The 67,928-nt window shown below is 47.5% G+C and overlaps 1 long non-coding RNA gene across 1 annotated transcript; it reads right to left on the minus strand.

Moving 5' to 3' along the window:
• Positions 1–6,103: 6,103 nt before the first annotated feature.
• Positions 6,104–60,464, minus strand: LOC146050074 (uncharacterized). Its single transcript, XR_014466257.1, has 3 exons — positions 60,125–60,464; positions 18,917–19,143; positions 6,104–6,299 (listed from the first exon to the last, which is right to left on the minus strand). It is a non-coding gene; the product is annotated as an uncharacterized LOC146050074 (long non-coding RNA).
• Positions 60,465–67,928: the final 7,464 nt, after the last annotated feature.

A 67,928-nucleotide genomic window follows, 5' to 3' on the forward strand; every position in this document is an offset into this window, starting at 1 on the left:
ATGACATCACAGTTACTGATGACATCACAAAGCTACTTACACAGCTGCTGAAGTCACTGAGGCTCAGATTACAGACACTCATAGCCGTATACACATCTTGTGATATTGCTGGTCTGATTTTTTTCTCTGAGACCCCCTATTCTTGTCTTTGGACATAACATGGGACGTAAAAGGAGAAAGCAAGCGAAGGAGAAACCATGGAGATGTAGATCATGGAGATATAGAGGAAGGAAGATGCATTGGAGAAGGAGACAGTGCAGGAAAAGAGAGCAGTCAGCAAGAATGGTGAGAAGAGATGCATTTGTGGCATGTGTAAGAAGAGGTTGGTGGAGAATTGCGAGATTTATGACAAAGAAAAGAGATCAGGTCATAAACTCATGTCGCAAATTTCAAAGATTTTGGCATGTGAGACACAGGAGAAACACGGTCATTACTGAAGATCCAGGTGAAGGATGCAGCCATTGGGCAGGCCAAATGAACTTGCCAAACAGAGAGAAAACAGAAAAAAAATCAAGCAAAGCAGCCCCCCAAACACACTGGGAACGATTTGCTGGTTTTCTTACAAAGAAAAAACAACGATTTTTAACAGCAATTGGCAGAAGACAACCAGACATCCCACCGGCTCAGCAAACTACAGAGAAAAGCGCCACTGCCCCCTTAACCGTGGAAACATTTACTTTTCACTTGCTACTGGGAGAGGGAAGTTATGGCAAAGTAATGCTCGCGACAGAGGCCATTCATAAGGAAAGAGTGGCAGTTAAGATCTTACAGAAGAGAGCCCTTATTAAAAAATCAAAGGAGAGAGCATTACTAGAACAAGAGGACATTTTGACAGAGTGTCGTGTTCTTCAGTTGGCACATAAGAGTCCATTTCTGACCCATGGATTTGCAGCCTTCCACACATACAGTTATCTGTACTATATCATGGAATTGGCTGGTGGAGGGGATTTGTTCCATTATGTGAAAGCAAAGTATCCGTTGATGCCAACCACAATAACATTCATTGCAGCAGAACTGGTCTGTGGCCTTCAGTTCTTACATTCCAGAGGCATAATACATAGAGACCTAAAATTGAACAACGTTTTGCTGACCACAGATGGCCATATAAAGATCACAGACTTTGGCCTGGCCTTAATGAATGCATATGGAGAGGACAATACCACAGAACCTGTTGGGACACCTGCCTATGTGGCTCCAGAAATGATAAAATGCCAGTCATACAGCGCAGGGGTAGACTGGTTCGCATTTGGGGTCATGTTATATATCCTCACCCTAGGGCACTACCCTTTTCATGGAAAGGACAAAAAAGCGATTCTCAGTAGGGTCCTTGATCAAGAACCATCGTATTCAGGGCTTACTGATCCCATAACAAAAGACATTCTATCTAAGCTCCTGTGCAAAAAACAGACCCTTCGGCTCGGGGTGCGCGGAAATGTGCGTAAACACCCCTTCTTCTCTTCTGTTAAATGGAAAAGGATAGAGACTGGAAAAGCAGCATCTCCAGTAGTCCAAACGCACAATCCCTTCAGTTATCTAGATCAAGTTCCTTTGCCCTGCAGTGAAGCTGACAAAAAAATGCCAATTCGTTACATGCACCACCGCATGTTTGATGACGTTCAATTTGTGTGCCCTAAATGGGGTGAAACGTACCATAATGCGCCAATGGAGCCAGATATACCACCACCTGACTTCGACCTGCACAAAAAACAATAAAAAAAAAAAAGTGAAGCTGACAAAATGCCAATTCGTTACATGGACCACCGCATGTTTGATGACATTCAGTTTGTGTGCCCTAAATGGGGTGAAACGTACCATAATGCGCCAATGGAGCCAGATATTATACCACCACCTGACTTCGACCTGCACAAAAAACAACAGTAAAAAAAAAAAAAAAAATCTTGTACAGGTGCCCATACACCTTACAATTATTGTATACAATATCGCATGTCATTGCATCTCGGTTTTGCGATGATCATCGCAAAACCAAGATGCGATAAGATGCGATATTGTATACAATATCCATGATCTTTACTCTGGTATGAACTCCACTGTAAACTGGGGATTAGGGCTACTGGCGACACCCCACAAAAAAAACGACACCAGGCAGCCACCTCACGGGTGTGTTGGAAGAGCCGCTAAGCATTTTTAAGATGTTGACAGTGACATCCACCTCATGAATAACTTAATAAATTGAATTGAATAACTTGATAAATTGAATTACAGATGGAGCCTCCACCACCAGGGGTGCGTGCGTACGAGACTCTCACGCGCCTCGTGGCAACAGAGCCTGCCGCCTGTCCCCGCTGCCTCCCCCGCAGTCGTTCCCCCCCCCCCCCCCCGGAACTGGGCAGTGTCTCCCTGAAGCGGAGACGGGCAGGGAGACGCTGCCCATCCGCCGCAATACTGGGTGTGAGACGCACGCGCATCCCAGTCCCTATCACCAGCGCTCGCCAGTGACAGGGATCTGGTGGGCGCTGGCCAAGGATGAGCGGCGCTACAGGGGCTATCTAATTAGCCCCAATAACGCATGCTTTAAGTCATTAAAGAGGAAAGGGTACTTGTGTAGTTTCAATATACACCCAATATATCGGATGCGATATCGGCCAATATACGCCCAATATATCGGATGCGATATCGGCCGATATATCGATATTTTGACCTGTTCATAACCCCACTATCCACTACGCATGGAGATGATTTTATTTAGTGTGGCGAGAGCAGCGAGCCACCGAGCCCGAAGCGTGGCGAGCCCCGTGAGGGGACTCCGATTACTGCGCTCGCCACCAGGGCCGCCACTAGGAATCTTGGGGCCCGGGATGTGCCGATGTGGGCAGCTGCCCGGGCCCCTCCAGAGGCCAGGGACAGCTGTACCAACAGCATCCCGATGTCGGCGGCCTTGCTCGCCACATTATATAAAATCAAATCCATGCGTAATGGATAGTGGGGTTATGAACAGGTCAAAAATTGTATCGATATATTGGCCGATATCGCATCCGATATATCGGACGACGTGAAACTACACTTTACTTGAAAACGCCACTAGGCCTGGCCACATTTCTTGAGTTGGACAAACTGAAAGCCACACGGTGACGTTACCAAATAATTCCTGCATCTGCCTCTGCCTGTGGTAGGTAGATGTACCCAGAAACGCGCTGGACGCCCTCCAACTATACAGAAGCACAGACACTCGGGAAAACAGTTTGTCAGTTTGTAGTATAAAAGCAGCGCAAGACGAGTCTGGTCTGTATCAAACATTACTTCATTTATACTTTACTGACAGATAATTCATTCTGACAGGGTTGATTGCAATCGGTTACCCAACAAGACCCTCACTGCCACTAGAAACTGTCATACACCATGATTTAATAGTGGACCGGTCACTCCAAAAATATAACTGCTTTGCCATCTATAAACAAGAAATACTTACCCAGCCAGAATGCAAAGCGCCAATCAAATGGTGTGCAAGCGCTGGAGCCGCAAGTCGGCTGAGGTAAAAGCGATTCAGGGGTAGATGTATGAAACGGTGATAAGGGAGGAGGAGTGGCCCATGGCAACCAATCAGCTGCTCTGTATAATGTTATATTATGCAAATTATAGATGCTACGTCAGTGCTGATTGGTTGCCATGGGCCACTTCTCCTGTGGCTCACTGCTCCCTTATCACTGCTTCATACACCTACCCCTCAGTGACATCAGTAGTGGTGGCATCACTTAGCACTGGTGTACTGATAATGTATGTGTGGTATACACTGCACATGGGTGCCAGAGTCAGAGAGAGCCCTGTGCCACCCACCCTGCTGCTACTGCCTGGCACACAAACAGTATAAAAACACAGCACAGAAAACAAAGTTGAACTCTGCAATATTCAGGATCTGCCCAGCTCGCAGGCTTCATCCCCCCCTCCCCCTGGAATATCTCTTACCTACATTTGCCAGGTGAGGACACAGGCCGCCGCTGTGATATGTGGCTGGGTCCTCCACTTGTGGGAACCGGGAGAACAACGAAGGCGCAACCAAGGGCTGGCTGGCAACTTTGAGCCTGGGGGGCCAGTCCAGAGCACTGGCCCATAAGTAACAGCGCATCGTTAAATTTAGGTTTTGCAGTTTAAAAATATGTATTAATAAAAAATAAAAAAAAACAATAATAGGACACCACAGGCTGCTCCCCTGTATAACATCAGGACACCACAGGCTGCTCCCCTGTATAATATCAGGACACCACAGGCTACTCCCCGTCTTATAATAATAACAGGACAACAGAGGCTGCTCCCCCTGTATAATATCAGTACACCACAGGCTACTCCCCGTCTTATAATAACAGGACAACAGAGGCTGCTCCCCCTGTATAATATCAGGACACCACAGGCTACTCCCCATCTTATAATAACAGGACAACAGAGGCTGCTCCCCTGTATAATAATGGGACCCCCACAGGCTGCTACTCCTGTATAATAAAAGTACACCACAGGCTGCTACCCCTGTATAATAGGACACAACAGGCTGCACCCTCTGTCTTATAATCATAACAGGACCCCACAGGCTTCTACCCCTGTATAATAATAATGGGACCCCCACAGGCTGCTCCCGCTGTATAATAACTGGACCCCCACAGGCTGCTCCCCCTTAAAATAATAACTGGACCCCCACAGGCTGCTCCCCCTGTATAATAACGGGTCCCCCACAGGCTGCTCCCGCTGTATAATAACTGGACCCCCACAGGCTGCTCCCCCTTAAAATAATAACTGGACCCCCACAGGCTGCTCCCCCCTGTATAATAACTGAACCTTACAGGCTGCTCAGCCTGTAGAGTCCCACTCCCTCTTAAGGTGGCCATACATTAGAAAGATATTGTACCCAATCATACAATCTCAATTGATTGTAAAATGGATTGTATGCAGATTGTGTGCACATTGTGTGTCCAAAAACCACCAAGGACTGCCGAAGAATTGAAGGGAAATTGGACACAATCATGAGCGCAATCGATCTTAAGATCAATCTTTCTGATGTATGGCCAGCATTACCTTGATGCCAGACAGTGAGGCAGGCTGCAGCATAGGGAAGAAAGTGTAACGCACAGGCAGGAAGTAGGTGGAACATACAGAGTCTCTGTAGTGGCCTCCTGCACTAGACATGTCCTGATTAAGATCAAATTAATTTTAAATGATATACACTGCCTGTTACATAAATGGTATATATGAAGCCTATTACATTAGTTATTCACTTAAACTGTATATGAATTATTATATATATATATATATATATATATATATATATATATATATATATATATACATACAGGTCGAGTATCCCGTATCCGAATATCCGTTATCCGAATTATTCCGAAATACGGACATTCCAGAAAGTGACATTTTTTTTTTTTTGCTAAAAACTCACTGGGGACATTTGTAACAGCATCACTGGGGACATGATATGTAACTGGCACTATATATGTGCTAGACAATGATTGCTTGGCATTCAAATTCAGTGCTGAGATAGTACACACATTTTGTTTCACGTTTTGAAACCTTGTTTTTTGAACAATTAAAATATATTTGTGTATTTTATATGGTAATAAAATATATTTGTGTGTATATTATGTGTTTATACAGCATACATGCAAGATACTTCAAAATACATCCTTGAAATATTAAAATATTCCGAAATACGGAATAATCCGTTATCCAAAATTCTCCTTGTCCCGAGCATTTTGGATAAGGGATACTCAACCTGTATATATATATATATATATATATATACATACATACATATATATATATATATACATACATACATACATATATATATATATATACATACATACATACACACACACACATCCAGTGGGCCCGGCATTCAGACCCCCCCGTGGGGTAACTTGCTCAGGGGCCCTCAGTGCAAGTGAAATCACTTGTAAACGTACAATGCTGGAACAAACCGCGGCACTCTGAGAATTCCAAACTGTGCAAACCAAGTGAAACTTTTTAATTGTCTAAATTTTTCGGGGATTCTTCCCCTTCTTCAGGACAACCAGAATACAAAAACAAAGTGCAATAAATAACCACACCAAAACTTACCCCACCCTCCGGCATTCCCGCATCCCCGATGTCGCCTCCCCGTCTCTCCGGGCATCAACCGGAAGTGTTGCTGTACCAGGAAGTGTGCGCGCTGACCCCAGCGGTAACCAGGAGACTCTAACTCCCCTGGTACTTCCGGCCTCCGTCTCACGTCACTCCACCTCCGTCCTCTGACTGCCGGGATACCCGTACACATCCGGGTGGTAACCAGGGCGACCCGGCTGCCTCTGCAAAATATAAACAAACAATCTAAATACTGTTGCTAAAACGTGAACATTCATGGTATATATTAAAATACAAAACAGTTAATGTATTGTGATACAGTGATGAACACATAACATCAGATGCTCCCCATAAAAATGTTAAATATTAAAACACTAAGAGAAATGGTTCAATTCATAAACTTATACTGTGTGTGGGGAGCAAAGCAGTGCATCTTGTGGTCGGAGAGAAGCCTTAAAGCTCCCCCTATTGCTATATCTATAAAAGTGCTTAGTGCAAAACGATATTTAAAATGACACATATCGAATGCTGGCTGAAACTAATTTGCATAAAAAAGACCAGCATCAACCATGAACTGTGTTTTTCTCAAAAGAGCTAAAACTAGAGTCCTTGCTGCCGGAATAAAGCTGCACTTGCCACTTTCCCTACCTCCAGTGGTGTAAGTTTGCCCCATTCGCCCAGAGGCATGATAAATGTTGTATGTTGGTGACCCCCTACACACACAGCTTTCGCTCTGCTGCACACAGGACTCTCACTTAGACACACACACCTCTCACTCGGAGGCACAAACGCCTTTCAGTCAGACACACACACACACCTTTCACGCAGACACACACACACACACAAATGCCTCTCACTCAGACACACACTCCTTTCACACCTCTCAATCAGACGCACACACCTCTAACTCAGACACACACCTCGTGTAAATGTTGATGTGGTATATATACACCATAAGTTCACGAAAAATTACATTTGAAATGTTTACCCACTCATAATTAGCATACTGTGGCACAATGTATGTCTGCTTGTGTAATGCTCCTAGTCTTGTAACATACTCATAACAACAATGGGGGTATTCAATGCCATGGGCAAGCAGTGACAGCGAGTAGGACTTTCTGCTTGCTGTCACTGCTCACCCTGTCAGTATTCCACTGACCCCCCTCATACGCAAATTCCCCCTCGCTCCGTTTATTGAGCGAGGGGGAATTTGCGTATGTGACTGCAGAAGCTGCGAGACTCGCAGCTAATTACAGCGAGTTTGCTGCATTAGCTGCAGGTCTCGCTGTTTAGGGGAATCCTCGCTGTCCTGTGACGGTGAGGATTCCCCTGGAATGTTGAATAGTGCGACCGGCCAGCGCGGGGGTTAAACAGCGAGCATGGCTGGTTTTCTGTGATCCACTCTGTTTAAACCCCACGCAGCGGCATTGAATACATGCCATAGTTGCAACTCCAAGATGGAACAAGCTGTAAACAGCGCCCTAGACATTGGCCATCATAGTTAAAAGAAATACCACAACCTTACTTATTGCAAGCCCAGGAATAGTACAGTAGACCACAATATATAGGAAACACTTTCCACAACAAATGAAGAGGCCACCATATCTTACAAGTTTATAGAGTCCTGGACTGTACTGGACATTTCTCACTGCTCAATAAAGGTGGTTCCAAAATCACATCTCTCACTCAGAGACACACAAACCTCTCACTCACATGCATACACACACACACACACACACACACACACACCTCTCACTCACATGCATGCATGCACACACCTCTCACTCACATGCATGCACACACACCTCTCACTCACATGCATGCACACACACCTCACTCACATACCTCCCAACTTTTGGCTTGAAGAAATAGGGACACTCGCGTGGGGCGTATGCAAATGAGGGCGCGGCTTATGCTAATTAGCCGCAACCTCATTTTCATACGAGAATAGACGCTGTGCGCATGCGCACAGCGTCTATTCTACTAGATTGGGGGGTCTCCCAACTGCCACCCCCCGCAGCGGGACAATGCCTGCCGCGGGTGGGACAGAGGGACAGGACCCGAAAATCGGGACTGTCCCTCTAAAATCGTGACAGTTGGGAGGTATGCACTCACATGCATGCATACACACACACCTCTCACTCACATGCATGCACGCACACACACCTCTCACTCACATGCATGCACACACGCACACACACACACACCTCTCACTCACATGCATGCACACACACACACACACACACACCTCTCACTCACAAGCATACACACACACACACACCTCTCACTCACATGCATGCGCGCACACACACACACACACACACACACACCTCTCACTTACATGCATGCACACACACCTCTCACTCAGACGCATGCACACACACCTCTCACTCAGACGCATGCACACACACACCTCTCACTCAGACACACACACACACCTCACTCAGACACACACACACCTTTCACTCAGAGAGACACACACACACCTCTCACTCAGAGACACACACACACACACCTCTCACTCAGAGACACACACACACACACTTCTCACTCACATGCATACACACACACACACCTCTCACTCAGAGACACACACACACCTCTCACTCAGATGCACACACCTGTTTTATTAAACACACACTCCTATTTCAACTAAATAAACAAAACTTCCCCTAAGAAAACAAACACACACTTCACATAAAAAATGTACAAACATATCAAATCATTGCTCCGCCCCCCCCCCCCCCCCACACACACACACACTGTAACATGAACCAGGTGGCTGTCAGTGCCCCTACCTGTGGCTATATTCCCCACACGGTGCAGGAGAGCACTCCAGCCAGCCAGCTACTGCAGCATTGGAGCCCAGAGGAGCTGTGCCAGCTCATTCTCTATGTGAGAAAAGAAGGCGTCACCTGCACTGGCGGACATGTTTGTGTAGCTGCGGCCATGACCTGAAAGCCGCGGCTAGGAGGATGAATAAAGGAAGGGGAGGACAATGCACGGATCACCAGGCTGGCGGCATGAATTTCGACTCGTGGAGGTTTCTGGTCACTTCCAGGCCGCTGCTCTTCCACCCACTGTGCACAGATCTGTTCGATAATCTGGAGGTTTCTTACAGCATTTGATGCAAATCACATTCGATGTGATCTCTGCCCGATTTTATTATAGCAAGGTGCATTCGATGCATCGCAGGATTGTATGCACAATTCTACGCCAAACAAAAAGCATTTTTGATGCGATTTATCAAAAGGTGATCTTCAAGGGAAATGGAGGTACTGGTTTCCTAGCACGGCGCCACCAATTTTAATTGTAAGCCATCGGGTCGGAAAAATCGGGTCGATCGCTTCACATGCAATGCGACGGACCCGATTTTTACATTGGACCCAATTTTAAATGCCCCCCAGACCCCAATTTTCATTGTATACACACCATGATGGGTCAAATGCCCCCCCCCCATTGTTAACGCCACCCCATGATGAATGCCAACCCGAAGCGTGGCGAGCGCAGCGGTACGCGTCCTCCGACCTTTTCATACCCCCGTCGGCGTGGAGTTGATCTTATATAGTGTGGCGAGTGCAGCGAGCCATCGAGCCCGAAGTGTTGGGAGCGGACGCGCTTTACTTCACAGGTATTACACGTGCGCTCGCCACACAGCGGGCTCGGTGGCTCGCCACACTATATAAAATCAACTCCATGCCGACGTGGATAGTGGGGGTATGAAAAGGTCGTAGGACGCGTACCGCCGCCGCTCGCCAAGCTTCGGGTTGGCGTTCATCGTGGGGTGGAGTTAACAATTGGGGGCATTTTTACATACAAATTACCCATCAGGGTGGGTATACAAGCAAAAATCGGGTCCATTTGGGCCATTTAACATTGTTCCTTATGTAAAATCGTGTCCATCGCATTGGTCGCATCGCATGCCATTATAATGGCATACAATGGACCCGATTTTACATAGGAATTTAACATTGAATACAATGCATACAATGTAAAATCGCGTCGGACGCATCGCATGCCATTATAATGGCATGCGATGGACCCGATTTTACATTTGTTGGGAAAGCAGTAAAAAAGCCCAAAATCAGGTCGGTCTGGTCCCTGAATGTAATCGCACAAGTGTATGGGTAGCATAAGACTTATGAGACTATTCTCACATGTGCAGATCGAGGACGCTATTGCCAATGTATGTCAGTGGGAGCCCCCTATCCACGGCAATACTACTTGCCATCACAATTGCACCATCAATGGTTGTTTAGCATTATGGTCATGACCGTCGCCTTCCCTACTCTTCAGCACAGAACGCGCTTATGCAATCAGGGAATTGTTACTGTCCACAGATATCATCTAAAACACGTCTTCAACCTGTGGCCCTCCAGATGTTGTAGAACTACATGTCCCAGCATGCCCTGACAGTTTTGGCATGCTGTCATAGGAAATATGTGGCAATGCATGTTGGAACATGTAGTTTCACAACATCTGGAGGGCCGTAGGTTGAAGACCCATGATCTAAAACAAACAAAAAATAAATAAAACAATTATCTATGGATGTTCGGTGGGGCGGGGAGCGGCGCAGACCTGTTCGAATGAACACAACCTAAGTACCAACCTGTCATTTTTCAAACACAGCCTGTAACAGGCCAGTTAGGAGCTGATTGGCTGGTACTTTATCAATGTCCACTAAATCTCTCTCCAAGTGTTAGTACATAGGGGCAGATTTATTAAGCTTGGTGAAGTGATAAAGTGTCTGGTTTTTATCACCGGCCAATCAGCTTCTACCGTTGAAGTTACAGGCTTGTTTAGAAAAATGACAGGTAGGATCTGATTGGCTGGTGATAAAAACCAGACACTTTATCACTTCACCGAGCTTAATAAATCTACCCCACAGTTCCCTAAGAAATGTGGAATGAAAACATGAAGGGCCTAGTGACAGCAGGTAGCCAGGTACAGAACACGTCAGAATAGGGACAATTTATCCTATTCTAATGCCACAAATACAATATGAGAAGGAATTATTATTTTAGGCATTATTCATTTTGAAGTATTAGTAAATAAAAGTGCTCATAGAACCCATAGTTACTATTACCCCTATCACACCGCTCCTCGGACCCAGGCAATTGCCGGCTTGGAGAACACAGCGCATCAGCTCAGCGCAGACATGCGGTGACTCCCTGCTCAGCCAGCTGTAGTGCGCATGTGCGAGATCCCCAGAACCAGCACCACCACAGCCAGGGACAGCACTACTACATCCAGGGACAGCACTACACCTGCAGCTGCCAAACTGTCGGCCTTGCTAACCATACATACACTGCCCTGCAAATTACCGTGCATATAGCATAATACCGTGTATATAGACAGCAGTGCTGATATAGACTTTCATTTGCCACACACACCGCCAGTGTAATACATGGGAGGGGGGAGCTTTACAGAGAATATTTGGCCATTCACACCCGTCCCTGCCCCAGTGGACGTTACAATCTATACACCCTACAATATCTACACACACATACACTAGGACTGCTAGAAACCAATGTACCTACTAGAATGTTTTCAGGCTGTGGAAGGAAACCCACAAAGGGAGAACATCGCTACTCTAAACACATGGAGCCTTTGGAGAAATTGTACCCGTGAGGCAGTAATGCTAACCACTGTGCCATCAGTGCTGTCCAACAATTGAGACAAGAGGAGCGAGATGTAGCGAAGGTGGTAGATTTATCGATCCTTCGAAAAGAGGTCAAGTTGACGAGTTGCAAATAGCAACCAAATAGATTTGAGATATTCTGTAGAATTAGAACTGTGACGCCAGAAGTGATGTACAGAGAGATGGATCAAATCTTGTAACTTTACCGGGGTGAGAAGTATCCCATAGCAACCAACCTGCATCTAGCCATCATTTGGATTCTAGTACATTATATATAATGCTAGCTGAATGCCGATTGGTTGATATGGGGAAAGGGAGTTTTTGTCTTACCAGTAAAATAATTATCTGTGGCACCATTTAGGGGTCGAGCCGCCCCTTAGACACAACACTTTCAATTGCACCAATAAAGTCATTGCTCTACTCAATGCCCTCCTTCCATCAAGTGTCACTCCCATAGCTCCCAGCATGACCCATTCAAGGAGGGACAAAATGCTCTGCTGCTGGACTTGCTGCCAGTGGCAGTTGCAGAGGTAGGACTGCACTAATGTACAAAATTCAAATAGGGGAGCTACACCTGCCAGTGAGTCCCAGACTGTGGTGTTTGGGGTGTCAGTTGGTGGCACTCCCCTATCTGAATGTTAGACTGTGCTGCAGCCAAGCATCTGCAACTGCCACTGGCATGGAAGTCCAGAAACAGCATCTTGTCCCTCCTGGAACAGGTCATGTTGGGAGTGCCTAATGGGAAATCCACCACTGGTCTCCTGTATGTCTGAAAGGCACCAACTCGGAACATGTATGTAAATAAAGATATCACAGGACTGGAGGAGTTGGTGTACACCATGAAATACTAGCCAATTCATTATGCAGCAATGCTAGTCTGCTCATGAGATAGAAGCCACATTTAGCAATCGATTCCTCGTATGACAGGTGGAAAACGGTGGCCAGATTAGAGAACAAATTTAGGTTCTCTAATAGTTATTTTCACTAGTTGCGATATTAAGTTTAGAATTTAGAAAGGATAAAAAAAAAATTCCTATAGATCAGTTGCATAATGTAGGTGCCATTTAAGACTATGCTTTGTTCCATTATGACATCACAGTTACTGATGACATCACAGTTACTGATGACATCACAAAGCTACTTACACAGCTGCTGAAGTCACTGAGGCTCAGATTACAGACACTCATAGCTGTATACACATCTTGTGATATTGCTGGTCTGATTTTTTTCTCTGAGACCCCCTATTCTTGTCTTTGGACATAACATGGGACGTAAAAGGAGAAAGCAAGCGAAGGAGAAACCATGGAGATGTAGATCATGGAGATATAGAGGAAGGAAGATGCATTGGAGAAGGAGACAGTGCAGGAAAAGAGAGCAGTCAGCAAGAATGGTGAGAAGAGATGCATTTGTGGCATGTGTAAGAAGAGGTTGGCGGAGAATTGCGAGATTTATGACAAAGAAAAGAGATCAGGTCATAAACTCATGTCGCAAATTTCAAAGATTTTGGCATGTGAGACACAGGAGAAACACGGTCATTACTGAAGATCCAGGTGAAGGATGCAGCCATTGGGCAGGCCAAATGAACTTGCCAAACAGAGAGAAAACCGAAAAAAAATCAAGCAAAGCAGCCCCCCAAACACACTGGGAACGATTTGCTGGTTTTCTTACAAAGAAAAAACAACGATTTTTAACAGCAATTGGCAGAAGACAACCAGACATCCCACCGGCTCAGCAAACTGCAGAGAAAAGCGCCACTGCCCCCTTAACCGTGGAAACATTTACTTTTCACTTGCTACTGGGAGAGGGAAGTTATGGCAAAGTAATGCTCGCGACAGAGGCCATTCATAAGGAAAGAGTGGCAGTTAAGATCTTACAGAAGAGAGCCCTTATTAAAAAATCAAAGGAGAGAGCATTACTAGAACAAGAGGACATTTTGACAGAGTGTCGTGTTCTTCAGTTGGCACATAAGAGTCCATTTCTGACCCATGGATTTGCAGCCTTCCACACATACAGTTATCTGTACTATATCATGGAATTGGCTGGTGGAGGGGATTTGTTCCATTATGTGAAAGCAAAGTATCCGTTGATGCCAACCACAATAACATTCATTGCAGCAGAACTGGTCTGTGGCCTTCAGTTCTTACATTCCAGAGGCATAATACATAGAGACCTAAAATTGAACAACGTTTTGCTGACCACAGATGGCCATATAAAGATCACAGACTTTGGCCTGGCCTTAATGAATGCATATGGAGAGGACAATACCACAGAACCTGTTGGGACACCTGCCTATGTGGCTCCAGAAATGATAAAATGCCAGTCATACAGCGCAGGGGTAGACTGGTTCGCATTTGGGGTCATGTTATATATCCTCACCCTAGGGCACTACCCTTTTCATGGAAAGGACAAAAAAGCGATTCTCAGTAGGGTCCTTGATCAAGAACCATCGTATTCAGGGCTTACTGATCCCATAACAAAAGACATTCTATCTAAGCTCCTGTGCAAAAAACAGACCCTTCGGCTCGGGGTGCGCGGAAATGTGCGTAAACACCCCTTCTTCTCTTCTGTTAAATGGAAAAGGATAGAGACTGGAAAAGCAGCATCTCCAGTAGTCCAAACGCACAATCCCTTCAGTTATCTAGATCAAGTTCCTTTGCCCTGCAGTGAAGCTGACAAAAAAATGCCAATTCGTTACATGCACCACCGCATGTTTGATGACGTTCAATTTGTGTGCCCTAAATGGGGTGAAACGTACCATAATGCGCCAATGGAGCCAGATATACCACCACCTGACTTCGACCTGCACAAAAAACAATAAAAAAAAAAAAGTGAAGCTGACAAAATGCCAATTCGTTACATGGACCACCGCATGTTTGATGACATTCAGTTTGTGTGCCCTAAATGGGGTGAAACGTACCATAATGCGCCAATGGAGCCAGATATTATACCACCACCTGACTTCGACCTGCACAAAAAACAACAGTAAAAAAAAAAAAAAAATCTTGTACAGGTGCCCATACACCTTACAATTATTGTATACAATATCGCATGTCATTGCATCTCGGTTTTGCGATGATCATCGCAAAACCAAGATGCGATAAGATGCGATATTGTATACAATATCCATGATCTTTACTCTGGTATGAACTCCACTGTAAACTGGGGATTAGGGCTACTGGCGACACCCCACAAAAAAAACGACACCAGGCAGCCACCTCACGGGTGTGTTGGAAGAGCCGCTAAGCATTTTTAAGATGTTGACAGTGACATCCACCTCATGAATAACTTAATAAATTGAATAACTTGATAAATTGAATTACAGATGGAGCCTCCACCGCCAGGGGTGCGTGCGTACGAGACTCTCACGCGCCTCGTGGCAACAGAGCCTGCCGCCTGTCCCCGCTGCCTCCCCCGCAGTCGTCCCGTCCCCCCCCCCCCCCCCCCCCGGAACTGGGCAGTGTCTCCCTGAAGCGGAGACGGGCAGGGAGACGCTGCCCATCCGCCGCAATACTGGGTGTGAGACGCACGCGCATCCCAGTCCCTATCACCAGCGCTCGCCAGTGACAGGGATCTGGTGGGCGCTGGCCAAGGATGAGCGGCGCTACAGGGGCTATCTAATTAGCCCCAATAACGCATGCTTTAAGTCATTAAAGAGGAAAGGGTACTTGTGTAGTTTCAATATACACCCAATATATCGGATGCGATATCGGCCAATATACGCCCAATATATCGGATGCGATATCGGCCGATATATCGATATTTTGACCTGTTCATAACCCCACTATCCACTACGCATGGAGATGATTTTATTTAGTGTGGCGAGAGCAGCGAGCCACCGAGCCCGAAGCGTGGCGAGCCCCGTGAGGGGACTCCGATTACTGCGCTCGCCACCAGGGCCGCCACTAGGAATCTTGGGGCCCGGGATGTGCCGATGTGGGCAGCTGCCCGGGCCCCTCCAGAGGCCAGGGACAGCTGTACCAACAGCATCCCGATGTCGGCGGCCTTGCTCGCCACATTATATAAAATCAAATCCATGCGTAATGGATAGTGGGGTTATGAACAGGTCAAAAATTGCATCGATATATTGGCCGATATCACATCCGATATATCGGACGACGTGAAACTACACTTTACTTGAAAACGCCACTAGGCCTGGCCACATTTCTTGAGTTGGACAAACTGAAAGCCACACGGTGACGTTACCAAATAATTCCTGCATCTGCCTCTGCCTGTGGTAGGTAGATGTACCCAGAAACGCGCTGGACGCCCTCCAACTATACAGAAGCACAGACACTCGGGAAAACAGTTTGTCAGTTTGTAGTATAAAAGCAGCGCAAGACGAGTCTGGTCTGGATCAAACATTACTTCATTTATACTTTACTGACAGATAATTCATTCTGACAGGGTTGATTGCAATCGGTTACCCAACAAGACCCTCACTGCCACTAGAAACTGTCATACACCATGATTTAATAGTGGACCGGTCACTCCAAAAATATAACTGCTTTGCCATCTATAAACAAGAAATACTTACCCAGCCAGAATGCAAAGCGCCAATCAAATGGTGTGCAAGCGCTGGAGCCGCAAGTCGGCTGAGGTAAAAGCGATTCAGGGGTAGATGTATGAAACGGTGATAAGGGAGGAGGAGTGGCCCATGGCAACCAATCAGCTGCTCTGTATAATGTTATATTATGCAAATTATAGATGTTACGTCAGTGCTGATTGGTTGCCATGGGCCACTTCTCCTGTGGCTCACTGCTCCCTTATCACTGCTTCATACACCTACCCCTCAGTGACATCAGTAGTGGTGGCATCACTTAGCACTGGTGTACTGATAATGTATGTGTGGTATACACTGCACATGGGTGCCAGAGTCAGAGAGAGCCCTGTGCCACCCACCCTGCTGCTACTGCCTGGCACACAAACAGTATAAAAACACAGCACAGAAAACAAAGTTGAACTCTGCAATATTCAGGATCTGCCCAGCTCGCAGGCTTCATCCCCCCCTCCCCCTGGAATATCTCTTACCTACATTTGCCAGGTGAGGACACAGGCCGCCGCTGTGATATGTGGCTGGGTCCTCCACTTGTGGGAACCGGGAGAACAACGAAGGCGCAACCAAGGGCTGGCTGGCAACTTTGAGCCTGGGGGGCCAGTCCAGAGCACTGGCCCATAAGTAACAGCGCATCGTTAAATTTAGGTTTTGCAGTTTAAAAATATGTATTAATAAAAAATAAAAAAAACAATAATAGGACACCACAGGCTGCTCCCCTGTATAACATCAGGACACCACAGGCTGCTCCCCTGTATAATATCAGGACACCACAGGCTACTCCCCGTCTTATAATAATAACAGGACAACAGAGGCTGCTCCCCCTGTATAATATCAGTACACCACAGGCTACTCCCCGTCTTATAATAACAGGACAACAGAGGCTGCTCCCCCTGTATAATATCAGGACACCACAGGCTACTCCCCATCTTATAATAACTGGACAACAGAGGCTGCTCCCCTGTATAATAATGGGACCCCCACAGGCTGCTACTCCTGTATAATAAAAGTACACCACAGGCTGCTACCCCTGTATAATAGGACACAACAGGCTGCACCCCCTGTCTTATAATCATAACAGGACCCCACAGGCTTCTACCCCTGTATAATAATAATGGGACCCCCACAGGCTGCTCCCGCTGTATAATAACTGGACCCCCACAGGCTGCTCCCCCTTAAAATAATAACTGGACCCCCACAGGCTGCTCCCCCTGTATAATAACGGGTCCCCCACAGGCTGCTCCCGCTGTATAATAACTGGACCCCCACAGGCTGCTCCCCCTTAAAATAATAACTGGACCCCCACAGGCTGCTCCCCCCTGTATAATAACTGAACCTTACAGGCTGCTCAGCCTGTAGAGTCCCACTCCCTCTTAAGGTGGCCATACATTAGAAAGATATTGTACCCAATCATACAATCTCAATTGATTGTAAAATGGATTGTATGCAGATTGTGTGCACATTGTGTGTCCAAAAACCACCAAGGACTGCCGAAGAATTGAAGGGAAATTGGACACAATCATGAGCGCAATCGATCTTAAGATCAATCTTTCTGATGTATGGCCAGCATTACCTTGATGCCAGACAGTGAGGCAGGCTGCAGCATAGGGAAGAAAGTGTAACGCACAGGCAGGAAGTAGGTGGAACATACAGAGTCTCTGTAGTGGCCTCCTGCACTAGACATGTCCTGATTAAGATCAAATTAATTTTAAATGATATACACTGCCTGTTACATAAATGGTATATATGAAGCCTATTACATTAGTTATTCACTTAAACTGTATATGAATTATTATATATATATATATATATATATATATATATATATATATATACATACAGGTCGAGTATCCCGTATCCGAATATCCGTTATCCGAATTATTCCGAAATACGGACATTCCAGAAAGTGACATTTTTTTTTTTTTGCTAAAAACTCACTGGGGACATTTGTAACAGCATCACTGGGGACATGATATGTAACTGGCACTATATATGTGCAAGACAATGATTGCTTGGCATTCAAATTCAGTGCTGAGATAGTACACACATTTTGTTTCACGTTTTGAAACCTTGTTTTTTGAACAATTAAAATATATTTGTGTATTTTATATGGTAATAAAATATATTTGTGTGTATATTATGTGTTTATACAGCATACATGCAAGATACTTCAAAATACATCCTTGAAATATTAAAATATTCCGAAATACGGAATAATCCGTTATCCAAAATTCTCCTTGTCCCGAGCATTTTGGATAAGGGATACTCAACCTGTATATATATATATATATATATATATATATATATATATATATATATATATATATATATATATATATATATATATATATATATATATATATATACATACATACATACATACATACATACATACATACACACACACACATCCAGTGGGCCCGGCATTCAGACCCCCCCGTGGGGTAACTTGCTCAGGTGCCCTCAGTGCAAGTGAAATCACTTGTAAACGTACAATGCTGGAACAAACCGCGGCACTCTGAGAATTCCAAACTGTGCAAACCAAGTGAAACTTTTTAATTGTCTAAATTTTTCGGGGATTCTTCCCCTTCTTCAGGACAACCAGAATACAAAAACAAAGTGCAATAAATAACCACACCAAAACTTACCCCACCCTCCGGCATTCCCGCGTCCCCGATGTCGCCTCCCCGTCTCTCCGGGCATCAACCGGAAGTGTTGCTGTACCAGGAAGTGTGCGCGCTGACCCCAGCGGTAACCAGGAGACTCTAACTCCCCTGGTACTTCCGGCCTCCGTCTCACGTCACTCCACCTCCGTCCTCTGACTGCCGGGATACCCGTACACATCCGGGTGGTAACCAGGGCGACCCGGCTGCCTCTGCAAAATATAAACAAACAATCTAAATACTGTTGCTAAAACGTGAACATTCATGGTATATATTAAAATACAAAACAGTTAATGTATTGTGATACAGTGATGAACACATAACATCAGATGCTCCCCATAAAAATGTTAAATATTAAAACACTAAGAGAAATGGTTCAATTCATAAACTTATACTGTGTGTGGGGAGCAAAGCAGTGCATCTTGTGGTCGGAGAGAAGCCTTAAAGCTCCCCCTATTGCTATATCTATAAAAGTGCTTAGTGCAAAACGATATTTAAAATGACACATATCGAATGCTGGCTGAAACTAATTTGCATAAAAAAGACCAGCATCAACCATGAACTGTGTTTTTCTCAAAAGAGCTAAAACTAGAGTCCTTGCTGCCGGAATAAAGCTGCACTTGCCACTTTCCCTACCTCCAGTGGTGTAAGTTTGCCCCATTCGCCCAGAGGCATGATAAATGTTGCTGACCCCCTACACACACAGCTTTCGCTCTGCTGCACACAGGACTCTCACTTAGACACACACACCTCTCACTCGGAGGCACAAACGCCTTTCACTCAGACACACACACACACCTTTCACGCAGACACACACACACACACACAAATGCCTCTCACTCAGACACACACTCCTTTCACACCTCTCAATCAGACGCACACACCTCTAACTCAGACACACACCTCGTGTAAATGTTGATGTGGTATATATACACCATAAGTTCACGAAAAATTACATTTGAAATGTTTACCCACTCATAATTAGCATACTGTGGCACAATGTATGTCTGCTTGTGTAATGCTCCTAGTCTTGTAACATACTCATAACAACAATGGGGGTATTCAATGCCATGGGCAAGCAGTGACAGCGAGTAGGACTTTCTGCTTGCTGTCACTGCTCACCCTGTCAGTATTCCACTGACCCCCCTCATACGCAAATTCCCCCTCGCTCCGTTTATTGAGCGAGGGGGAATTTGCGTATGTGACTGCAGAAGCTGCGAGACTCGCAGCTAATTACAGCGAGTTTGCTGCATTAGCTGCAGGTCTCGCTGTTTAGGGGAATCCTCGCTGTCCTGTGACGGTGAGGATTCCCCTGGAATGTTGAATAGTGCGACCGGCCAGCGCGGGGGTTAAACAGCGAGCATGGCTGGTTTTCTGTGATCCACTCTGTTTAAACCCCACGCAGCGGCATTGAATACATGCCATAGTTGCAACTCCAAGATGGAACAAGCTGTAAACAGCGCCCTAGACATTGGCCATCATAGTTAAAAGAAATACCACAACCTTACTTATTGCAAGCCCAGGAATAGTACAGTAGACCACAATATATAGGAAACACTTTCCACAACAAATGAAGAGGCCACCATATCTTACAAGTTTATAGAGTCCTGGACTGTACTGGACATTTCTCACTGCTCAATAAAGGTGGTTCCAAAATCACATCTCTCACTCAGAGACACACAAACCTCTCACTCACATGCATACACACACACACACACACACACCTCTCACTCACATGCATGCATGCACACACCTCTCACTCACATGCATGCACACACACCTCTCACTCACATGCATGCACACACACCTCACTCACATACCTCCCAACTTTTGGCTTGAAGAAATAGGGACACTCGCGCGGGGCGTATGCAAATGAGGGCGCGGCTTATGCTAATTAGCCGCAACCTCATTTTCATACGAGAATAGATGCTGTGCGCATGCGCACAGCGTCTATTCTACTAGATTGGGGGGTCTCCCAACTGCCACCCCCCGCAGCGGGACAATGCCTGCCGCGGGTGGGACAGAGGGACAGGACCCGAAAATCGGGACTGTCCCTCTAAAATCGTGACAGTTGGGAGGTATGCACTCACATGCATGCATACACACACACCTCTCACTCACATGCATGCACGCACACACACCTCTCACTCACATGCATGCACACACGCACACACACACACACACCTCTCACTCACATGCATGCACACACACACACACACACCTCTCACTCACATGCATGCACACACACACACACACACACACCTCTCACTCACAAGCATACACACACACACACACACCTCTCACTCACATGCATGCGCGCACACACACACACCTCTCACTCACATGCATGCACACACACACCTCTCACTCAGACGCATACACACACACACCTCTCACTCAGACACACACACACACACCTCACTCAGACACACACACACCTTTCACTCAGAGAGACACACACACACCTCTCACTCAGAGACACACACACACACCTCTCACTCAGAGACACACACACACACTTCTCACTCACATGCATACACACACACACACCTCTCACTCAGAGACACACACACACCTCTCACTCAGATGCACACACCTGTTTTATTAAACACACACTCCTATTTCAACTAAATAAACAAAACTTCCCCTAAGAAAACAAACACACACTTCACATAAAAAATGTACAAACATATCAAATCATTGCTCCGTCCGTCCCCCCCCCCCCCCACACACACACACTGTAACATGAACCAGGTGGCTGTCAGTGCCCCTACCTGTGGCTATATTCCCCACACGGTGCAGGAGAGCACTCCAGCCAGCCAGCTACTGCAGCATTGGAGCCCAGAGGAGCTGTGCGCAGCAGCTCCCCCTAGTGTCAGTCGGCTGCCAGCTCATTCTCTATGTGAGAAAAGAAGGCGTCACCTGCACTGGCGGCCATGTTTGTGTAGCTGCGGCCATGACCTGAAAGCCGCGGCTAGGAGGATGAATAAAGGAAGGGGAGGACAATGCACGGATCACCAGGCTGGCGGCATGAATTTCGACTCGTGGAGGTTTCTGGTCACTTCCAGGCCGCTGCTCTTCCACCCACTGTGCACAGATCTGTTCGATAATCTGGAGGTTTCTTACAGCATTTGATGCAAATCGCATTCGATGTGATCTCTGCCCGATTTTATTATAGCAAGGTGCATTCGATGCATCGCAGGATTGTATGCACAATTCTACGCCAAACAAAAAGCATTTTTGATGCGATTTATCAAAAGGTGATCTTCAAGGGAAATGGAGGTACTGGTTTCCTAGCACGGCGCCACCAATTTTAATTGTAAGCCATCGGGTCGGAAAAATCGGGTCGATCGCTTCACATGCAATGCGACGGACCCGATTTTTACATTGGACCCAATTTTAAATGCCCCCCAGACCCCAATTTTCATTGTATACACACCATGATGGGTCAAATGCCCCCCCCCCCATTGTTAACGCCACCCCATGATGAATGCCAACCCGAAGCGTGGCGAGCGCAGCGGTACGCGTCCTCCGACCTTTTCATACCCCCGTCGGCGTGGAGTTGATCTTATATAGTGTGGCGAGTGCAGCGAGCCATCGAGCCCGAAGTGTTGGGAGCGGACGCGCTTTACTTCACAGGTATTACACGTGCGCTCGCCACACAGCGGGCTCGGTGGCTCGCCACACTATATAAAATCAACTCAATGCCGACGTGGATAGTGGGGGTATGAAAAGGTCGTAGGACGCGTACCGCCGCCGCTCGCCAAGCTTCGGGTTGGCGTTCATCGTGGGGTGGAGTTAACAATTGGGGGCATTTTTACATACAAATTACCCATCAGGGTGGGTATACAAGCAAAAATCGGGTCCATTTGGGCCATTTAACATTGTTCCTTATGTAAAATCGTGTCCATCGCATTGGTCGCATCGCATGCCATTATAATGGCATACAATGGACCCGATTTTACATAGGAATTTAACATTGAATACAATGCATACAATGTAAAATCGCGTCGGACGCATCGCATGCCATTATAATGGCATGCGATGGACCCGATTTTACATTTGTTGGTAAAGCAGTAAAAAAGCCCAAAATCAGGTCGGTCTGGTCCCTGAATGTAATCGCACAAGTGTATGGGTAGCATAAGACTTATGAGACTATTCTCACATGTGCAGATCGAGGACGCTATTGCCAATGTATGTCAGTGGGAGCCCCCTATCCACGGCAATACTACTTGCCATCACAATTGCACCATCAATGGTTGTTTAGCATTATGGTCATGACCGTCGCCTTCCCTACTCTTCAGCACAGAACGCGCTTATGCAATCAGGGAATTGTTACTGTCCACAGATATCATCTAAAACACGTCTTCAACCTGTGGCCCTCCAGATGTTGTAGAACTACATGTCCCAGCATGCCCTGACAGTTTTGGCATGCTGTCATAGGAAATATGTGGCAATGCATGTTGGAACATGTAGTTTCACAACATCTGGAGGGCCGTAGGTTGAAGACCCATGATCTAAAACAAACAAAAAATAAATAAAACAATTATCTATGGATGTTCGGTGGGGCGGGGAGCGGCGCAGACCTGTTCGAATGAACACAACCTAAGTACCAACCTGTCATTTTTCAAACACAGCCTGTAACAGGCCAGTTAGGAGCTGATTGGCTGGTACTTTATCAATGTCCACTAAATCTCTCTCCAAGTGTTAGTACATAGGGGCAGATTTATTAAGCTTGGTGAAGTGATAAAGTGTCTGGTTTTTATCACCGGCCAATCAGCTTCTACCGTTGAAGTTACAGGCCTGTTTAGAAAAATGACAGGTAGGATCTGATTGGCTGGTGATAAAAACCAGACACTTTATCACTTCACCGAGCTTAATAAATCTACCCCACAGTTCCCTAAGAAATGTGGAATGAAAACATGAAGGGCCTAGTGACAGCAGGTAGCCAGGTACAGAACACGTCAGAATAGGGACAATTTATCCTATTCTAATGCCACAAATACAATATGAGAAGGAATTATTATTTTAGGCATTATTCATTTTGAAGTATTAGTAAATAAAAGTGCTCATAGAACCCATAGTTACTATTACCCCTATCACACCGCTCCTCGGACCCAGGCAATTGCCGGCTTGGAGAACACAGCGCATCAGCTCAGCGCAGACATGCGGTGACTCCCTGCTCAGCCAGCTGTAGTGCGCATGTGCGAGATCCCCAGAACCAGCACCACCACAGCCAGGGACAGCACTACTACATCCAGGGACAGCACTACACCTGCAGCTGCCAAACTGTCGGCCTTGCTAACCATACATACACTGCCCTGCAAATTACCGTGCATATAGCATAATACCGTGTATATAGACAGCAGTGCTGATATAGACTTTCATTTGCCACACACACCGCCAGTGTAATACATGGGAGGGGGCAGCTTTACAGAGAATATTTGGCCATTCACACCCGTCCCTGCCCCAGTGGACGTTACAATCTATACACCCTACAATATCTACACACACATACACTAGGACTGCTAGAAACCAATGTACCTACTAGAATGTTTTCAGGCTGTGGAAGGAAACCCACAAAGGGAGAACATCGCTACTCTAAACACATGGAGCCTTTGGAGAAATTGTACCCGTGAGGCAGTAATGCTAACCACTGTGCCATCAGTGCTGTCCAACAATTGAGACAAGAGGAGCGAGATGTAGCGAAGGTGGTAGATTTATCGATCCTTCGAAAAGAGGTCAAGTTGACGAGTTGCAAATAGCAACCAAATAGATTTGAGATATTCTGTAGAATTAGAACTGTGACGCCAGAAGTGATGTACAGAGAGATGGATCAAATCTTGTAACTTTACCGGGGTGAGAAGTATCCCATAGCAACCAACCTGCATCTAGCCATCATTTGGATTCTAGTACATTATATATAATGCTAGCTGAATGCCGATTGGTTGATATGGGGAAAGGGAGTTTTTGTCTTACCAGTAAAATAATTATCTGTGGCACCATTTAGGGGTCGAGCCGCCCCTTAGACACAACACTTTCAATTGCACCAATAAAGTCATTGCTCTACTCAATGCCCTCCTTCCATCAAGTGTCACTCCCATAGCTCCCAGCATGACCCATTCAAGGAGGGACAAAATGCTCTGCTGCTGGACTTGCTGCCAGTGGCAGTTGCAGAGGTAGGACTGCACTAATGTACAAAATTCAAATAGGGGAGCTACACCTGCCAGTGAGTCCCAGACTGTGGTGTTTGGGGTGTCAGTTGGTGGCACTCCCCTATCTGAATGTTAGACTGTGCTGCAGCCAAGCATCTGCAACTGCCACTGGCATGGAAGTCCAGAAACAGCATCTTGTCCCTCCTGGAACAGGTCATGTTGGGAGTGCCTAATGGGAAATCCACCACTGGTCTCCTGTATGTCTGAAAGGCACCAACTCGGAACATGTATGTAAATAAAGATATCACAGGACTGGAGGAGTTGGTGTACACCATGAAATACTAGCCAATTCATTATGCAGCAATGCTAGTCTGCTCATGAGATAGAAGCCACATTTAGCAATCGATTCCTCGTATGACAGGTGGAAAACGGTGGCCAGATTAGAGAACAAATTTAGGTTCTCTAATAGTTATTTTCACTAGTTGCGATATTAAGTTTAGAATTTAGAAAGGATAAAAAAAAATTCCTATAGATCAGTTGCATAATGTAGGTGCCATTTAAGACTATGCTTTGTTCCATTATGACATCACAGTTACTGATGACATCACAGTTACTGATGACATCACAAAGCTACTTACACAGCTGCTGAAGTCACTGAGGCTCAGATTACAGACACTCATAGCCGTATACACATCTTGTGATATTGCTGGTCTGATTTTTTTCTCTGAGACCCCCTATTCTTGTCTTTGGACATAACATGGGACGTAAAAGGAGAAAGCAAGCGAAGGAGAAACCATGGAGATGTAGATCATGGAGATATAGAGGAAGGAAGATGCATTGGAGAAGGAGACAGTGCAGGAAAAGAGAGCAGTCAGCAAGAATGGTGAGAAGAGATGCATTTGTGGCATGTGTAAGAAGAGGTTGGCGGAGAATTGCGAGATTTATGACAAAGAAAAGAGATCAGGTCATAAACTCATGTCGCAAATTTCAAAGATTTTGGCATGTGAGACACAGGAGAAACACGGTCATTACTGAAGATCCAGGTGAAGGATGCAGCCATTGGGCAGGCCAAATGAACTTGCCAAACAGAGAGAAAACCGAAAAAAAATCAAGCAAAGCAGCCCCCCAAACACACTGGGAACGATTTGCTGGTTTTCTTACAAAGAAAAAACAACGATTTTTAACAGCAATTGGCAGAAGACAACCAGACATCCCACCGGCTCAGCAAACTGCAGAGAAAAGCGCCACTGCCCCCTTAACCGTGGAAACATTTACTTTTCACTTGCTACTGGGAGAGGGAAGTTATGGCAAAGTAATGCTCGCGACAGAGGCCATTCATAAGGAAAGAGTGGCAGTTAAGATCTTACAGAAGAGAGCCCTTATTAAAAAATCAAAGGAGAGAGCATTACTAGAACAAGAGGACATTTTGACAGAGTGTCGTGTTCTTCAGTTGGCACATAAGAGTCCATTTCTGACCCATGGATTTGCAGCCTTCCACACATACAGTTATCTGTACTATATCATGGAATTGGCTGGTGGAGGGGATTTGTTCCATTATGTGAAAGCAAAGTATCCGTTGATGCCAACCACAATAACATTCATTGCAGCAGAACTGGTCTGTGGCCTTCAGTTCTTACATTCCAGAGGCATAATACATAGAGACCTAAAATTGAACAACGTTTTGCTGACCACAGATGGCCATATAAAGATCACAGACTTTGGCCTGGCCTTAATGAATGCATATGGAGAGGACAATACCACAGAACCTGTTGGGACACCTGCCTATGTGGCTCCAGAAATGATAAAATGCCAGTCATACAGCGCAGGGGTAGACTGGTTCGCATTTGGGGTCATGTTATATATCCTCACCCTAGGGCACTACCCTTTTCATGGAAAGGACAAAAAAGCGATTCTCAGTAGGGTCCTTGATCAAGAACCATCGTATTCAGGGCTTACTGATCCCATAACAAAAGACATTCTATCTAAGCTCCTGTGCAAAAAACAGACCCTTCGGCTCGGGGTGCGCGGAAATGTGCGTAAACACCCCTTCTTCTCTTCTGTTAAATGGAAAAGGATAGAGACTGGAAAAGCAGCATCTCCAGTAGTCCAAACGCACAATCCCTTCAGTTATCTAGATCAAGTTCCTTTGCCCTGCAGTGAAGCTGACAAAAAAATGCCAATTCGTTACATGCACCACCGCATGTTTGATGACGTTCAATTTGTGTGCCCTAAATGGGGTGAAACGTACCATAATGCGCCAATGGAGCCAGATATACCACCACCTGACTTCGACCTGCACAAAAAACAATAAAAAAAAAAAAGTGAAGCTGACAAAATGCCAATTCGTTACATGGACCACCGCATGTTTGATGACATTCAGTTTGTGTGCCCTAAATGGGGTGAAACGTACCATAATGCGCCAATGGAGCCAGATATTATACCACCACCTGACTTCGACCTGCACAAAAAACAACAGTAAAAAAAAAAAAAAATATCTTGTACAGGTGCCCATACACCTTACAATTATTGTATACAATATCGCATGTCATTGCATCTCGGTTTTGCGATGATCATCGCAAAACCAAGATGCGATAAGATGCGATATTGTATACAATATCCATGATCTTTACTCTGGTATGAACTCCACTGTAAACTGGGGATTAGGGCTACTGGCGACACCCCACAAAAAAAAACGACACCAGGCAGCCACCTCACGGGTGTGTTGGAAGAGCCGCTAAGCATTTTTAAGATGTTGACAGTGACATCCACCTCATGAATAACTTAATAAATTGAAGATTTTATCCCAGGCAATGGTACAGATGGAGCCTCCACTGCCAGGGGTGCGTGCGCACGAGACTCTCGCGCGCCTCGTGGCAACGGAGCCTGCCGCCTGTCCCCGCTGCCTCCCCCGCAGTCGTCGCCCCCCCCCCCCCGGAACTGGGCAGTGTCTCCCTGAAGCGGAGACGGGCAGGGAGACGCTGCCCATCCGCCGCAATACTGGGTGTGAGACGCACGCGCATCCCAGTCCCTATCACCAGCGCTCGCCAGTGACAGGGATCTGGTGGGCACTTGCCAAGGATGAGCGGCGCTACAGGGGCTATCTAATTAGCCCCAATAACGCATGCTTTAAGTCATTAAAGAGGAAAGGGTACTTGTGTAGTTTCAATATACACCCAATATATCGGATGCGATATCGGCCAATATACGCCCAATATATCGGATGCGATATCGGCCGATATATCGATATTTTGACCTGTTCATAACCCCACGATCCACTACGCATGGAGATGATTTTATTTAGTGTGGCGAGAGCAGCGAGCCACCGAGCCCGAAGCGTGGCGAGCCCCGTGAGGGGACTCCGATTACTGCGCTCGCCACCAGGGCCGCCACTAGGAATCTTGGGGCCCGGGATGTGCCGATGTGGGCAGCTGCCCGGGCCCCTCCAGAGGCCAGGGACAGCTGTACCATCAGCATCCCGATGTCGGCGGCCTTGCTCGCCACATTATATAAAATCAAATCCATGCGTAATGGATAGTGGGGTTATGAACAGGTCAAAAATCGCATCGATATATCGGCCGATATCGCATCCGATATATCGGACGACGTGAAACTACACTTTACTTGAAAACGCCACTAGGCCTGGCCACATTTCTTGAGTTGGACAAACTGAAAGCCACACGGTGACGTTACCAAATAATTCCTGCATCTGCCTCTGCCTGTGGTAGGTAGATGTACCCAGAAACGCGCTGGACGCCCTCCAACTATACAGAAGCACAGACACTCGGGAAAACAGTTTGTCAGTTTGTAGTATAAAAGCAGCGCAAGACGAGTCTGGTCTGGATCAAACATTACTTCATTTATACTTTACTGACCGATAATTCATTCTGACAGGGTTGATTGCAATCGGTTACCCAACAAGACCCTCACTGCCACTAGAAACTGTCATACACAATGATTTAATAGTGGACCGGTCACTCCAAAAATATAACTGCTTTGCCATCTATAAACAAGAAATACTTACCCAGCCAGAATGCAAAGCGCCAATCAAATGGTGTGCAAGCGCTGGAGCCGCAAGTCGGCTGAGGTAAAAGCGATTCAGGGGTAGATGTATGAAACGGTGATAAGGGAGGAGAAGTGGCCCATGGCAACCAATCAGCTGCTCTGTATAATGTTATATTATGCAAATTATTGATGTTACGTCAGTGCTGATTGGTTGCCATGGGCCACTTCTCCTGTGGCTCACTGCTCCCTTATCACTGCTTCATACACCTACCCCTCAGTGACATCAGTAGTGGTGGCATCACTTAGCACTGGTGTACTGATAATGTATGTGTGGTATAAACTGCACATGGGTGCCAGAGTCAGAGAGAGCCCTGTGCCACCCACCCTGCTGCTACTGCCTGGCACACAAACAGTATAAAAACACAGCACAGAAAACAAAGTTGAACTCTGCAATATTCAGGATCTGCCCAGCTCGCAGGCTTCACCCCCCCTCCCCCTGGAATATCTCTTACCTACATTAGCCAGGTGAGGACACAGGCCGCCGCTGTGATATGTGGCTGGGTCCTCCACTTGTGGGAACCGGGAGAACAACGAAGGCGCAACCAGGGGCTGGCTGGCAACTTTTAGCCTGGGGGGCCAGTCCAGAGCACTGGCCCATAAGTAACAGCGCATCGTTAAATTTAGGTTTTGCAGTTTAAAAATATGTATTAATAAAAAATAAAAAAAACAATAATAGGACACCACAGGCTGCTCCCCTGTATAACATCAGGACACCACAGGCTGCTCCCCTGTATAATATCAGGACACCACAGGCTACTCCCCGTCTTATAATAATAACAGGACAACAGAGGCTGCTCCCCCTGTATAATATCAGTACACCACAGGCTACTCCCCATCTTATAATAATAACAGGACAACAGAGGCTGCTCCCCCTGTATAATATCAGGACACCACAGGCTACTCCCCATCTTATAATAACAGGACAACAGAGGCTGCTCCCCTGTATAATAATGGGACCCCCACAGGCTGCTACTCCTGTATAATAAAAGTACACCACAGGCTGCTACCCCTGTATAATAGGACACAACAGGCTGCACCCCCTGTCTTATAATCATAACAGGACCCCACAGGCTTCTACCCCTGTATAATAATAATGGGACCCCCACAGGCTGCTCCCCCTGTATAATAACGGGACCCCCACAGGCTGCTCCCGCTGTATAATAACTGGACCCCCACAGGCTGCTCCCCCTTAAAATAATAACTGGACCCCCACAGGCTGCTCCCCCTGTATAATAACGGGTCCCCCACAGGCTGCTCCCGCTGTATAATAACTGGACCCCCACAGGCTGCTCCCCCTTAAAATAATAACTGGACCCCCACAGGCTGCTCCCCCCTGTATAATAACTGAACCTTACAGGCTGCCCAGCCTGTAGAGTCCCACTCCCTCTTAAGGTGGCCATACATTAGAAAGATATTGTACCCAATCATACAATCTCAATTGATTGTAAAATGGATTGTATGCAGATTGTGTGCACATTGTGTGTCCAAAAACCACCAAGGACTGCCGAAGAATTGAAGGAAAATTGGACACAATCATGAGCGCAATCGATCTTAAGATCAATCTTTCTGATGTATGGCCAGCATTACCTTGATGCCAGACAGTGAGGCAGGCTGCAGCATAGGGAAGAAAGTGTAACGCACAGGCAGGAAGTAGGTGGAACATACAGAGTCTCTGTAGTGGCCTCCTGCACTAGACATGTCCTCAGTGCAGGAGGCCGGCGGCCATGTTTATGGAAACTGGTCAGTCTGGCTGCAGCAGCAGCCTCAGAACAATGGCGGCCCGCATGCAAAACGATTCAGCGGCCCGGGGGGACACATGGCACCCTGCCCCCCAGGACAGCCCGCCCCTGGACGCAACCCAGTAAAATCATGGCACCTCTCCCTTCCTGCTCATTAAGGAGCCACCTCAGCGCTTTCCCCTATGTCCTGGGTCTTGTGCAGCTCTGTACCTACTAACTGCCCCCACTCCCAACTGTCACTGTCATGTGACCTGCTCCTGTCTGCTGCTGCTGCGGAGATTTATCCACCAGCGTAATAATGTACACTATACCTACATAAGGGCAGATGTAGTAAGCAGTGATCAGGCTGAGTGAAAAATAAACAATGTGTGGGTCCCAGGGACCCCACATCTTAGTAAATTGGTGCTCTCCTCTCGAGGGTACCTCCCATGTGTTTCAGCCTGAGGCACCCTCGAGAGGAGAGGGACCCCTTTATTTTGGGGATTCCCCACCTCCACAAGAATCTCCGTCCGGGGGTGACCATTTATTGTGGATTAATGTGGGTGCAGGGTTTATAGCTTGTGTAAAATGATATATTGCCAACCAGAGGGGACTGGCCAATGACGAAGCGAGCCTCGAATGGCTTGGGTCGGAGCGGCCGTTTATTCCCCGCCCCAGCCGCAGATGGGACCCCTGACCTCCATCGCTGCAGTTGGGACCCCAGACCACCACTGAGACCATAGGACCTACTATAGTGCATTTAGTGTAAAAATGCACTATATGTCCACCAATTCCATGTCATTGGTGGAAAACTGGTTGGCTCTTACAGTGGATTGCCTACTCTCCATCTTGTTTGGTGCAGAAGATAGCAACCATGAACTTCCATCAGGGGTCCTGGGAGATTAGCAGGAGGGCTGCCTGCCAATCTCGCTGTTTAAAATACGAAGCCCTCAGATATAAAATAAACACGGTGGATCTGATTATGTATCATGGAAGGATAGATTTCCTTCAAAGGATTACCAGATGATCCTCCTCATAAGCGCTGCTTATAAACACTTTATGTAAAGCGAGCACCGCATTCACGCACCACAGTCAAACCCTCCATTTGTTCATGCAGTCTGATTCTATACAAAGATCGGTCACATTTCATTGGCTGTTTCACGATCCGGCCCTACCCGAACGCCATCATGGCCTAGCGATGCCACACACGTCCTTTGTCACAACTTCTCGAGGTGTGATAATATTCTCACAATATAATAAGTATGATAGCACAGATATTCAAACTACTGAGTAGAGAAGTCAAACAATGGAAACTCTACACACTGCTCTGCAAGCAAATAAACTAGCGCCAACACTGAACGAAGGAAAGATCTATAAGAATGGCAGGGTGCAAAATCACCATCAATGCCAACCATCGATGGCGTCTGCACCAATGGCCATCCCTACTCTGCAACAGGCAAAAACCTTTACTACCCCTCATTCCCACACACTTCTATCACTGCCCTGCCTCCTGTTCTCCTGCCCCGTAACATCTGCCAGTGGGGACCCGCTCCACCAGTAGGAGGAGACACTGACTCAGGGGCACCGTCCTGTGCTCCTGTGCTGCCACGCTGGACCCTCACCCACTGGCAGAAGTTGCACAGTGTCCCCCACCTCCTCTTTAGTCCCCCATATGCCCACACACCCCAATCACTACCCAGCTTCCTGCTCTCTTGAACCGTAACTTCCACCACTGGGGAGTCGCTGACGCTGTGTTGCCCACATACCCCTATCATGCCTCATAGCCCAGCCTAGTGCTCTCATGCACCCTAACTCCCACCCAGTAGGAAGAAACACTGACTCAGGGCCACCATCCTGTACTGCCACGCTGGACCCTCACCCACTGGCAGAAGCTGCACAGTGTCCCACACCCACCTCTTTAGTCCCCCGTATGCCCACACACCCCTATCACTACCCAGCCTCCTGTTTTCCTGTATAGTGATCTCCGCCAGTGGGGAGACGTTGATTGGAAAACACCCTACTATACTATTGCACACATAATGTACATCTTACTCTGTAACCGCTTTTTGATTAAAAAGATAAACTTGTCAAAAGCTGCCTTGACGTGTGCAAGCGCTGGAGCCGCAAGTCGGCTGAGGTAAAAGCGATTCAGGGGTAGATGTATGAAACGGTGATAAGGGAGGAGGAGTGGCCCATGGCAACCAATCAGCTGCTCTGTATAATGTTATATTATGCAAATTATAGATGTTACGTCAGTGCTGATTGGTTGCCATGGGCCACTTCTCCTGTGGCTCACTGCTCCCTTATCACTGCTTCATACACCTACCCCTCAGTGACATCAGTAGTGGTGGCATCACTTAGCACTGGTGTACTGATAATGTATGTGTGGTATACACTGCACATGGGTGCCAGAGTCAGAGAGAGCCCTGTGCCACCCACCCTGCTGCTACTGCCTGGCACACAAACAGTATAAAAACACAGCACAGAAAACAAAGTTGAACTCTGCAATATTCAGGATCTGCCCAGCTCGCAGGCTTCACCCCCCCCCCCCCCTCCCCCTGGAATATCTCTTACCTACATTAGCCAGGTGAGGACACAGGCCGCCGCTGTGATATGTGGCTGGGTCCTCCACTTGTGGGAACCGGGAGAACAACGAAGGCGCAACCAGGGGCTGGCTGGCAACTTTTAGCCTGGGGGGCCAGTCCAGAGCACTGGCCCATAAGTAACAGCGCATCGTTAAATTTAGGTTTTGCAGTTTAAAAATATGTATTAATAAAAAATAAAAAAAACAATAATAGGACACCACAGGCTGCTCCCCTGTATAACATCAGGACACCACAGGCTGCTCCCCTGTATAATATCAGGACACCACAGGCTACTCCCCGTCTTATAATAATAACAGGACAACAGAGGCTGCTCCCCCTGTATAATATCAGTACACCACAGGCTACTCCCCGTCTTATAATAATAACAGGACAACAGAGGCTGCTCCCCCTGTATAATATCAGGACACCACAGGCTACTCCCCATCTTATAATAACAGGACAACAGAGGCTGCTCCCATGTATAATAATGGGACCCCCACAGGCTGCTACTCCTGTATAATAAAAGTACACCACAGGCTGCTACCCCTGTATAATAGGACACAACAGGCTGCACCCCCTGTCTTATAATCATAACAGGACCCCACAGGCTTCTACCCCTGTATAATAATAATGGGACCCCCACAGGCTGCTCCCCCTGTATAATAACGGGACCCCCACAGGCTGCTCCCGCTGTATAATAACTGGACCCCCACAGGCTGCTCCCCCTTAAAATAATAACTGGACCCCCACAGGCTGCTCCCCCTGTATAATAACGGGTCCCCCACAGGCTGCTCCCGCTGTATAATAACTGGACCCCCACAGGCTGCTCCCCCTTAAAATAATAACTGGACCCCCACAGGCTGCTCCCCCCTGTATAATAACTGAACCTTACAGGCTGCTCAGCCTGTAGAGTCCCACTCCCTCTTAAGGTGGCCATACATTAGAAAGATATTGTACCCAATCATACAATCTCAATTGATTGTAAAATGGATTGTATGCAGATTGTGTGCACATTGTGTGTCCAAAAACCACCAAGGACTGCCGAAGAATTGAAGGGAAATTGGACACAATCATGAGCGCAATCGATCTCTTTCTGATGTATGTCCAGCATTACCTTGATGCCAGACAGTGAGGCAGGCTGCAGCATAGGGAAGAAAGTGTAACGCACAGGCAGGAAGTAGGTGGAACATACAGAGTCTCTGTAGTGGCCTCCTGCACTAGACATGTCCTCAGTGCAGGAGGCCGGCGGCCATGTTTATGGAAACTGGTCAGTCTGGCTGCAGCAGCAGCCTCAGAACAATGGCGGCCCGCACGCAAAACGATTCAGCGGCCCGGGGGGGCACATGGCACCCTGCCCCCCAGGACAGCCCGCCCCTGGACGCAACCCAGTAAAATCATGGCACCTCTCCCTTCCTGCTCATTAAGGAGCCACCTCAGCGCTTTCCCCTATGTCCTGGGTCTTGTGCAGCTCTGTACCTACTAACTGCCCCCACTCCCAACTGTCACTGTCATGTGACCTGCTCCTGTCTGCTGCTGCTGCTGCGGAGATTTATCCACCAGCGTAATAATGTACACTATACCTACATAAGGGCAGATGTAGTAAGCAGTGATCAGGCTGAGTGAAAAATAAACAATGTGTGGGTCCCAGGGACCCCACATCTTAGTAAATTGGTGCTCTCCTCTCGAGGGTACCTCCCATGTGTTTCAGCCTGAGGCACCCTCGAGAGGAGAGGGACCCCTTTATTTTGGGGATTCCCCACCTCCACAAGAATCTCCGTCCGGGGGTGACCATTTATTGTGGATTAATGTGGGTGCAGGGTTTATAGCTTGTGTAAAATGATATATTGCCAACCAGAGGGGACTGGACAATGACGAAGCGAGCCTCGAATGGCTTGGGTCGGAGCGGCTGTTTATTCCCCGCCCCAGCCGCAGATGGGACCCCTGACCTCCATCGCTGCAGTTGGGACCCCAGACCACCACTGAGACCATAGGACCTACTATAGTGCATTTAGTGTAAAAATGCACTATATGTCCACCAATTCCATGTCATTGGTGGAAAACTGGTTGGCTCTTACAGTGGATTGCCTACTCTCCATCTTGTTTGGTGCAGAAGATAGCAACCATGAACTTCCATCAGGGGTCCTGGGAGATTAGCAGGAGGGCTGCCTGCCAATCTCGCTGTTTAAAATACGAAGCCCTCAGATATAAAATAAACACGGTGGATCTGATTATGTATCATGGAAGGATAGATTTCCTTCAAAGGATTACCAGATGATCCTCCTCATAAGCGCTGCTTATAAACACTTTATGTAAAGCGAGCACCGCATTCACGCACCACAGTCAAACCCTCCATTTGTTCATGCAGTCTGATTCTATACAAAGATCGGTCACATTTCATTGGCTGTTTCACGATCCGGCCCTACCCGAACGCCATCATGGCCTAGCGATGCCACACACGTCCTTTGTCACAACTTCTCGAGGTGTGATAATATTCTCACAATATAATAAGTATGACAGCACAGATATTCAAACTACTGAGTAGAGAAGTCAAACAATGGAAACTCTACACACTGCTCTGCAAGCAAATAAACTAGCGCCAACACTGAACGAAGGAAAGATCTATAAGAATGGCAGGGTGCAAAATCACCATCAATGCCAACCATCGATGGCGTCTGCACCAATGGCCATCCCTACTCTGCAACAGGCAAAAACCTTTACTACCCCTCATTCCCACACACTTCTATCACTGCCCTGCCTCCTGTTCTCCTGCCCCGTAACATCTGCCAGTGGGGACCCGCTACACCAGTAGGAGGAGACACTGACTCAGGGGCACCGTCCTGTGCTCCTGTGCTGCCACGCTGGACCCTCACCCACTGGCAGAAGTTGCACAGTGTCCCCCACCTCCTCTTTAGTCCCCCATATGCCCACACACCCCAATCACTACCCAGCTTCCTGCTCTCTTGAACCGTAACTTCCACCACTGGGGAGTCGCTGACGCTGTGTTGCCCACATACCCCTATCATGCCTCATAGCCCAGCCTAGTGCTCTCATGCACCCTAACTCCCACCCAGTAGGAAGAAACACTGACTCAGGGCCACCATCCTGTACTGCCACGCTGGACCCTCACCCACTGGCAGAAGCTGCACAGTGTCCCACACCCACCTCTTTAGTCCCCCGTATGCCCACACACCCCTATCACTACCCAGCCTCCTGTTTTCCTGTATAGTGATCTCTGCCAGTGGGGAGACGTTGATTGGAAAACACCCTACTATACTATTGCACACATAATGTACATCTTACTCTGTAACCGCTTTTTGATTAAAAAGATAAACTTGTCAAAAGCTGCCTTGACGTGATGCCCCGAACTAGTGACCGCACGAAGGGGTTCCACCGTTGTGGAATGTGCCTGATGTGTAGAACAGCTAAGGGCATAAGCAAAACCAAAGAATTCACTTTTAATGGCACCAGTTTTAAAATCAATGATTTTATCACATGTAATTCCAAAAATGTGATTTATTTTTTACAATGTGACTGTGGCTTATTTTATGTGGGCAAGACCACCAGGAACCTGAAGACACGCTTAGCGGAACATGTATATAATATAAGAAAAGGTTTGGAAACCCATACAGTTCCAGTTCATTTTAAAAAGGTCCACAACTGTAAAGAATGTTGTATTAAAACTTTTGGTGGTCTTGAAGTTATCACACCCACGTGGCGAAATAAAAATATAGAAACTTGTTTAGCCCAGTCAGAAATGAGATGGATTTTTAAGCTTAATACCCTGGTGCTAAAATGGTCTTAATAGTGACTTTGAAATTAAATGTTTTTTATAATTTTTGCCCTTTTAGCTGTTCTTAAATTATATTCTGTTTTTATCTGCTGTTATATTTTATAAGTGTATGTTTTTTAATGTGTTATGAAAATGTACGGATTTCTGAAAAATGATTAACTGCCCTTTATTCTCCTCCATCTCCCTCTTGTTTCTTGGATATGGACTGATAAAAAATACGGACCTATGTAGGGTACTATTAGGTGGAGCACAAGGAATGTGCACTCCACTGAATGGGCAGTGTGCAATATATCAATCCTTCCGTACCGGAAGTGACCTTCTGGTATTTTGGAACGCATGAGAAGCACCCGGTGGAACGCAAATGACGGCGTTCCACTTCCGGTTGCGGCTCAAATCACTTCCGCATCCTGTATAGCGTCAGGGCAGCGTAATGCTGTTTTGGCGCCCTTTTCTGCTATTTATATCCCACCAGCCACGGGAAACATTATGCTTCTGAAGAAGGACCCCAATGGTCCGAAATGCATTAAGCAGGTGTTCCCGTGGCTGGTAGAACCGATGCTTGTTTTTTACTTGTGCTGTTTGGAGTGGAGGACCCCTGGAGTCTCCATCCCGAGGAGAAAGGTGTCCGGAACCTGGAAACATCGGTGAAGGGATTCCTGGGTGTAACCTCCCACATGTTATCACCGGCTGGTGATTATATGCTGTTTTTAAATCTGGAAATTGTGAGTGCAAAATAAATTGTTTTCCCTTTGAAAAAAGGTGTTGCAATATTTTTCTGTTTCCGTTTTAGAGCATTTGGACATCCAACAGTTATTGAAGATTTTGGTGACCTTCCCCTCTTGTGAATAACTTTAGGAGTGACCCAAGTTTAAAAGAACTTGTCCCACCTACAATAAGGACACTTACCTACCATTAGTGTAAGTCAGACCTGGAAAGCGCTTTATGCACTGGTACTTCCAATTTCTGTATCCTATGTTTTGAGAAAGTTGGTGAACTTTCTTTTACCAGTACTAGCTGCTTCCTAGGCATCAGCGCAAAGGAATTGCACATTTTCTGTTCTTGTATTCGCTTTTTGATTAAACAAAACAATACACACCCCTTCCAAATCATATGCTCTCTATTTAACACATTTCACCTATAACTCAAGTTGCAATAGAGGCATCTTTCATACAATTCTAACCACACTGTATTTCTCACAATACAAACGTTAACAAATTAAGGGGGCGCAGCCCCTTACGACGGTGTGAAGAGCGCCCGTAGGGCGCGATGAAACACATAGTCTCTTATATATTTGGCTATATGTGTCAATCATCCTCAGAGTGTGTCTATAACGCTGGGCGGGGTCACACATGAAACTCCACCCCCCACCCAACCTTATACACGCACACCAAATATAAAATGTTGCCAAATGTAGCCACATATATAGGAGATATTGCCCCTGCACTACACCACCCCCCCCCCCCACAATAACGTACACCTATAATACACACACACACACACCCCCCCCGCAATAACGTACACCTATAATACACACACACACACACCCCCCCCGCAATAAATACACACATAAAACACAGACACGATCACTCTGCCCTGGCACCTGAGCTCTGTGAAGTCTCGCGGGATCTTGCGCTGCGCACACACACTTTAAAGGCAGCACAATCCAAGTCTCGCAGGAACTCCCTGTGCCACCCCAGCACACGCTCCGCACAGACAGTGCAGACCCATGCGCCCGCTGCCTCCTACTTCCTCCTGCCGCCATCCCGAAGCGCTTATACCGGCACAGGCTCCTTTACCCTGCACCCGCTGCCTGGCACCCCCTCCGGCCACAATAGTACTGTGCCCAATGCCTGCCACCCAGCACACACTCTGCACAGACAGTGCAGACCCGTGCACCCGCTGCCTCCTACTTCCTCCTGCTGCCATCCCGAAGCGCTCATCCTGGCACAGGCTCCTTTACCCTGCGACCGCTGCTGGCACTCCCTCCGGCCGCAATAGTACTGTGCCCGATACCTGCCACCACCGGCCGCCGCTGACACTAAGCTCCCACTCCCCTCGAACCTGCCTGTCCATCGACACCAGTCCAGCACCCAAGGACAGAACACTGCCCACTATACCACCAACGGATAACAGGTACCTTTTGGCTATATTGTAACTAAGCCTTCACTGTTCACATATGCTACCTAGCCTGCAGCACAACAACTAACACCCCTGCATGGTCCCACAATCCACCCTCCATACAAAACTAATACCCCACACCCACTCTCTTTCCACGGGAAACGGTCATCTGTCAGAACACACTTCGGTCGACCCCGGAAGGTCGACTGGCCCCAAAGACGACAGGGTTAAAGGTTGACATGGGTCAAGGTCGACATGGTTCTAGGTCTACAGTCATTAGGTTGACATGAGTTTTCACTGTTTTTTGAGCCGACATGTGCCGACGGGCGGTATTTCATGCCCGAAGCATTGCGAGCGAAGCAAGGGGCTGCGGTTCAACTCCAACTGTGTCCATGTCGACTGTGTCGACATTCGGGACAAAAAAACAGTGAAAAACTCATGTTGACCTAATGACTGTCGACCTAGAACCATGTCGACCTTGGCCCATGTCGACCTTGGGGCCAGTCGACCTTCCGGGGTCGACCTAATGACTGTGGATCTAAGTCTGTTCTGACAGATGTACAGATTCCCTTTCCACCACTATAGCACCAACCCATGCACTTTACACCTACCTAAACTTACAGCACAGCAACAAAACCCTTAACCCAACATACCCCTACACCACAACACCACACCACCGCCACACACAATTCAACCACACACACTATCTTTGCATCACTATAGCAACAACGCTTCCAATCTACACACAGCCAAAGGCCCACATTTCTCAATATCGCATTTACAATGCAATCTGCCCAGAACATTCACGCTCACGATTGTGCAGCACAGACTTTTTGTACTTTGCGATGAGATGCCGCGGGAGCACGCATCTCATTGCACCGGGAAAATCGGTGCGTGTATGGGCACCTTTACAATTTTATATTCTCTGCCACCCTAGTAATTGCTTCAGTGTCCCCTAAAGCAGCTGTGTATATTTACCATGTAATTGTCCTAATACTGCAATTAGTTATTTTCTTGTGCTTTGCTCATTTATGTATTGTTAGGCGTGTGGAACCTCTGAAGCTCCATATATAACTAAACGATCATAATAAACTGGACGATATTCTGATTTTATTGTTCCAACCCGTCATAATCGCCAATATTGTTTAGAACGTTGTTCAGTGCGTACGCACCTTATAAAACAGCACTAGTTTGCTTCGCTGAAACCTAGGAAAACCTCTTCCAACATACAAACAAATGATACAAGTACACGTAGAATTTCCCCCTGGCCAGCATCAATATTCACCATGATTTATTAGTCTTTCCATCAACCATAGCCGAGGAAATGTCATTAACATTAATAGTGTTACGTTATTATACCAACCAAGGGGTCTATGCACTAAGTCTTGGTGAGAGAATTCAGACTTGGTGGTAGGACAAATTTGTTCTCAAAATGGGCAAAATCATGCTGCACTGCAGCTGGGGCAGATGTAACATGTGCAGAGAGGCTTTGGATAGGATATGTTTGGATAAATTGTTTCTGTGCAGGGTAAATACTGGCTGCTTTATTTTTACACTGCAGTTTAGATTTCACTTTGAACGCACCCCACTTAAATCTCTCTACACATATTACATCTGCCCCACCAGCAGTGCAGCATGGGTGTGTCCATTCTGAGAACAAATCTGTCCTGCGATCAAGCCTGAAATAGGACGGTAGTACCAGCCAGTCAGCTTCTAGCTGCCATGTTACATTATAAACGTCCAGACCTATGAACGTCTGTCATTTATCTAGCTAATTGAAATGACAGAAGCGGACTGGTTAATTTGGGCAACAACGCAACTTTACCTCTTTCCAAGGTTTGATACATATCCCTCATTGGTATAAAATGAATTAATGCTGAATCCATTCGCTCTTTGGAGTGTTTAGGATAAAACGGATATTCCTTCCTTTCAATGTTTTAACCTGTACCTGTTCCCATGTGGCAAACAACTTACCGAGCGCCAGAGGGGCTACCCTGCCGAATACCACCCCTCCCCCCCACCGCCGTCATTTCTGCGAGGGGTATGTGTAATGAAGACACATCCCCTTTGCATGCCGATTCAGGAGAAAATATTCGATGGTCGCCGACCATTAAATCATTTCTCCTACCTAAAACTCAGTCTCAACCGACTTATTTGTGGGCGCCGGGACACAGACAGGGCTGGCGAATGATATCATGCGATGTCAGCCGCCAACCCCCAACAGGCCTTGGCCGGCCTGCGTATTTATGGTGATGCCCCAGCAACGCCACCGCCCCGGCGAGTGGGTAACCCCCCCACCATCGGGGCGGGGCCTAATTTGGGTCACTGCATGTGATCCAGAATCGGCCTCAAAGTTCCTTATGATACATGATCAGAGAAAATATTGCTTAGTAAAATAAGTGAATCTTAAAGTAAATGGTCTGCAAACAAGACAAGGAAATTCTAAGGGGTGTGGGATAACACAGAGAAAGTCGGGATTCCGACAGTCATTAGCCCGACTGCACAGCGGGGGGGCGCAATGAAGCTCCTTGCGGGCTCACTGTGCTCGCCACGCTGCGGGCACGGTGGCGAGCTGCGCTCGGCACCTATTTTATTCTTCCTCTATGGGGGTCGTGGACACCCACAAGGGAGCAGTCGGGATTCTGACGTCGGGGTAATGACTGTCGGTGAGTCGTCCGGCACCAATTCTAAGAGATATTGGTCAAAACCAGTGCTAGAAATTATACTAAAAGTGTAATACCCGTTTCACACCACTGCACAGTTTTTTTTGGCACTTTGACGAGGGTCAGCGGTGGTGTAAATGGGGTAGCTAAAAATAAAAAAAAACAAGTCCATTTTCCCGTGAATCCTACCCAGGCGGGGGGTATATATGTCATTAGAACCCCTGTGACAAAATACTTAGTATGCGGTAAACTGTGGCTTACAATATAACTAAACAACCAACGGGATGTAGTCAAAATCCCGACAAGGACAAAATCCCGACAAGGACAAAATCCCGACATATAGAATGTACAGGTGAAAGAGTCAACATGACTTTCGGTTGACATGGGTTTTTACACTGTTTCTTGACCCGACATGTGCCGACAGGCGGTATTTCATGCCCTACCATCCACTAGAGGGTGCTAAATACATAAGAAGTAGCTTCTGATTGGTTGCCCATAGCAACATCACATGTGAAGTAGAATACACATCTTAGTAAATTTCCCCCAATAAGTATATGTATGTCATAAGTCTGTACATCTCCATAGACAAGTACTCACTGATAGTTCTTATATTATAACATTCAGAGAAGGAAACAACAAGAATTAAAGGCATAATCCTGTACAAACATATACATAATTACTAAGAGTGTAACTATATTAAGCACACATTATACAAAGTGAATCCCTGGGCTGTTGGCTGCTGTCTTGTGGAATCAGATAAGCGTTTATTTACTTTTTATACTGTACTCTTATATACAGTAGCAGTTTTTACCTATGGGCTGCAGGGCTGCTACCCCAGGGTTGCCTACTCTCCCGGAATGGCCGGGAGGTTCACGAAAATCGGGCCCCCCTCCTGGCCCCCCGGAAAGGTGGGCAACAATCCCGTATTTCAGGGTTCCCGGCTCCCATCTGCAATCAACGATGATGACTGCACCGATGGCCATCCCTAGTCTTCACCACCAGGGACTCATAAGCACTGAAGAAGAAGCAATGTAACTCAGCGTCACACCGTCACCACCCCCCCCCCTACTGTGACTGATGTGGAAGCACCCGAGCACACTGCTGCAGCCGGGACCCCGCAGGACTAGCTGCATATTTGACTTTCCCTCAGCTGATCTGACATCTGCATGATCTGTCTGAGGATAAGATCCCGGTAGACTGCGCTGTGTACACATTGATCAGCCACCAGGGGGCATGGCGTATTAATCACATGCCACTCTGTACTATATGACTGTCTTTTACACAGGTGAGTAACCCGCCTCAGTGCTGTAGATCTTTGCACACAGCATAAAGTTTGTCCATAATTACTGCATGTGATGACACGCCCTGTATCGGGTACTTTCCTAGCCAGTGGCGTAGCTACATACAGTATGTGGCAGATCCCACGGCAGCTTGGGGGAGCGGCGACAGCGGGGTCTGTGGTGGGCGCAGCTGGCTGAGCTGACAGGTGACCCAGGCAGCAGCGAGCGCTGAGCTGGTCCTGCCCTGGACATATCTAATGAGCGGGGACTCAGTGCAGTGCATATTGAATGAGATGTCAATCATTAGCATAAGTAGTAAACTGTTTTGGGGTGGAGCTACAGGTAATCTGATCCTGTACACTCCACTGTATACAAAACCCCAGACCAAGCTTGGCTCCCCCTCCCGGGCCCCCTGGGAAGATGGGCAATTCTCCCGCATCAGCCATGCAGCCCCCCCCCCCCCCCCAAACCACTCTTCTCCCCTGCAGTACACCCCATCTTTCGAGGGTCCATGGACCTGCAAATTACCTTGTCTGACTGCTATGGGGGCGGGGCTTGGTGACATCTGCCTTGTCCTGCCCCCCCTGACATGCTACTGTCTGGTCTCCTCTCCAACCCATCAGTAGTGGTGGCATCACTTAGCACTGGTGTACTGATAATGTATGTGTGGTATACACTGCACATGGGTGCCAGAGTCAGAGAGAGCCCTGTGCCACCCACCCTGCTGCTACTGCCTGGCACACAAACAGTATAAAAACACAGCACAGAAAACAAAGTTGAACTCTGCAATATTCAGGATCTCCCTCCCCCTGGAATATCTCTTACCTACATTAGCCAGGTGAGGACACAGGCCGCCGCTGTGATATGTGGCTGGGTCCTCCACTTGTGGGAACCGGGAGAACAACGAAGGCGCAACCAGGGGCTGGCTGGCAACTTTTAGCCTGGGGGACCAGTCCAGAGCACTGGCCCATAAGTAACAGCGCATCGTTAAATTTTGGTTTTGCAGTTTAAAAATATGTATTAATAAAAAATAAAAAATAAACAATAATAGGACACCACAGGCTGCTCCCCTGTATAACATCAGGACACCACAGGCTGCTCCCCTGTATAATATCAGGACACCACAGGCTGCTCCCCGTCTTATAATAATAACAGGACAACAGAGGCTGCTCCCCCTGTATAATATCAGTACACCACAGGCTACTCCCCGTCCTATAATAATAACAGGACAACAGAGGCTGCTCCCCCTGTATAATATCAGGACACCACAGGCTACTCTTCATCTTATAATAACAGGACAACAGAGGCTGCTCCCCTGTATAATAATGGGACCCCACAGGCTGCTACTCCTGTATAATAAAAGTACACCACAGGCTGCTACCCCTGTATAATAGGACACAACAGGCTGCACCCCCTGTCTTATAATCATAACAGGACCCCACATGCTTCTACCCCTGTATAATAATAATGGGACCCCCACAGGCTGCTCCCCCTGTATAATAACGGGACCCCCACAGGCTGCTCCCGCTGTATAATAACTGGACCCCGACAGGCTGCTCCCCCTTAAAATAATAACTGGACCCCCACAGGCTGCTCCCCCTGTATAATAACGGGTCCCCCACAGGCTGCTCCCGCTGTATAATAACTGGACCCCCACAGGCTGCTCCCCCTTAAAATAATAACTGGACCCCCACAGGCTGCTCCCCCCTGTATAATAACTAAACCTTACAGGCTGCTCAGCCTGTAGAGTCCCACTCCCTCTTAAGGTGGCCATACATTAGAAAGATATTGTACCCAATCATACAATCTCAATTGATTGTAAAATGGATTGTATGCAGATTGTGTGCACATTGTGTGTCCAAAAACCACCAAGGACTGCCGAAGAATTGAAGGGAAATTGGACACAATCATGAGCGCAATCGATCTTAAGATCAATCTTTCTGATGTATGTCCAGCATTACCTTGATGCCAGACAGCGAGGCAGGCTGCAGCATAGGGAAGAAAGTGTAACGCACAGGCAGGAAGTAGGTGGAACATACGGAGTCTCTGTAGTGGCCTCCTGCACTAGACATGTCCTCAGTGCAGGAGGCCGGCGGCCATGTTTATGGAAACTGGTCAGTCTGGCTGCAGCAGCAGCCTCAGAACAATGGCGGCCCGCACGCAAAACGATTCACATGGCACCCTGCCCCCCAGGACAGCCCGCCCCTGGATGCAACCCAGTAAAATCATGGCACCTCTCCCTTCCTGCTCATTAAGGAGCCACCTCAGCGCTTTCCCCTATGTCCTGGGTCTTGTGCAGCTCTGTACCTACTAACTGCCCCCACTCCCAACTGTCACTGTCATGTGACCTGCTCCTGTCTGCTGCTGCTGCGGAGATTTATCCACCAGCGTAATAATGTACACTATACCTACATAAGGGCAGATGTAGTAAGCAGTGATCAGGCTGAGTGAAAAATAAACAATGTGTGGGTCCCAGGGACCCCACATCTTAGTAAATTGGTGCTCTCCTCTCGAGGGTACCTCCCATGTGTTTCAGCCTGAGGCACCCTCGAGAGGAGAGGGACCCCTTTATTTTGGGGATTCCCCACCTCCACAAGAATCTCCGTCCGGGGGTGACCATTTATTGTGGATTAATGTGGGTGCAGGGTTTATAGCTTGTGTAAAATGATATATTGCCAACCAGAGGGGACTGGCCAATGACGAAGCGAGCCTCGAATGGCTTGGGTCGGAGCGGCCGTTTATTCCCCGCCCCAGCCGCAGATGGGACCCCTGACCTCCATCGCTGCAGTTGGGACCCCAGACCACCACTGAGACCATAGGACCTACTATAGTGCATTTAGTGTAAAAATGCACTATATGTCCACCAATTCCATGTCATTGGTGGAAAACTGGTTGGCTCTTACAGTGGATTGCCTACTCTCCATCTTGTTTGGTGCAGAAGATAGCAACCATAAACTTCCATCAGGGGTCCTGGGAGATTAGCAGGAGGGCTGCCTGCCAATCTCGCTGTTTAAAATACGAAGCCCTCAGATATAAAATAAACACGGTGGATCTGATTATGTATCATGGAAGGATAGATTTCCTTCAAAGGATTACCAGATGATCCTCCTCATAAGCGCTGCTTATAAACACTTTATGTAAAGCGAGCACCGCATTCACGCACCACAGTCAAACCCTCCATTTGTTCATGCAGTCTGATTCTATACAAAGATCGGTCACATTTCATTGGCTGATCCGGCCCTACCCGAACGCCATCATGGCCTAGCGATGCCACACACGTCCTTTGTCACAACTTCTCGAGGTGTGATAATATTCTCACAATATAATAAGTATGACAGCACAGATATTCAAACTACTGAGTAGAGAAGTCAAACAATGGAAACTCTACACACTGCTCTGCAAGCAAATAAACTAGCGCCAACACTGAACGAAGGAAAGATCTATAAGAATGGCAGGGTGCAAAATCACCATCAATGCCAACCATCGATGGCGTCTGCACCAATGGCCATCCCTACTCTGCAACAGGCAAAAACCTTTACTACCCCTCATTCCCACACACTTCTATCACTGCCCTGCCTCCTGTTCTCCTGCTCCGTAACATCTGCCAGTGGGGACCCGCTCCACCAGTAGGAGGAGACACTGACTCAGGGGCACCGTCCTGTGCTCCTGTGCTGCCACACTGGACCCTCACCCACTGGCAGAAGTTGCACAGTGTCCCCCACCTCCTCTTTAGTCCCCCATATGCCCACACACCCCAATCACTACCCAGCTTCCTGCTCTCTTGAACCGTAACTTCCACCACTGGGGAGTCGCTGACGCTGTGTTGCCCACATACCCCTATCATGCCTCATAGCCCAGCCTAGTGCTCTCATGCACCCTAACTCCCACCCAGTAGGAAGAAACACTGACTCAGGGCCACCATCCTGTACTGCCACGCTGGACCCTCACCCACTGGCAGAAGCTGCACAGTGTCCCACACCCACCTCTTTAGTCCCCCGTATGCCCACACACCAATATCACTACCCAGCCTCCTGTTTTCCTGTATAGTGATCTCCGCCAGTGGGGAGACGTTGATTGGAAAACACCCTACTATACTATTGCACACATAATGTACATCTTACTCTGTAACCGCTTTTTGATTAAAAAGATAAACTTGTCAAAAGCTGCCTTGACGTGATGCCCCGAACTAGTGACCGCACAAAGGGGTTCCACCGTTGTGGAATGTGCCTGATGTGTAGAACAGCTAAGGGCATAAGCAAAACCAAAGAATTCACTTTTAATGGCACCAGTTTTAAAATCAATGATTTTATCACATGTAATTCCAAAAATGTGATTTATTTTTTACAATGTGACTGTGGCTTATTTTATGTGGGCAAGACCACCAGGAACCTGAAGACACGCTTAGCGGAACATGTATATAATATAAGAAAAGGTTTGGAAACCCATACAGTTCCAGCTCATTTTAAAAAGGTCCACAACTGTAAAGAATGTTGTATTAAAGCTTTTGGTGGTCTTGAAGTTATCACACCCACGTGGCGAAATAAAAATATAGAAACTTGTTTAGCCCAGTCAGAAATTAGATGGATTTTTAAGCTTAATACCCTGGTGCTAAAATGGTCTTAATAGTGACTTTGAAATTAAATGGTTTTTATAATTTTTGCCCTTTTAGCTGTTCTTAAATTATATTCTGTTTTTATCTGCTGTTATATTTTATAAGTGTATGTTTTTTAATGTGTTATGAAAATGTACGGATTTCTGAAAAATGATTAACTGCCCTTTATTCTCCTCCATCTCCCTCTTGTTTCTTGTATATGGACTGATAAAAAATACGGACCTATGTAGGGTACTATTAGGTGGAGCACAAGGAATGTGCACTCCACTGAATGGGCAGTGTGCAATACATCAATCCTTCCATACCGGAAGTGACCTTCTGGTATTTTGGAACGCATGAGAAGCACCCGGTGGAACGCAAATGACGGCGTTCCACTTCCGGTTGCGGCTCAAATCACTTCCGCATCCTGTATAGCGTCAGGGTAGCGTAATGCTGTTTTGGCGCCCTTTTCTGCTATTTATATCCCACCAGCCACGGGAAACATTATGCTTCTGAAGAAGGACCCCAATGGTCCAAAATGCATTAAGCAGGTGTTCCCGTGGCTGGTAGAACCGATGCTTGTTTTTTACTTGTGCTGTTTGGAGTGGAGGACCCCTGGAGTCTCCATCCCGAGGAGAAAGGTGTCCGGAACCTGGAAACATCGGTGAAGGGATTCCTGGGTGTAACCTCCCACATGTTATCACCGGCTGGTGATTATATGCTGTTTTTAAATCTGGAAATTGTGAGTGCAAAATAAATTGTTTTCCCTTTGAAAAAAGGTGTTGCAATATTTTTCTGTTTCCGTTTTAGAGCATTTGGACATCCAACAGTTATTGAAGATTTTGGTGACCTTCCCCTCTTGTGAATAACTTTAGGAGTGACCCAAGTTTAAAAGAACTTGACCCACCTACAATAAGGACACTTACCTACCATTAGTGTAAGTCAGACCTGGAAAGCGCTTTATGCACTGGTACTTCCAATTTCTGTATCCTATGTTTTGAGAAAGTTGGTGAACTTTCTTTTACCAGTACTAGCTGCTTCCTAGGCATCAGCGCAAAGGAATTGCACATTTTCTGTTCTTGTATTCGCTTTTTGATTAAACAAAACAATACACACCCCTTCCAAATCATATGCTCTCTATTTAACACATTTCACCTATAACTCAAGTTGCAATAGAGGCATCTTTCATACAATTCTAACCACACTGTATTTCTCACAATACAAACATTAACAAATTAAGGGGGCGCTGCCCCTTACGACAGTGTGAAGAGCGCCCGTAGGGCGCGATGAAACACATAGTCTCTTATATATTTGGCTATATGTGTCAATCATCTTCAGAGTGTGTCTATAACGCTGGGCGGGGTCACACATGAAACTCCACCCCCACCCAACCTTATACACGCACACCAAATATAAAATGTTGCCAAATGTAGCCACATATATAGGAGATATTGCCCCTGCACTACACCCCCCCCCCCCCCCCCGCAATAAATACACACATAAAACACAGACACGATCACTCTGCCCCGGCACCTGAGCTCTGTAAAGTCTCGCGGGATCTTGCGCTGCGCACACACACGTTAAAGGCAGCACAATCCAAGTCTCGCGGGAACTCCCTGTGCCACCCCAGCACACGCTCCGCACAGACAGTGCAGACCCATGCGCCCGCTGCCTCCTACTTCCTCCTGCCGCCATCCCGAAGCGCTCATCCCGGCACAGGCTCCTTTACCCTGCACCCGCTGCCTGGCACCCCCTCCGGCCACAATAGTACTGTGCCCAATGCCTGCCACCCAGCACACACTCCGCACAGACAGTGCAGACCCGTGCACCCGCTGCCTCCTACTTCCTCCTGCCGCCATCCCGAAGCGCTCATCCTGGCACAGGCTCCTTTACCCTGCGACCGCTGCTGGCACTCCCTCCGGCCGCAATAGTACTGTGCCCGATACCTGCCACCACCGGCCGCCGCTGACACTAAGCTCCCACTCCCCTCGAACCTGCCTGTCCACCGACACCAGTCCAGCACCCAAGGACAGAACACTGCCCACTATACCACCAACGGATAACAGGTACCTTTTGGCTATATTGTAACTAAGCCTTCACTGTTCACATATGCTACCTAGCCTGCAGCACAACAACTAACACCCCTGCATGGTCCCACAATCCACCCTCCATACAAAACTAATACCCCACACCCACTCTCTTTCCACGGGAAACGGTCATCTGTCAGAACACACTTCGGTCGACCCCGGAACGTCGACTGGCCCCAAAGACGACAGGGTTAAAGGTTGACATGGGTCAAGGTCGACATGGTTCTAGGTCTACAGTCATTAGGTTGACATGAGTTTTCACTGTTTTTTGAGCCGAGATGTGCCGACGGGCGGTATTTCATGCCCGAAGCATTGCGAGCGAAGCGAGGGGCTGCGGTTCAACTCCAACTGTGTCCATGTCGACTGTGTCGACATTCGGGACAAAAAAAACTGTGAAAAACTCATGTTGACCTAATGACTGTCGACCTAGAACCATGTCGACCTTGGCCCATGTCGACCTTGGGGCCAGTCGACCTTCCGGGGTCGACCTAATGACTGTAGATCTAAGTCTGTTCTGACAGATGTACAGATTCCCTTTTCACCACTATAGCACCAACCCATGCACTTTACACCTACCTAAACTTACAGCACAGCAACAAAACCCTTAACCCAACATACCCCTACACCACAACACCACACCACCCCCACACACAATTCAACCACACACACTATCTTTGCATCACTATAGCAACAACGCTTCCACTCTACACACAGCCAAAGGCCCACATTTCTCAATATCGCATTTACAATGCAATCTGCCCAGAACATTCACGCTCACGATTGTGCAGCACAGACTTTTTGTACTTTGCGATGAGATGCCGCGGGAGCACGCATCTCATTGCACCGGGAAAATCGGTGCGTGTATGGGCACCTTTACAATTTTATATTCTCTGCCACCCTAGTAATTGCTTCAGTGTCCCCTAAAGCAGCTGTGTATATTTACCATGTAATTGTCCTAATACTGCAATTAGTTATTTTCTTGTGCTTTGCTCATTTATGTATTGTTAGGCGTGTGGAACCTCTGAAGCTCCATATATAACTAAACGATCATAATAAACTGGACGATATTCTGATTTTATTGTTCCAACCCGTCATAATCGCCAATATTGTTTAGAACGTTGTCCAGTGCGTACGCACCTTATAAAACAGCACTAGTTTGCTTCGCTGAAACCTAGGAAAACCTCTTCCAACATACAAACAAATGATACAAGTACACGTAGAATTTCCCCCTGGCCAGCATCAATATTCACCATGATTTATTAGTCTTTCCATCAACCATAGCCGAGGAAATGTCATTAACATTAATAGTGTTACGTTATTATACCAACCAAGGGGTCTATGCACTAAGTCTTGGTGAGAGAATTCAGACTTGGTGGTAGGACAAATTTGTTCTCAAAATGGGCAAAATCATGCTGCACTGCAGCTGGGGCAGATGTAACATGTGCAGAGAGGCTTTGGATAGGATATGTTTGGATACATTGTTTCTGTGCAGGGTAAATACTGGCTGCTTTATTTTTACACTGCAGTTTAGATTTCACTTTGAACGCACCCCACTTAAATCTCTCTGCACATGTTACATCTGCCCCACCAGCAGTGCAGCATGGGTGGGTCCATTCTGAGAACAAATCTGTCCTGCGATCAAGCCTGAAATAGGACGGTAGTACCAGCCAGTCAGCTTCTAGCTGCCATGTTACATTATAAACGTCCAGACCTATGAACGTCTGTCATTTATCTAGCAAATTGAAATGACAGAAGCGGACTGGTTAATTTGGGCAACAACGCAACTTTACCTCTCTCCAAGGTTTGATACATATCCCTCATTGGTATAAAATGAATTAATGCTGAATCCATTCGCTCTTTGGAGTGTTTAGGATAAAACGGATATTCCTTCCTTTCAATGTTTTAACCTGTACCTGTTCCCATGTGGCAAACAACTTACCGAGCACCAGAGGGGCTGCCCTGCCGAATACCACCCCTCCCCCCCACCGCCGTCATTTCTGCGAGGGGTATGTGTAATGAAGACACATCCCCTTTGCATGCCGATTCAGGAGAAAATACCATTGAATCATTTCTCCTGCCTAAAACTCAGTCTCAACCGACTTATTTGCGGGCGCCAGGACACAGACAGGGCTGGCGAATGATATCATGCGATGTCAGCCGCCAACCCCCAACAGGCATTGGCTGGCCTGCGTATTTATGGTGATGCCCCAGCAACGCCACCGCCCCGGCGAGTGGGTAACCCCCCCACCATCGGGGTGGGGCCTAATTTGGGTCACTGCATGTGATCCAGAATCGGCCTCAAAGTTCCTTATGATACATGATCAGAGAAAATATTGCTTAGTAAAATAAGTGAATCTTAAAGTAAATGGTCTGCAAACAACACAAGGAAATTCTAAGGGGTGTGGGATTACACAGAGAAAGTCGGGATTCCGACAGTCATTAGCCCGACTGCACAGCGGGGGGGCGCAATGAAGCTCCTTGCGGGCTCACTGTGCTCGCCACGCTGCGGGCACGGTGGCGAGCTGCGCTCGGCACCTATTTTATTCTTCCTCTATGGGGGTCGTGGACACCCACAAGGGAGCAGTCGGGATTCTGACGTCGGGGTAATGACTGTCGGTGAGTCGTCCGGCACCAATTCTAAGAGATATTGGTCAAAACCAGTGCTAGAAATTATACTAAAAGTGTAATACCCGTTTCACACCACTGCACAGTTTTTTTTGGCACTTTGACGAGGGTCAGCGGTGGTGTAAATGGGGTAGCTAAAAATAAAAAAAAAACAAGTCCATTTTCCCGTGAATCCTACCCAGGCGGGGGGTATATATGTCACTAGAACCCCTGTGACAAAATACTTAGTATGTGGTAAACTGTGGCTTACAATTTAACTAAACAACCAACGGGATGTAGTCAAAATCCCGACAAGGACAAAATCCCGACAAGGACAAAATCCCGACATATAGAATGTACAGGTGAAAGAGTCAACATGACTTTCGGTTGACATGGGTTTTTACACTGTTTCTTGACCCGACATGTGCCGACAGGCGGTATTTCATGCCCTACCATCCACTAGAGCAGAGGTGGGCAACAGGCGGCCCGCGGGCCGGGTGCGGCCCGCGAGACGCTTATGTCTGGCCCGCTGCACAGACCCTTATTTCTATGACAAGCGGCCCGACTAGCATAAGCCGCTTGTCATTTTACCAGAGATTTTCAGCCGCGCCGCGCACGGCAATACTGGGAGCGTGGGAGGGGACGCAGTGACGCGGCAGCTGCCTCCCCGCCATTGGTTGGTGTGGCTGCCACGTCACCGCGTCCTCTCCCACAGCCCAGTAATGCTGTGCAGGGCGGGAGCTCTCGGGTTTTGGCAGACGCAAGCAGCTACACTGGGTTATGGCAGACGCAAGCAGCTACACTGGGTTATGGCAGACGCAAGAAGCTAGTTCTCCTCTCTCCTGGCTTCCCCCCTCTCTCAGGCACCGGAAAATTTAACAGTAAATAAAAGTAAGGAGCAATTATTTTATGTGCATTGTGTGTGTGTATATATATATATATATATATATATATATATATATATATATATATATATATATATATATAATCTCCACACACACATTTATAATGTACAGATGTATGTATATATATATATATATATAGATATATATATCTATATATATATATATATATATATATATATAGAATGTTATTCTTGCAGCCTGGCATTCTCCCTGCCCATATACTGTATGACCTGTTGAAAAATCCTTCATTCACTACTATATATATATATATATATATATATATATATATATATATATATATATATATATATATATATATATATATATATATATATATACATACATACATACACAAGATATTTTGTGTGCGGCCCTCTAATATTTTCTGGAAGTGTTAAGCGGCCCCCCAGCCAAAATAGTTGCCCACCCCTGCACTAGAGGGTGCTAAATACATAAGAAGTAGCTTCTGATTGGTTGCCCATAGCAACATCACATGTGAAGTAGAATACACATCTTAGTAAATTTCCCCCAATAAGTATATGTATGTAATAAGTCTGTACATCTCCATAGACAAGTACTCACTGATAGTTCTTATATTATAACATTCAGAGAAGGAAACAACAAGAATTAAAGGCATAATCCTGTACAAACATATACATAATTACTAAGAGTGTAACTATATTAAGCACACATTATACAAAGTGAATCCCTGGGCTGTTGGCTGCTGTCTTGTGGAATCAGATAAGCGTTTATTTACTTTTTATACTGTACTCTTATATACAGTAGCAGTTTTTACCTATGGGCTGCAGGGCTGCTACCCCAGGGTTGCCTACTCTCCCGGAATGGCCGGGAGGTTCACGAAAATCGGGCCCCCCTCCTGGCCCCCCGGAAAGGTGGGCAACAATCCCGTATTTCAGGGTTCCCGGCTCCCATCGGCAATCATCGATGATGACTGCACCGATGGCCATCCCTAGTCTTCACCACCAGGGACTCATAAGCACTGAAGAAGAAGCAATGTAACTCAGCGTCACACCGTCACCCCCCCCCCCCCTACTGTGACTGATGTGGAAGCACCCGAGCACACTGCTGCAGCCGGGACCCCGCAGGACTAGCTGCATATTTGACTTTCCCTCAGCTGATCTGACATCTGCATGATCTGTCTGAGGATAAGATCCCGGTAGACTGCGCTGTGTACACATTGATCAGCCACCAGGGGGCATGGCGTATTAATCACATGCCACTCTGTACTATATGACTGTCTTTTACACAGGTGAGTAACCCGCCTCAGTGCTGTAGATCTTTGCACACAGCATAAAGTTTGTCCATAATTACTGCATGTGATGACACGCCCTGTATCGGGTACTTTCCTAGCCAGTGGCGTAGCTACATACAGTATGTGGCAGATCCAACGGCAGCTTGGGGGAGCGGCGACAGCGGGGTCTGTGGTGGGCGCAGCTGGCTGAGCTGACAGGTGACCCAAGCAGCAGCGAGCGCTGAGCTGGTCCTGCCCTGGACATATCTAATGAGCGGGGACTCAGTGCAGTGCATATTGAATGAGATGTCAATCATTAGCATAAGTAGTAAACTGTTTTGGGGTGGAGCTACAGGTAATCTGATCCTGTACACTCCACTGTATACAAAACCCCAGACCAAGCTTGGCTCCCCCTCCCGGGCCCCCTGGGAAGATGGGCAATTCTCCCGCATCAGCCACGCAGCCCTCCCCCCCCCCCCCCCCCCAAACCACTCTTCTCCCCTGCAGTACACCCCATCTTTCGAGGGTCCGTGGACCTGCAAATTACCTTGTCTGACTGCTATGGGGGCGGGGCTTGGTGACATCTGCCTTGTCCTGCCCCCCCTGACATGCTACTGTCTGGTCTCCTCTCCGGACTTCTCCTGAGAGGAGGAAAAAAAAGTCAGCAAGTATGCCCCAGACAGCTTGTCTCTAGATTTCATCAAACCCTCTAATATTGTGATGGGACTGGCTATGTTATGAATAGACAGGGCAGGGCATAGGCAGTGAGCGCTACTGCTGGAGGGGAGTTTGGCACAAAAGGGTCAGAGAGAGGAGCTGCACTTGTGATATGGAGGGGCTGACTAGGCATCGCGGTGCCGTCAATGGCGAGGGTTTTGAGGCAAAGGGCGCTGGGCCAGGGGCCCCCATCACACAGGTGTGTGCCTAAAAAGCAGCTGATGGATTCGATCCGACAGATTGAACCTGCAGAAGGTTCAATCTGTAGGGTCTAACCCGATGCGTACGGGTGGGATGTCAAACACATCTGATTTGGCCCGATTTGACATTTATTGCAAAAAAAAGATTACTTTCTATGGACCGCATTTATCAATCAATATTTGCGGCTAAATCCCAAAAAACACCTGTTTTCAGGGGTTAACAGCATATATTAATTATCCCCCCGAATTTAACACGAGAGACCGCAGCAGGGATCGGAAATTCTGTACCACCGCCAGCTGCCTCCCCCATAGGGTGTATTCAATCACAATGCCTGGGACAGTACTCAAGTCTCTGTCTACATGTATTACTACTACCAGTTGCCAGTCTGTCAAGATTACAGAACAACATAACAGTAATATCAGGGCTGTGCGCTCTTAAGGTGCCCTCTAGTGGCCGCAGGTGCATAAAACATGTGGATTTCACAGATTTGTCAGCAGTGTTAGGGCAGAATTTACTAAGAATACTACGACAATTTCTCAGTCATATTCGTACTTTGTATACAACTGAATATGACTGTTATCGGTGGAGTATTTCATTTACAATTGAGATTCATGTCATATGAAGTCGTATTTTTTGGGAGTATACGCCTAGTATACTGTACATTCGTATTTTGAAATACGACTTGATAGTAAATTTCTAAATTGCATTAGAGTAATGTAAAATTCAAGGCGCATTCTTTCGATGGCGTATTGATTCGTATTTTTGTAACAATACGAATACGAAAGGTTGTCACGGTCATAATATACAAAATATTGGGATGCAGTTACAATACCGGCGGTCGGGATCCCGGCCGCCGAAATGCCGACACATTCTCCCTCCGTGGGTGTCCACGACACCCCTGGAGGGAGAATAAATTAGTGTGCCGAGCGTAGCGAGCAGGGCCGGCGCTACCCACTCAGCAGAGGATGCAAAGCAGGTAGGCGCCGTGCAGGAGAGGCGCCACTGTCCCTGCTGTGCATCCTCTGCTGTCCTCCGTGCCTGCCGGCTGCTGCTGCTGCGCCTGTCACACTTCATCACAGGCAGCAGCGCCGGAGGCACAGAGATCCCTCCTGGCTCTATCAGCTGGTCATCGGGAGGGTCCGAAAGGGGGCGGAGCTACACGGATGGAGGGGCGTGGCTACACGGACCAGAAGGGGCGGGGCTACAAGGGAGCAAGGCTGACTGAACTGAAGACACCAGGAAACAGGAGAGGATGAGCTGCCAGTGCCACCATTGTAAAGTGTGAGTGTACTAATGTCGGCAACTGATGTGGGCACGTGTGTAGGCAGCACTACTAATGTCAGCAACTGGTGTGGGCACATATGTAGGCAGCGCTACTAATGTCGGCAACTGATGTGGGCACGTGTGTAGGCAGCACTACTAATGTCGGCAACTGATGTGGGCACGTGTGTAGGCAGCACTACTAATGTCGGCAACTGGTGTGGGCACATGTGTAGGCAGTGCTACTAATGTCGGCAACTGGTGTGGGCACGTATATAGGCAGCACTGCTAATGTCGGCAACTGGTGTGGGCACATGTGTATGCAGCGCCACTAATGTCAGCAACTGGTGTGGGCACGTTTGTAGGCAGCACTACTAATGTCGGCAACTGGTGTGGGCACATGTGTAGGCAGCGCTACTAATGTCGGCAACTGGTGTGGGCACGTATATATAGGCAGCGCTACTAATGTCGGCAGCTGATGTGGGCGCGTGTATAGGCAGCGATACTAACGTCGGCAACTGGTGTGGGCATGTGTATAGGCAGCGCTGTTAATGTCAGCAACTGGTGTGGGCACATGTGTAGGCAGCGCTACTAATGTCGGCAACTGATGTGGGCACGTGTGTAGGCAGCACTACTAATGTCGGCAACTGATGTGGGCACGTGTGTAGGCAGCACTACTAATGTCGGCAACTGGTGTGGGCACATGTGTAGGCAGTGCTACTAATGTCGGCAACTGGTGTGGGCACGTATATAGGCAGCACTGCTAATGTCGGCAACTGGTGTGGGCACATGTGTATGCAGCGCCACTAATGTCAGCAACTGGTGTGGGCACGTTTGTAGGCAGCACTACTAATGTTGGCAACTGGTGTGGGCACGTGTGTAGGCAGCGGTACTACTGTCGGCAACTGGTCTGGGCACATGTAGAGGCAGCACTACTAATGTCGGCAACTGGTGTGGGCACGTGTAGAGGCAGCACTATTAATGTCGGCAACTGGTGTGGGCACGTGTAGAGGCAGCACTACTAATGTCGGCAACTGGTGTAGGCATGTGTACAGGCAGCGCTACTAATGTCGGCAACTGGTGTGGGCATATGGTTACACAGTGCTACTACTGTCGTAACTGGTGTGGGCACTATGTATAAGCAGTGGTACTACTTTTAGGCAACTGGTGTGGGCATGTGTATAAGCAGAGCAACTACTTTTGGCAACTGGTGTGGGTGTTATGTATAAGCAGAGGTACTACTGTCAGCATCTGGAGTGGGCATATGGTTACGCAGCGCTACTACTGACGGCAACTGGTGTGGGCACTACTTGTAAGTAGAGCAACTACTTTTCGCAACTGGTGTGGGTGTTATGAATAAGCAACGCTACAAATGTGGGCATATGCAGGAGTACTCGGGGCATTATGTGTAGCATAATGTGTGTCAATGTCATATGGGCATTATAGAGCATGGCATATTATGTAAGGGGAATTACAGTGTGTGGCATAATGTGTAATGGGCATTATGGTGTTCTGCATATTGTGCAAGGGGCATCATGATGTGTGGCATAACGAATAATGTGCATTACTGTGTGTGGTTACTATAATGTGCTTTGGGTTTTGAGGTGTGAAGCATAATGTGTTATGGGGATTATGGTGTTATTGGTACTTTTATGTGACCACGCCAATTCCCCATGAAGCCACGCTTCTACAATTTTGCACGCGCCTTCGGCGCGCACTGTCCCTGTTTTTTTCGCACATGGCAACAGAATGGCTAGTTACGGCACTGGTGAATAAGATTGTGCTACAGTGTGGTGTAATTTGGAGTGGGAGCATTATTGTGTGGCCACACCCCTCCCTTTGTAAAGTTTGGGTGGGCGCAAATTTATAGTTTGCAGGAGGGCGCCGAACCCACTAGCACCGGCCCTGGTAGCGAGGCACCGGGCCCGCTGCGTGGCGAGCGCAGCCGGAATCCCGACCGCCAAATGCCGACACATTCTCCCTCCGTGGGTGTCCACGACACTCCTGGAGGGAGAATAAATTAGTGTGCTGAGCGTAGCGAGGCACTGGGCCCGCTGCGTGGCGAGCGCAGCGAGCGCGCAAGGGGGGGGGGGCGATCCACGTCCCCCCCTTGTCAGCATTTCGGCGGTCGGGATTCCGGTGTCGGGATTCTGAATGCCGGGATCCCGACCGCCGGGATTCAATACTGAATCCAAAATATTAACGTTATTTCACATTAGTAAATGACAAAAATACGAATACGTGCCCGAATACGAATACGACTGAACAGTGGCGTAACTACAAATTTTGCTCCCCCCCAGCCAAAAAAAAACCTGGCGCCCCCCTCCCATTTTTTGGAACCTATAGCATTCCATAAAGGGTGTGTGGCAATGCTTATTAGACAATATGCCACACACTGTAATGTCTATTACATATTATACTACACACCATAATGACCCTTACACATTATTCCCCTTACCATAAAGCCCATTACACATTATGCCACATATTGTAATGTCCATAACACATTATGCCACACAAAGTTATGCCACATTATGCCACAACGTAATGCCTATTGCACATTATACCACACACCTTAAAGTCAATTACACATTATGCCACACACCGTAATGCCCATTACAGAATATAACACATTATGCACACATGGTGAAACCCGATATATATTGAATGAGGTCAGCTTCCAGGCAATCAGGTTGCTGGTGTTCAGTACAGTATATCGACACTGGCATCCCAACTGCCATTAGAACACTGAAACTGGAACATTTAAACACATCAGGATGCCAACACTGGGATGTCAACAGCCAACAATTAGCCGTAAGTATGCTGGAACGGGTTAGGGAGAGGCCAAGGTGGATTAGGGATAGGCAGTACTGGGGGTAGGGAGGGGTATGGTTAAATATCAGCTGGAGCAGGGGCAAGAAGGAGGATAGGGGCAGGCAGTGCAGAGGCTAGGGAAGGGGTATAGCAGCTACTAGGTTTAGAAGTGTACATACATTGCACTTTAAGCTGCCATATTGAAAGTTATTTCCAGTGCTGCTGCAGGCACCATTGACACCACGTCTATACCCCATGCACGGCCAGCAGCAGGAACCAGGGCAGCCTCTGGGAAGGGAGCACCATCCTGGCACACAAACATATGAGGGTGCCCTAAATGAGCGCCAATTACCCCATCTCCTGACCCGAAACCAAGCAAAACACATCTTACCAGATGCTAGAACTGCAGTCAGGAGAGGACACTGAAGCGCGGGGATGGCAGTGGGTCACAAACATTATCTTGAAGGTCACGACGGGTGCTTTGTGATGGTCGCTCCTCCTTGGGTCTGCGCGTGTGAAAGCTTGGTTGGTCTCTAGGACAGGCAGGGTGGAGTCTGCACTGCAGCAGCAAGTTCTGCTGCCCAGGAGCCACGCTGCTGCTGTGGGAGATGAAAAAGGATGATCATAGGTCAGGGTACTCTGGTGCTGCTGCCAGCAACTCAGGGCAAACAATTGGGGTGCAGGAGCATAACTAGAACCTTGTGGGTCCCATTGCAAAATATATAAAGGGTCTGATTCTCTCTCTCTCTCTCTGACACTTTCTTTTTCTTTCCGTCACTGGGCGGTATTCAATGAGCCTGATTCGCCATGTTTTTATGGCAAATTTGTGCTGTTTGGCGAATTTTTGACTAAAACGGTGAATCACCCTATTCAATGACCACATGGCGAATACATTTGAAGGTTTTTTTCGCCATGATTCACCGAGTAGCAATCGCTATCTTTTTATGGTGAAGTGGAATGTGAACTTTTAAAATAAAGTGTTTTGTTTTTTACATTTGGTATAAAAAAATCAGGAATTTTATTCTGAGGAGGGGCATGCTATTTTTATTCATGTGCTGTAAGCACATGAATATATATTTAATTTTAAAATATATATATATATATTTTTTTTTACACAGCAGCCAGCAGGGGCCGTCGGAGCCGAGCCGCTCATTAGATATTCATATATTCACTGCACCCGATCGTTACGATCGGGTGTAGTGAATATACGGTCTCCTGCTGGCACCCCCGGGGGGCAGCCTGTGCTGCCTGGCACCCGGGGAGCCCACCTCCCCCCCACATACGCTCTGGGGCAGGCAGATAGACTTCCATCTCCCTGCCTGCCACCGTCCTCAGGCTCCCAGCGGTGTTCGCTGCAGGAGCTCATATTCGCCGGTCAGGGGCAGCGAGCCCCTGACTCGTTGAATACCGGAGCCGGCGAGGCTCCGGAACGTGGCGAATGTGCAGCGAATCCTAAAAAGGATTCGCTGCACCTCGCAGGTATTCACATTGAATACCGCCCACTGTCTCTCTATTTCTCTCTCCCTCACACCCCCACTCTCTCCATAGCATTTCGCTGTCTCGCTCCGCTCTTTCCTTCATACTCACCAATCGGGATTCTAGCTGTCAGTATTGCGGCGTTGGCATCCTGACTCATTTGAAGTTCAGCGGCTGGTCTTCTAAAGGCATTAGGGATGCTAGCGTCGCTATACTGAACGCAGGCATCCAGGGACCATGGGCTAATAGATACCAGACACACAGGACATACATGCACTCATACCATATATACAGACACACATCACATACATGCACATACCATACATATATATACAAACAGGACATACATGCACACATACCATATATACAGACACACATCACATACATGCAGGGCCGGATTTGTGCCTAGGCCCGTGAGGCACGGGCCTCAGGGCGGCACCATTTATGGGCGGCATGGCAGGCTGATATTCTGCTAAATTAATAGCGGCATGGCAGAGCAGGTGGGCAGCGTGAGTGACGAGCGGCGGCGCCGTCGACATGATTTATCATATGTCGGCGGCAGCGCCGCTTGTCACCCGCCGCTACCCACCCGCTCTGCCATGCATCGCTTCGTTTCCGGGACAGCTCCGCTTGCTGGGTGAGTTGAATGGCTGCGCGCCGCTGAGGGCTTAGGCTCACTGCCGCTGGCTCCCATTGGCTACTTTATACACATAGCCTATTGGCTGCTATGTGTATCCAGTGGGCGGGTACAGCAGCTGAGCCGACTCAGCCGAATGGCGCGCCCGTCCCTGGCCTGCACTACTCAGTCGGTCACGGTCAGTCAGTCAGTGTGAGAGACCTGTCACTGAGACTGCTAATAAAGTTAATCCTCCAACTCCCGGCCTCCCTCCCTCTGGGTCCTCCGTACAGTGTGCATACTGCTTGAAAAAATATTGAGGAGGGCTACAGGTAAATTTGAATGATTATATATATATATATATATATATATATATATATATATACATACAGGACCGGCACCTACTATGGGGTGGCAGCTGCAGGACTCACACACCCCAATGGGGGGGGGGGGGGGGGGGGGCGGCCAAAAATGTCGTGCCAAGGGGTGACCTGACCCCTAAATCCGCCCCTGCATACATGCACATATACCATACAGACACACATCGTATACACGCACATACCATACATATATACAAACAGGACATACATGCACACTACAGTAATCACACGCATGCCATACATACACACAGGACATGCCATACAGACACGCACACACACGCGCACATATCATTCACACACACTACATAAAAGCACACATACCTTAGACACAAAGGACATACACGGACACAAACATGGCATACTGGTACAGATACCATACATGCACACACACAGCATATTTACATACACACACACACATACAGCACACACACATGGCATACAACCACAGATACCATACAACATGCACACATACAGCATATTTACATACACACACACACACATACAGCATACACACATGGCATACAACCACAGATACCATACAACATGCACACATACAGCATATTTAGAAACATACACAAGCTATAGTTACACAGAGCATACACAAAGGACATATATACACACACACACACACACACACACACACACACACACAGAGCATACACAAAAAGTATACATACATACATACATACACACATACAGCATATTTACAAACACCAATACTAAAGCAAATAACCCCCACAAGCAATGGAGGGCAACCAGTTTCCATATACCCAGTCCTCCCCCTTCCCACTGCAGCTACCAAGACATCGTGCTCACTGGGCCACCAGCATACATTAATGGTGCCCACACTTTTCTCCCCTGTCCATGCCCCTGCAACTGGCACCCACAACAAGGGACACAAACCTGTAGAATCAGCATGTCACCTCTTCATAGCTCCATCTTTCAGGCAACCCCATGTCCTGGAGACAGAGAGAGGAGCTTCTTCCTGACAGCCGAGGAGCTCAGCTCAGTGTGCGCTGCAGCGCCATCTACAGGCGGCTCAATAGTATATACCCAGCTTCCTCCCAGCAGAGCACTGAGCACTGCAGAGCTTGCACGGCTTTGAGAGTGCCGTGACCAGGGGCGGATTGGCCATTGTATCTACCGGGAACTTTCCCGGGAGGCCGACACTACAGAGAGGCCGCCGCTGCTGAAAGGTGCGCATGCGCACACTCACAGTCACGAATTTAGAGTGACAGCCTGGGACTGAGGGGCAGATTTATTAAGCTTGGAGAAGAGATAAACTGGAGATAAAGCGGAGAAAAGGTAAAAGGAGATAAAGCACCAGCCAATCAGCTGTGTTTGAAAAAGACAGTTGGGAGTTGATTGGCTGGTGCTTTATCTCCTTTTACCTTTTCTCCACTTTATCTCCAGTTTATCTCTTCTCCAAGCTTAATAAATCTGCCCCTGAGACCGGGGCTGCTCAGCCGCTCTGCGGCAGGAGGCTTCGCCCACGGTGTGGGCCGACATCCTCATTGGTGGGTGGCTGCCGTCCGTCATAGATAGTGGCCCGCCTCCCCCCCCCCCCCCCCGCCCGATATATCGAATGCTGTTTCCGATGGCCGCGAGTAACAGAGCAGTAAGCTGCTGCAGCTGCATTGAGCTGCAGATACAGCCACTGACAGGCAGGGGGAGCACCTCTTAGACTGAGGACGGAGAGGGCGGGGAGAGAGACGAAGAGCAGCAGCGCTGTGGCCGGGCTGCAGCATTCGGAAAGAATAATGTAAGTCACACTGTGGGCTTTGGGGATGCCAACACTGGTTGGCAACCCTGTTAGGGAATGATGAAAGTACACTGGTGGTGGGGGCCGCCGGGGGTGGGGGCAGGGAGGGAGGGGAGAGAGATTCTGTGTATATGTGCCATGCCTGCATATGGGAGGAAGGGGGGTCTGTGACTGCCTGCTGTCAGCATTAGGGCAGACAGACTCACTGTGACAACTCAGATCCCCCTCCAGCTCAGCCCCCCCATAGGCAGACATGTGACATATTCAGGACCCCCCCCCCCCATAGGCATATCAGACATAAAATGTCTGCCTATGGGGTGGGGGGAGAATGAGCTGTGCTGTGCTGTGCTGTTGGGATGTGACATGTCTGTCTATAGGGGCTGTGCTGGAGGGGTATGTGACATGTCTGCCTATGGGGTGGGGGCTGTGCTGGAGGGCCTGTGGCATGTGAATATGTGAGTCTGCATATTTGTGGGGGGCTGTGCTGGAGGGGGATCTGATTATGTGACATGTCTGCCTATGGGGGTGGGGATGTACTCAGGCCCGGCAACAGGCACGGTCCAAGGGTACAGCTGACCCAGGCCCCTGCGTCCTCAGGGGCCCCAAAGCATGGCTGCGGCGATGATGCACTCAGCCGCCTACACAGCACCCTACTCAGCCGACCGCCCACTCAACCCTCCTGCCGTGCAAGTTCCTTCACCCACAACCCAGCCACACTGTGTGCATTACATGTATAGGCGTCATTACTACTGCGGGCATTATGTGTATAAGTAGTGTTACTACTGCGGGCGTTATGTGTATAAGTATCGTTACTACTGTGGGCATTATGTGTATAAGTATCATTACTACTGCGGGCGTTATGTGTATAAGTATCGTTACTAATGCGGGCGTTATGTGTATAAATATTGTTACTACTGCTGGCGTTATGTGTATAAGTATCGTTACTACTGTGGGCGTTATGTTTACAAGCGTCGTTACTACTGTGGGCATTATGTGTATAAGTATCGTTACTACTGTGGGCATTATGTGTATAAGTATCGTTACTACTGTGGGCATTACGTGTATAAGTATTGTTACTACTGTGGGCGTTATGTGTATAAGTATCGTTACTACTGCGGGTGTAATGTGTATAAGCGTGGTTACTACTGTGGGCATTATGTGTACAAGTATCGTTACTATTGCGGGCATTATGTGTATAAGTATCGTTACTACTGCGGGTGTTATGTGTATAAGTATCGTTACTACTGTGGGCGCTATGTGTATAAGTATCGTTACTACTGCTGGCTTTATGTGTATAAGCATTGTTACTACTGCTGGCGTTATGTGTATAAGCGTAGTTTCTACTGTGGGCATTATGTGTATAAGTATCGTTACTACTGCGGGTGTTATGTGTATAAGCGTTGTTACTACTGTGTGCGTTACGTGTATAAGTATATGCCCAAATGTTATTTCATATTATTTATTGTTACACAATAAATTGTATATTGGACATTTATTCTGCTCAATATTTTTTTTCATTGGTCTGTAACCCCTTTTAAAATCCTGTTTGCCACTGCCTATACCTTGTTAGTAAGCAGAGCTGCAGCAGTACACAGCATCAGTGTCTGCTCTGATGCACTGCAGAACTAAATTAATGATAATAAATAAGTGTGCTGTACGTCCCAATATTTTTATTTCATTTATTTACCATTTTTTAAATACGTTCTTGGAAGTGGCATATTCAATAATATGGGACGAGGAACTTTTGGCACTCAAGCTGTTGTTGAAATACACTTAACAACATGTCAGTTTTGCTATTAAAACTGTTGCAAGGCATGCTGGAATGTGTAGTTCAACAACAGCTGGAGTGCCAAAGGGTTCCTCACTCATACTGTATATTCCAAAATGTTTTCCTTTGATAGGGCCTGGGCCAATTATCATTACTGTGGGTGTTAGAGTCAGAGGAGAGTGCAAAATACCTATATGCCCTATATATCCTGTCTCTGCAGATGGGGGCCCCTTCAAAACCTTGCTATGGGGCCCGAAAAAAGTTCTGGTTACGGCCTTGAGCTGCCCCTTTCAAAAATGTCTGCTGGTCATAGAGGAGGGCTGCAGCGTATGGCGAGCCGCAGCAACTTCTACTCCCATGTGCCTTTGTGGAGTCAGTCTGTCTTCAGGCACTGAGCAACAGCCACCACCCTCCTATATCCAGTCTCCACCGCAGAACACCAAGCTCAGACCCCAGAGCTGTAATCCCCCTGGGCAACAAGCATGTAACACCCCCCCCCCCCCCCCCCATGGCAAGGAGTATAAATCCCCTGACATCTATCATGTAATCCCCTGGGAATGAGGATGTATATCCTGGCAACAAGCATGCAACCCCTGACATTGCATATGTAGCCCCTAATATTGGGCATGTAGGTAAGTGGCCCTTATGTGGCATAATATGTGATGAGCATTACAGTGTATGGTATAATGTGTAATGGGCATTATGGCATGTTGTATCGTATGTAAGGGGCATTTTTGTGTGTGGTATAATGTGTAATAGCATTACAGTGTGCGGTGTAATGTGTAATGGGAATCATGGTGTGTGAATGTGTAATGAGCATTACAGTGTGTGAATGTATAATGGGCACTAGTGTGTAATGGGCTTTAAATTTGAAGTAAACAAAACAAGCCACAATGTGTTTTTTTTTGTGTGTGTTTGGGGGCCCAAACCATATTTTTGAACCTGGGCCCACAACTCGCTTGTTCCACCTCTGTTTGGACCAGTGCAGTGGATAGCGCTGCTGCATGCGGCGTGGACGGCTGCTGATCGCAATGGCCGGGGACTCATTTTTATTTTATTTTATATAACATACATGGCCTGGAGAGGAGGCAGGACAGTAGCCGCTTGGAGAGAGGCCGCATCCAGTAGCAGGCAGGGCACTGTTCGCCGGGGAGTGCACTGGGAGGAGGCAGGGCAGCGGACTCTGGAGTGACAGTCTCACTCTGAGTCTGTGATTGTATGTGTGTTGGGACGTCATGACGTCACCGCGCACATTACAAGAGGCGCAAACTGTGCTGGGGCAGGGTGGGAGGATCAGAACGGAAGAAGCCTGTGTTGGAGTCCTCAGTTGTGGCTCCTGCTCCCCTGAGTCCGCTCACAGCAGCAGAAGACTGCTCTCAGCAGTCCAATGGCTGTGGCGTCAACTAACTGTGCACTAGCATGAGGGAGGGATGGGATCAATAGGAACAGTGTATGCATGCATGTATGTATGTATGAGAGTTGCGGTGTTGTATGTAAGACAGCGGTTTATGTATGAGATTGGTGTGTGTATGTATTAGAACGGTGTATGTATGTATGAGAGTAGCGGTGTTGTATGTAAGACAGAGGTTTATGTATGAGATTGGTGTGTGTATGAGAGTGGCGGTGTATGTATGTATGTATGTATGAGAGTGGTGGTGTATGTATGTATGTATGAGAGTGGCGGTGTATGTATGTATGAGAGTGGCGGTGTATGTATGTATGGTCAAGAGTGGCGGAGTATGTATGAGAGCGATGTATGTTTTAATACAGGATTACGGTTGAAAAAAAGTCTGCAGTAAGTTGCTTTGTGGACTAGCATGAAAATCATCGGTAACACTAACAACGGTTCTTGTACGGCACTAGCCATAGTGCCGTAGTGTAGTTGTTAGTTGGGGGGGTCTGGGGGCCTGGCACCAGCAAGCCTGGCAGGCCATTGTTGCATGTGGTATGCTATGTAATGGGCATGTGACGTGTCATAGGCATTATGGTGTGATTTTTTTGGGGAGCTCCTGCGGCGCGCACTATCCCAGTTGTCCCTGCTTTACAAAAATGAGTAAAGTCCTGACATGATGTGTAATGTGCATTACGGGGTGTGGCATTCGTTTTGCCTGTCAACAATTTATCTAAGTATAGTGATGTAATAATCCCGCCTGATGTAATGTTGGCTCCACCCCTTATTGATTTGTTGCCGCC

The sequence above is a fragment of the Crinia signifera genome, chromosome 12, assembly GCF_055691185.1.
Source record: "Crinia signifera chromosome 12, ASM5569118v1, whole genome shotgun sequence".
Classification (NCBI taxonomy): domain Eukaryota; kingdom Metazoa; phylum Chordata; class Amphibia; order Anura; family Myobatrachidae; genus Crinia; species Crinia signifera.